The sequence below is a fragment of the Cnephaeus nilssonii genome, assembly GCF_951640355.1.
Source record: "Cnephaeus nilssonii genome assembly, chromosome: 15".
Lineage (NCBI taxonomy): Eukaryota > Metazoa > Chordata > Mammalia > Chiroptera > Vespertilionidae > Cnephaeus > Cnephaeus nilssonii.
This window is the reverse complement of record NC_137086.1, coordinates 9,219,196-9,291,284: the sequence shown is the minus strand read 5'-3', so window position 1 is coordinate 9,291,284 and position 72,089 is coordinate 9,219,196.

Below are 72,089 nucleotides of genomic sequence, written 5' to 3'. Positions count from 1 at the left end.
TAATTTTTTGAGGAAAGTCCATACCGTTTCCCACAGTGATTACACCAATATGCATTCCCACCAACAGTGCAGGGAGGTTCCCTTATCTTTACAACCTTGCCAATACTGGTTTGTTGACTTATTGATGACAGCCATTCTGACAGATCTGAGGTGATATCTCATTGTGGTTTTAAGTCGCATTTCTCTGATGATTATTAACAGTGAGCATCTTTTCATATGTCTATTAGCCATCAGCATGTCCTCTGTAGAGAAGTGTCTATTCAGGTCCTTTGCATTTTTAAACTGGATTTTTTTTTTTTTTTGCTGTTGAGTTGTGTAAGTTATTTATAAATTTTGGATATTAACCCCTTTTCAGAAGCATCATTGGCAAAATTGTTCTCCCATTCTGTGGGTTGTCTTTTAATTTTGTTGATGGTTTCCTTTGCTGGACAAAAACTTTTTAGTCCCATTTGTTTATTTTTTTATTTTATTTTCCTTGCCCGAGAAGATTTTATATATATGTATGAGAAATTTCTGAGATTTTACTGCCTATGTTTTCTTCTGGAATTTTTATGATTTCCAGTTTAAGTCTTTAATCAATTTTGCGTTTATTCTTATGCATGGTCTAGTTTTAATTTTTTGCACATATGTTTCCAATTTTTCCAACACCATTTATTGAATAAATTATCTTTACCTCATTATATGGTTTTGCCTCCTTTGTCGAATATTAATGGACTACGAAGGCAAGGGTTTATTTCTGTGTTCTCTATTCTATTCCATTGATCTACATGTCTCCTTTTCTGCTAGCATCCATGCTGCTTTGATTACTGTGGCCTTGTAGTATGATTTAATATTGGGTTGTGTGATTTCTCCAACTTTGTTCTCATTTCTCAAGATTGCTGTGGCTATTTGGGGTCTTTTGTGGTTCCATATAAAGTTTTGGAATATTTGTTCTAGTTTTGTGAAATATGCCATTGGTATTTTAATAGGAATTGTGTTAAACCTATAGATTGCTTTGGGTAGTGTGGATATTTTAATGATATTAATTCTTCCTATCCATGAACATGGTGTATGCTTCCACTTATTTTTATCTTCTTTAATTTTTTTCTTCAGTGTCTTATAATTTTCTGAGCACAGGTCTTTTACATCCTTGGTTAAATTTATTCTAAGGTGTTTTATTATTTTGGAAGCAATTGTGAATGATATTGTTTTCTTAGTTGTTTCCCTTTCTGATAATTGATTAAAATGCAACTGATTTCTCGATTTTTTTTGTATCCTGCTACTTTACTGAATTTACTTATCAGTTCTGGTAATTTTTTGGTGGAATCTTTAGGGTCCTCTATAGTATCATGCCATCTGTAAATAGAGATAGTTTTACTTCTCCCTTTCCAGTTTGTATGCCTTTTATTTCTTCTTCTTGTCTAATTGCTGTGGCTAGGACTTCCAGTACTATATTTCACAAGAGTAGTGAAAGTAGACATCCCTGTCTTGTTCCTGATCTCAAAGGAAATACTTTTAATTTTTGTCTGTTGAATATAATGTTGGCTGTGGGTTTGTCATGTATGACTTTTCTTGTAAGGCAGGCGTAGTGGTGAAATTGCTTAATTTTTTTTTAATTTGGAAATTCTATTTCTCCTTCATTTCTGAAGGTCAACTCTGCATGCATAGTTTTCTTGGTTAATAGCTTTTAAAAAAATCATCACCTGATGATACGTTTATTGATTTGAGAGAGGAAAGGGGACGGAGGGAGGGAGGGAGGAGAGAGAGAGAGAGAGAGAGAGAGAGAGAGAGAGAGAGAGAGAGAGAGAGAATGGTGAGAGAGAAACATCATTGGGTTGCATTTCGTACATGCTCTGACCAGGGATTGAACCTGTGACCTTTTGGTATATGGTATGATGCTCCAACCAAGTGACCCAGCTGGCCAAGGCCTTGGTTGATAGCCTTTAAAAATATTTGTAATATATCATCCTCCATCTCCTCTGGCCTGCAAGGTTTCTATTGAAAAATAGCACAAGCTCTGTCCTATCAGAATAAATGCTGGCTATGACCAAGATGGTGGCATTGGTGTATACTAGCTAAACCAGGCCTGCTGTAGGCCATCTGTGACAATAGGATGCTCTGAGCCACTGGCATGAACAGGAATAAATTTATTATCCCAGATAAGAAGTCTGAAAATATGTTGTCTCCAACATGGTTATTTCACTAATTCAGCTGCATAATGAAAAATGCAGGCTCTTTTGTTTTTCTGCTATGCAATCTTTTAAGAACTGGCATTTTCTTCAGGGTGCTTTCCCTTAAAATAGTTGGGGCTCCTAATAATTCTTAGACAGAATAAGAATTATATATATATATATATATATATATATATATATATATATATATATATATCATACATATATTTAATCAGAAAGAAAAACTTTACCCAGAAGCCCCAGCAAATCTCAAGTTACATATCATTGGCCATAATTTGGTCACAGGCCTAGACCTAAACCAATCACTGGCAAGGAGAATGTCACCTACATGATTGGCTTTGACCAATCAGAATTCACGCAAGTCAGGAGGAGGAGTGAACACTGGAATAAAATCAGGGCTCTTCCAGGATATAAGAAGAAGAGATTGGCCTCTGGATAGGTAGCCAAAGGTATCTGCCATACTACCCTTTATAAAAAAGAGAATCTGCCAGAATGTCTTAAAAGAACATATCCAAATATACATTAAAAAGAAAGCATCACAAAACAAATCATATTTACATGTAAATAAAAGTGAATATGATCCACGTACAGGCTAGCCTTTGGGCAGAAATCTCTTCATTTACTATCAGGCTTGTCCAACTCAGCACTTCCCAAATCCTGAGAATTATTCAGTCATTTGAGTCTTCAGGGTAATCGCTTAGATTTGAGGCAAACAAGATAAATATACATTTCCTCTAATAAAACTTATCTCTATCGGCTATAAAAGGCATATGCACAAAATTCTCAATGCTTGCGTGTCTTGTTTCTAATTACCAATAGGTCAGTTTTTTTGTGTGGCTTTTATTGCCTAATAGAAATAAACTAAGAACTTTGGCAACACACCCACGGGCGTCTGTGATAAGGTCCACTCTGACTCTTTAATATTAATGCCCATAGAGCCTTTATGTGTCTCTGATTTTGTAGCAACATGGCTATGCTTGTAGTGTCTTGTAGATGTTGTGTTCCTTTTTGAAATCCTTTTTACTTTTGGCCTTTCATTTTTTGTCTATCTGGAAACCTCTATTCATCCTTCAGTGCCTAACTCAATGGTCACCTCTCTGATCATAATCACTATCTTTTTTAGGCTTTGCTAGGCAGCTTGTGTGTAGCTGTCTGTGTGCAGCCCCAGCATGAAGGCTGCCCTCTGTTAGAGCCATTATCACATTGCTGTCATTGCCCACTCTGTTGGGATGTGGGCTCCTGAACCCAGAGGCTCACTCTGATCACTCTCTGCCACCTGCTTCAGGTACAGACCTAGAATGTAATGGGGATACTCCAGTAAATAATGATTTCACATGTAAGCTAATAGTTTTCTTAATAAATTAGAGGTAATTTAGTGGATGTATTATTTATTGCCCTCCTTCATGTTCAAATTGAAGTCATAATCTGATAATTTATGAATAGATTAGCTACTTGGAAATGGGCACATTTTTGCATATTTACCTTGATATATATGTACTAATGGCAGCAAGAACCATTAGTGAATTCATTATTTTTGAATCCAAGTTGCACTTCTGCTGCTAAGGTTAATTATTGATTTGTTTTATTCAGTGATTAAAGCTATTAGCCACTATTAGCAAATGATGATGTTTGTGCATGTTTGAATATCAGCTGGATTGCATCTCATAGTGGGAGCCCAAGCTAAATTAGTATTCCCTGGGACCAACATCTCAAATGGTGATACATAAACTTACCGAAGGTAACCAATGATGTTTCCTTGTGATAAAAATAGAACCTGATTGCCATTGGAGTGATTCTTCCTGAATGCAGACACTGGCCCGAACTTAGTTTAAGTTGAATGTGGTCTCCATCCTTTTGATTTTGAATAATCAGAGACTTCTGAGCAGGACTTCAAGAAAGGCTAGGAAATGCCCTGGTTCAAATGCCTGCAGACTATGCTGTTTTTACTTTCTTTTATCCAGAAGGTGAAATGGGCACGTATGCTCCTAGAAGTAGTTGGGGAATGGGACTTGTGGATCAGAGCTTGGCTTTGCCTGGATAGAGTTTCCTCCAGTGAGAGGAAGACACTGTTTTGCAGGGAGGATGGTGGTGGCCTGGGTATACTGGCACCAGTGTCACGCCCATACACCCAACTGCAGGGAGGGTGGAGATGTAGCCTGGCAGCTCTGACAGGCAAAGGTCGAGACAAAACAAAACACCTAGCCAGTGTCTGATGCAATCTCCTCTGCTTTGACCTAGCAAGTGAAGCTCACCCATGTTGAGAGGGTTTTCACACCTGGGCCTCTTTATCAGCCCATCATCTCTTTCTTTGGCATCACAAGGAAGCTGACTTCCAAGTTCATCCTTCCCTGAGTGGCTTTCAAGGTTTCTCCAGGCAAAGGCAAAGGCAGCCACAAACCTGAACTCCTGGATGTGCCATCATGGTGTGGGGAACATGGAAAAGATTTGTTGAGTGATGACTGGCTGACTGAATGGTTTTCAGCAAACCTAAGGTTCTTGTCATATGACTTTGACATATATCCATTTTAGAAGACTCATCCCTTTGCCCTTTGCACAAGCCTTTCTCATTGTTATCTACAGTTCATCTTTCCCAGGGAGACGGTTCAATTAAGACAACTCAAAATGAGTTCATGATTCGAAGGTACAGCTGACTGCACTCTGATTAACTTCCTATTCATCAGTCACAGAGATATATGACGGGAATTACTAGGGCAGGCAGAAGAGAGAGCAGGCAGGCTAGGGGGAAATGGAGGAAGTGGCTGGAAGATCAAGGTTTTGGGTATGAAAAAGATGAGAAAAGTGCCATGGGGAGGTGGAGGACTGGAGAGGAGGAGAAGCCTAGGAGATAGCATGAGATAGAGCACACACAGTCTTCTAGGAAATGTAATTTTAATGTCTTAGCATTAGAGTGTCTGACACTAAAGTTAAACTGAACTTTCCTATGATATGAAAAGTAAAATAAATGTTGGAAGGTAGGAAAGTCTGATGGCTCAGAAGCTCAATGCAATGGATTGTTGAGGCCTTGCAGTCCAATCTCAGCTCTCCCCTCAACTACACGATCCCATACTTGCTTGAAAGCACCAGTGCTGATGCTTCTGATCCAGAGAAACAGCTGTGCACCTCTTGGGGGTTAAAATTGTTGGGAGAACCCCACACCCCATCATGGTTTTATTACCAAGCATATGCTAAAAACACTCAACCCCAGAATCCTTACCTGATGCTAGATCCCTACATCCCATGTCTACCAAACATCATGCCTGGATGTCTAGCAAACAGCTGTAGCAAAACATGGGAAAATACTGAGCTCTTCTCCTCCTCCCCTCCTGTGTGCTTCTCCCCTGTGGTCCTGAGCCCAGGGAATGATACCACTATCCACACAGTCTCCAGAAATGTAGACATCGCAATCCCTTCCTCTCTCTCACCTATTGCATTCAATTGTCCACTAGATCCTACAACTTCACCCTCCTCATATCTTTTCAGTCCACTGCCACTCCTACTTCAGGCTACCAGGATGCTTGACTTGGATTATTATACCAGATTCTTACCTGGGCTCCTAGCCTCTGTTTTGCCCAATTCCAATCCAACTTCTGCACAAAGGACAAAATGACCTTTCCCTAGTGACAGATGAATAAGTCTTTGGCATTCCATGATCTTCAGCACAAAGACCAATCTCCTAAATCATGGCATCTGACCACTGTGATTTGTTTACCCTCACCTCTAGCCAGTCTTGTTCTTCACTCTTTATTCCAGATTAGGGTTGGGTATGTGATGCCACGTGGAGAAATAGTCCAGGTGAGAGAAGTCACTGTAGTCTGGACTATTCTGCTAGTGACATATGGTAGGTGCTCAGAGATGGCTGCATCTTAGTCTTCTTAAATATCGTCCTAATCCTTCTACATGCCTCCCCTTCAGCTCCGTGACCTTACTCCAGGACTAAGCTGCTCCCTTGGACTATTTCAATAACTCCTGTTTGTCCTTGTATCCCAGGCACCTAGGGGAGGGTTTGCACAGAACAGGACCTCAATAAATACATGTTAAATACATGAAGGAATTATATAAATGGGAAAGTAGTTGTTTTTTTTTTAAACAACTATATTTTTATTGATTCCAGAGAGGAAGGGAAAGGGAGAGAGAGCCAGAAATATCAATGATGAGAAAGAATCATTGATGGGCTGCCTCCTGCACGCCCCCCACAGGGGATGGAGCCCTCAATCCAAGCATGTCCCCCTGACTGGAATCAAACCAGGGACCCTTTGGTCTGCAGGCCGACGCTCTACCCACTGAGCCAAACCAGCTAGGGTGGAAAATAGTCTTAAACATAGCTCACTGTCAGTTCGGCAGGCTAGAGTGCTCTGTTTAAGTGGCTGCCAGGCATACCATGGATAAAAATTCCTGGAAAATTTCAAATCAGTTTTGCACTGACCTCTGCCAGGCGCTGGACAGAACCTGGGCTGATCTGTGTGCATAGGCACTGCCTCACACTCAGCTTTGGAGATCACAGCTGCAGGCAGTGGTTGAACAACTGGGGAACCACCGGGCCCTCAAATGCTGAAAGCTGTTTCCGAGGCATTCGAGTCACCAAGGGTCAGAGTTCATTACCGGAAACATAGAACTATTAGGTCTCCGGTGATTATTGCAGGCCATGCGTAGCTAATGACAGCTCTGCTGAAAGAGGCAGCGATGTGGTTCAATAGCTTACCCATGAAGGGGAGGGGGTGTTGAGAGAATGGTGTTTGGTTTCGGCTTTACTCTCCTGCCTCAGTTTACCCAATGAGACATCTGGGTCTAGGGGCCTCTAGGAGGGTAGCTGTAGTGCATGAGAAATGACGTCTGAAGAAGTTGTGCAAGGTTGCCCATGACCTGGCTGCTTTAGCTTCTGCCACTCTGGGTTCACTAATCCTCCGTGCAGCCTAAAAGGTCCATTGCGCTGAATCTGGTTCGCCTTCAAAGACCCATCATCCATTCTAGGTTTCCATCGAAGCCGGCACAGAATTTATGCACGCCCATCACTGCATTGGTTATAGTTTCCAGTGCTTCAGTGGCTCTTACGAATGGGCCACCGTCAAGAAATTCATAGCTATGATGCCCGTAACAGCACACGCTACTGCAGCTACGTTATGCTGATAAAGTGCTGAGAAGTACAGCTGGCTGGTGGCCTTTGTGTTAACCTTGACCTGTTTGATTGGAGCAGGCATATTTTCTTGCGGTTCATGCAGTTCAGAACAAGGCAAAACATATATGTCAAGTATTTTTTGACAGGCGTTATTGCTGCAGAGGGCAAGCACGGTCAGTGTGTGGAAGGTCTTTCAATGGTGTGTGGCTCCATTGGCCCTGGTGACGTGCCGAGAGACCCGCTCCTTGGTGATTGCAGCAGCTGTAAACCAATAAGTAATAAAGGCGTCGGCTGTCCCTCGACCCACTCCCTGTATTAAGAGGAGATAGACTTCAGATGCTTTGGAGAATTTGGAAGTTCTTTCCAAGATATTTATGGGATCGGCCACACTAAGGTCATACTTCCTGAGGACTGCGCCAAGCAATGACTAAGCATGCCTCGGGCGCTAAGGCAGGCCTGTTCCAGCGGACGTGGGTTTGGCTCGAGTATTTCCAATAGCCTGGTTGAATCTTTCTTGAAACTGTGCTGCAGGCCGAGTCTTCCTCCCTGAATCCTCCTTTCTTCTCTCTCCCCTTTCAACAATGTCAGAGCCGCATCATAATCTGAAGATGCTCCCTTCACTCTCTTGCTCCCTCCTTCGACCAGCCTCTGGCATGTCTAATCCTGTTTTGATGTCCCCTATTTAGGAACCTAAATGAATGTAGCCCTTTCCCCAGTGTATTCATGACCAGGGATAAGTAAACTTGCAATGCTTATGTTTCAGGCGAGTGGGGGCGCGCTGTTGTAAGATCAAGCCGTTCTATTAAAAAAAAATGGAGGAGACGTAGGTGGGGAAGGGAGACAGGAAAGGCATCTGGGGTTTGAGTGTCTTTGAAAATTTTGCAAACTAGCACTTGCTCACAATGCAGGACTCAGAGAAGGGAAAGTATAGGCGCTTTGATAGCAGTGGGGAGGTTTGCACATGTGGCCTGCATCAGTTAGTAACATCACAGTCAAGAGGAACTCTGAACCCACCGAGAGACCAGATTCATAGTCAACAACCAAGACATTCTCCCATTTCCAATGAAAATGAAAATATGACAAATGAAGATTTGTGGAATGCCTCTAAAACAGTACTTAGAGAAAATTTTATAGCATGAAGTGCCTACATTAAAAAAGACAAACCATCACAAATTGATTATGTAAACTGGGACTTGTCAAACTATGGCAGATAGGCAAAATAAAAATTTCTTCCTGCTTTTCTAAATAAAGTTTTATTGGAACAGAGCCTGTTTGTTTATTTATGCATTATCTACGACTTTTTTCATGTTACCACAATAGAGTTGATTAGTTGCAACAGAGAGTATATGAATCAAAAGCCTAAAATACACTCTGACCCTTTATAAAAATATTTTTGTTGAACCTCAATTTAAGCGTTCACCTTAAAAACTAGGAAAAGAACAAATGAAACACAAAGTAAGCATAAGAAAATAATAGAGGTAAGAGCAGAACTAAGTTAAATAGAAAATTAAAGAATAAGGTAAGAAGTGAAACTAAAATATGATCCTTTGAGAAGATCAGTAAAATTGATAAACCCCAAGCCTTTTAGAGTAGCAAAAAAGAGAAAAAATAAAAATTGTCAATATCAGAAACAAGAGAGAGAACTTTGTTAAACATCCTACAAACATCAAAATATAATACATGAATATTATGAATAATTTTATACCCATGAGTTTGACAAGTTAGATAGATTAGATAGATTCCTCAAGGGACTGAAACTAACAAAGTTAATTCTAAAAGAAATAGATAACTTGAAAAGCTATATCCGTACAAAAATGGAATCTATAGGTAAAATAAATTCTCAGAAATAAACTATGTCCAAATGACTTCACTGGTACATCCTAGAATTATTTTTAAAAAATTATACCAATTTTGCACACTCTTTCAGAAAATTGTGGAAAGAAGCATAATCTAACTTATTCTATGAGGCCAGAATTACTCTGATAAGAAAATGAGAGATAGATATTACAAGAAAAGAAATTGTTAGAATAATATCCCTTATAAAAATAGATGAAAAATTCTGAGTTTTAGCTAATTGGCTTCAACAGTACATAGAAAGTAATACATCATGACCAAGTAGATTTAAACCCCCAAATGCAAATTGAGTCAACATTTGAAAATCAGTCAATGTAATTCACCAGATTAACAGACTAAAAGGAAAAACCCTCTGACAACCTCAATTGATGCATCAAAAGCCTATGACATTCATGATAAAAACTTCCAGCAAACCAGAAATAGTAGACCTTCTCAATCTGATAAAGTGCATCTATAATAAACTTACAGAAAATACTATACTTATCCTGAAAGAATTAATGCATTTCACTTGAGATCACAAAGAAAGGAACAATACTTGCTTTTCCCAATCCTATTCAACATTGTACTGAAGGAGCTAGCCAGTGCATTAAGGCAAGAAAAAGAAGTAAAATCATCTAAACTAGAAATAAAGTATTAAAATGTACTTTATTTGTAGATGATGTGAACATCCATACAAAAATTTCTAAGAAATTTCCAAAAACCTATAAGAAATAATAAGTGAACTTAGCCAAGTTGCAGGATACAAGATCAATACAAAAATTGTGTATAGTCTAATATACAAGACTATATGTAACAATGAACAACCACAGAATTAAAATTTAAAAAGCAAGTCTATTAAAATAGCACGATAAATATTAAACACCTAGGGATAAATTTAACAAAATTGTGCAAGCTGTACTCCAAAAGCAAGCTGTTCTTCAAAAACAAAAGAGCACTGATGAAAGCATGAAAGAAGGTACAAATAACTGGAGATGTAAACTATGTTCATGGATCCAAAGATATAATAGTATTAAGAACTCAATTCTCTCCAAATGATTATAGATTCCAATTAAGATGTACTTTACGAAATGCTAGCAGTCTTCTTTTTCTATAAATTTATAATTGAATTCTAAAATTTATGTGGAAAAGCATAGGACCTAGAACAGCCAAAACAACTTTGAAAAAGAGGATCAAAGTTTGATTGCAAGACTTATTATAAAACTACAGTAATCAAGGGAATGTCATAAAGACATACATACATGCATTTAGGTAAATGGAACAGAGTAGAAAGTGAAGAACTAGATGCACATTAATTTGTCCAGTTGATTATCTACAAAGGCTCAATGCAATTTAATGGTGAAATGATGTTTTCAGCCAATTGTGCTGGAATAATTGAAATATGCAGAAAAATGGATCTTAACCATTACTATACACAATATACAAAAATTAACTAAAAAAGGATCATAAATGTAAGAGTTACACTACAAGACTTTTAGGAGAAAAGATACACATAGGGAAGAAAAGATGTTTGAAATCAATTGTTTAAGCTTCCATCTAAAGAAGTCAGAATATGAAGAGCAAATTTAAATCAAATCAAGAAGAGAGTATATAAAAAAGACAAAAGCAGAAATCACTGATATAAAAAAACAAATGGAGAGATATATCATGTTAATATATTGGAGGATTTAATGCTATTAAAATATTTATTCTCTCTAAATTGGCCTATACATTCAACATAATCCCAATTAAAATCACACCAATCTTTTTTTTTTAAGGACTTGACAAGATAATCCTAAATATTATATAGAAACTAGAGGCCCGGTGCACGAAATTCGTGCACAGAGAGTGTGTCCCTCAGCCCAGCCTACAACCTCTCCAATCTGGGATGCCTCTAGGGATGTCCAACTGCCCGTTTAGGCCCGATCCCACTGGTAAAATAAAAATCCCACTGGGATCGAGCCTAAACGGGCAGTCGGACATCTCTCTCACAATCCAGGACTGCTGGCTCCCAACTGCTTGCCTGCCTGCCTTCCTGATTGCCCCTAAATCGCTTCTGCCTGCCAGCCTGATCACCCCCTAACCACTCCCATGCCAGCCTGATTGATGTCTAACTGCTCCCCTGCCAGCCTGTTTGCCCCCAACTTCCCTCCTCTGCCGGCCTGGTTACCCCTAACTGCCCTCTCCTGCAGGGTTGATTGCCTCCAACTGCCCTCCCTTGCAGGCCTGGTGCCTCCCAACTGTCCTCCCCTGCTGGCCATCTTGTGTCAGGATCTTTGACCACATGGGGGCAGCCATATTGTCTATTGGATTGATGGTCAATCTGCATTACTCTTTTATTAGATAGGAGGATAGAGGCCTGGTGCACGGGTGGAGGCCAGCTGGTTTGCCCTGAAGGGTGTCCTGGATCAGGGGTGGGGTTTCCTTGGGGCGTGGAGAGGCCTGAGCAAGGGGCCTGTGGTGGTTTGCAGGTCAGCCAAGCCGCTGGTGACCCAAGCAGAGGCCCTGGTATCTGGAATTTATTTACCTTCTACAATTGAAACTTTGTAGCCTGGAGCGGAGCCAAGCCTCCTGCTGGATCCGTGGCTGCCGCTTGGATTTGTTTACCTTCTGTAATTGAAACTTTGTATCCTTGAGTGGAGGCCTGGGCCCGCCAGAGTGTGTGGAAAGCTTAGCTTCTTCTGTTGCTGGGGAAACCCAATGGTAGCCATCTTGGCTGGGGTTAATTTGCATACTCGCCCTGATTGGCTGGTGGGCGTGGGGTATGTAGCGGAGTGATGGTTAATTTGCATATTACCCTTTTATTAGAGAGGATTATTAGAGAGGATGCTAAGGATCTAGAACAGCCAAAACTTTCTGAAACAGAACCAAGTTGGAAGACATCCTAGCTAATTTTAAGACATTATAAAAGCAGGATAGTCGAAGCACCCAAAGGTAGACAGATAGATCAGAGGTACAGATTAGAAAATTTCAAAATAAATCCACACAAATGCAGTCAACTTATTTTCAACAATGATGACAGTGTGATTTAATGGGGAGGGAAATATTTTCAATGAACAATGTTGGGATAACTAGATACCCATATATTAAAAAATCCCATAAGCCTTAAACCCTAATTCATACTATATCTAAAAAAATTATTCAAGATGTGTACACACCTAAACATACCATGCTAAATGACAAGGCTCCTAAAAGAAAACCTAGGAGAATATCTTCTTGATCATAGGAAGCAAATTTTGTTGAAAGGACATTAAAAAGCACTACCTAGGAGAGAGAAAAAGATTGGACTTCATTAAAGTGAAAAACATCTATTCTTCAAAAGCCACTCTTCAGAAAGTTCAAAGGCAAGTAAGAAGCTGGGGGAAATATTTGCAAAGCAATTTTGGACAAACCCTCTCCAAAGGGAAGTATATAAAATGTCAATAAACACATGAAGAAAAAAAAGGTCAGCATCTTCCGTTATTGGATAAACATACATTAAAACTACAAAGAGATGCTTTGTTGGGTTGTACACTTGAAATCTGTATGGTTTTATGAACTAATGTCACCCCAATAAATTGAATAAAAAATAAAACTACAGAGAGATACACCTTACATCCATATTGATGGTAAAAACTGGAAAACCTAACAATGTTGAAGAGGATGCTAAACATCTGGCACTCTGGGCTAAAATGATATGACCCCTTTAAATCCTTAGGCCAGTGGTCAGCAAACTGCGGCTCGCGAGCCACATGCGGCTCTTTGGCCCCTTGAGTTTTTAGCAAAGGCCAGCTTAGGAGTACCCTAATTAAGTTAATAACAATGTACCTCCCTATATAGTTTAAGTTTAAAAAATTTGGCTCTCAAAAGAAATTTCAATCGTTGTACTGTTGATATTTGGCTCTGTTGACTAATGAGTTTGCCGACCACTGCCTTAGGCTATTTATGACAAAGGTAAATATACCGCTATATTTTATTTCAGCTAATCTATTACAAGGAATTTATCCAAGAGAAATGACAGTATGCAAGAATGTGTAGAGTAGCTTTACTTATAATAGGCGAAAGCTAGAAACAGTTCACATACCTATCAGCAGGAGAATGTATAAACAGATTGTGGTTTATTCACAAACTATTTACTCAGCAGTGCACTGGTGGGTTCCAGCCAGCCCATCCCCAATGGGGTCCATCGGGGGCAGGCCAGCTGGGGTGGGGGGTTGGCAATCAGGGGTGGGCCAGCTGGGGGGAGGAGCCTTGGGTGGTTTGCCAGCTGGCCTCGCCCCTGATCTGTGTGAGGATGACCGCTGGGGGCCGGGCTGGCCGGAGGGAGGGGCCACAGGCATTCCGGTTGTTCTGCTGTTCATCTATTTGCATATTACCCTTTTATTATATAGGGTAGCACTCCTGCAATTTGTAAAAACATATATACATACATGTATATAAAATTGTTTGGCTTGTTAATAAGTGTTTATAAGTGAATTCTAAAGTTTATTTGGAAAGGCATAAATGGGTCCAGTGCTCAGTACAGATCCTTTAAACCTTTTTTTTTACTCATTCTTGAATGGCTAGATTTTGTCATCAAAGGTTTTTTTTTTTTCCTAAGCAATTAAGGGGTGCCAAACTTCCTGAGTTCTTGCAAGTCTGTGAATGTGTGTCTGACACCATTATACATGAACAACACCTTGTTGGGCCTACAATTTTTGATCACACTTTTTCCCTTCAGAAACTCACATATACTGTACTTTTCCCTTTTTTTTTTCTGTATTTCAATGTTGCTATAAAGAAACACGAGGCTAGCCTTATTTATCAGCCTTTTAAGTAAATTTTTTTGGTTTCTTCTTCTCAAATGCCTAAGAAGTTCTCTGAATTAACTTTTTTAATGTTTAGTAATTTACAAGGATTGGTCTTGGTCGTGCTCATTCTGTCTCAGATTTCCTTCTTGGAATGTTCTTTCAATTATGTGGATTCAGTTCTTCCTTCATTTAAGGAACTTTTTTTTTTCTTAATACATCTTTAATTTATTTTGTGCTACTTGTGTCTCTACTTCAGGGACACAGTTATCCTGTGTTCTGTTGTCATCACAGGAAGATTATTTATTATCATGCAATTATTGTAATGTGTTTATCCTAAGTACACAGGCGCCAGTTCTCTGCTGCTCTCCCGCGTTGTGAGCTCTAGGGCCTCTGAAAGGATAGAATCTGGCCAGGCCTCACCAGGTCTGCAGAGCGACCTTTGCCCCCTGCCCCAGGGGCCGGCTGAGCTCTAAGACCTGCTTTCTAACAGCAGCCACCTCACTGTGGGGTTGGCCAGGTTTTCCTTCGCCCCCGAGTCCTTCATGTCAGCTCCCTTTTCCTAGATGTACTGTCTTCATGCCAGATCAGATCTCAGAAAAGGATCTGAAATTGATCATCAAGCCTCCTCTCCCAAGTTGGGCTTCTGATTCCTGAAGTCCAAGCCCTTCCCTATGTTTGCAAACCTCAGACGAAGGTCAGGGCAGTTGAGGAGCTTCCTGGACCCACTGATGGCCCCCACATGGTGGGTGGTCAAACCTATTGGCTGCCATGTTCCTCCCAAGCCTATTAGTCTCACATCTCCAGCCTCGACCCCTGTGGCCCTGATTCCTGTGCAGCTCCTGTCCTTGTCATTCCAGGGGGGAGGGGGAATGCTTCTGTTTCCTACCTGCCCGCTCACCTTGGCACACCTCTGAAGGGCACCAGCTTCTCACTCATCAGGATTTTCCTCGCACGTAGGTCTTGTCTTGTGGAAGATTCCTTTCACTCTCGAATGAGCTGTGCGTTTTGGTTTGTTCGAAGCATCTAATATTTTTCGGAGCTTGATAAAGTGTTAAGGTGGCGGAGGAAGCACCCATAGACAGACTGAGAGCTTTCCTGCGAAGGTGTAATTGCTTTTATCACCTTTATGGAAGAAGTGCCCGTCAGCCTAGCTACTTGAAACGTACTTTCCCCTTCCATTTATTTTAAGCATCATTGAGATTTAAAAATATCCCTCGTAATAGTTTCTTCCAGCATTGGTTTTGTGCACCTGAAGGTGGTAAGGCACGTGAGCCTGGATGGCCGGGGTTCCTTTTCCCATCAGGTGGAATGGCTGCCTCTTGCAAAGAACCTGCTCCCGGGTCCTGCCAGCGGCAATCATGGCTTTCTTGTGCTCACAGGGACCTTCTTTCTTTCTGATTACACCTGACCCCTCCGGCCTCATCAGGGAGTGAGTGTTTATGCGCCAGTCTCTTCATCCACTCAGCTGATGACGGGTGGACGTGAGCGCTCAATTTCACGCTCTCACCAGTACCCGGAATTAGGTAAGGCCAGGAGGAGGCCCCAGTGTTTGCTGAATGCTCAATAGCCTTCTAATCACGAGGGGGGGAAAAAAACCTTCTTGAAATGCCTGGGCTGCCACGGACTGGTTATTGCAACCCAATTTCTGGTTTTCTGCTTTCAAAAAGAATGCTTTGTTTCTGACCAGTGGTTTCAAAACATAAACATCTCAGGCAGTGGAATCAGTCAGTCGATCTGACCTTCAGACTGAATATTTCCTCATTTATATGGTTGACTTGCTTGAAACACAGTCCAAAAGGGAACGGAATGATGGTTTTAAAGTAAGTTCTACTGATCCCCATGCGAGAAAGGCTTTCAGACCCTTGCATGATGGATTGTGGGTACGAGGTGTCAGTCAAAGCTAACCTGCAAAGCAGAGAGATTACTACTGCCAGGTAAACCCTAGCTTCCCACCCCTCCGCTGTGGTGCTTACAAATGATCAACCTCAATGTCATAGCAATGCATTGCACTGAATAATAATTGTATTTCTCACAGGACAGTGCCAATATTTTTTTTGTCTGACCTTTCGGAGGAACAGCTTTTTAATTTTAATACAACTATTTCCTTTTGAACTTTAAGGCAGGGCTGCTGATTTACTCTGCCTTAGACCTTGACAATGAGACATTTCTACTGGAGCCCAAGATTGCTCACTGTTTACTAGAGTGGACCTCATCTTGGGTATTAATGAAGTGGAGACTAATGGGAACAAATTGATCTTTTCGTAATTTGTCAGGCGAAGTGCAGCTAGCTGAAAATGTCATACTCAGCACCGTTTTGGGGGAACGGTAACAACACGTGAGCAAAAGTGAGGTTCGTGACGTTCCCTTTCAGGGTGAGGAGGATTCTTGGTTGTCTTTCGTTGGAGAATCTGCTGCAGTTTCTCTGCTGCTGTAGCAAATAGAAAGTGATTTGTGAAGTTGCTCTCAACTCCCTTGGAAATGAGGGAGCGCCTCATTCCATCTTGTGAGACTGAAATATGATTTAAGGAGCAGCCTTAAGAATTGCTGCTCCGGCCATTAAAACCATGATGTAGCTGCACATTATTGACATGGAGAGATATGCACATTAGTTAGTGTGAAAAATGGGTTACGAAGTAGGATATAAAGTATGATCCTATTTTTGCTTTAAAAAGTATATGTATTTGCATGGGGGAAAGTTTGGAAAATATATACTTGCATAATCACAATACGAAATAAATAAGAAAATGGATAAATGCAGCAACAAAAATGAGCAAAGCATACAAACATGTAATCCATAAAAAGAAATGCAAATACACAAAAATAAGGGGCTATTTTAGACTTCATTTGTAAGCACAGAAACATAATTTTGGATGACAATGAAATACCTTTATTTTGGCAAGAATGTTTAAAATAAAGAAATACCCAATATGATCTCGGAAGAAGACAAAAGGCATACTCACACATTCCTGGTTGTGATTTATGTTAGTACAAATTCCTAAAAAAGTATATTTTTACAACTTTATTGAGGCATAATTGACACAGAAAAACTGCACACTGTACACTGTGCATACCATATACAAGGTGTAAACCAAAGTGTACAATTTGAGAACATGCCATATGTATACACTCACAAAACCATCACAGCGGTCAAAATATTGAATGCATGCACCATCCCCAAAGTCTTCTTCTACCCTTTGCAATTCTTTCCTCCTGCTTCTCCGTGTCTCACCTTTGTCACAGACATCATTGATTAGCTATCAGTTGTTATAGATGACATTTTCTGTAATTTTATACATGTGCAACCATACTGTGTGTGTTTGTGTGTGTGTGTGTGTGTGTGTGTGTGTGTGTGTGTGTGTGGCATAAGCTTGTGCGTGCTCTGCACGTGTATGCATGTGTAGAGGGGATGGTGGAGATGATATATTCCATCTTTGCAGTCCAAATGGAATATGCAGTCCAAACCCTCCTTTGGACCAGTCCAGGCATGGTTCAGGCTCCAGCCAAGAGAGTTGCGAACAGAGTTGCTCCTCAGAGAGTCCAGCTTCTGTGAGTTGGCCAGGAGAAGAAAGCCAGAGAAATGGGCCCAAGCCAGAGTCTTTAGTAATGCTGAGGGTCAAGGCAGGAAAACGGATGCAGTGTGAGCTCCCTGGCATCCCTCCAATCCCCACGCAGGGCACCTGGGACACGCTGGCCATGGGCTGCTGTCCTCTAATATACAAATGACTGGCTTTTTCCTTGAGACAATTAACTATATTCATTTTAGTCTTATTAGAGGTAAAATATACTTGGGAAAATTTGAATCTTACAGTATTTTAAGAACATGCACCATTAAAATGTGCCTAAGAACCTTTATTCTGACATGTTCTATCTTGGATGAAATATAGTACTTTTAATGAAGAGTTAGTTGAGTTACCATTTCTTCTTTGAGTGTAATGATCAAAATTCAAACAACTCAGCAATTATTCCTCTCACCTCCATCTAATTTCATATTGCAGACGGCAATGTTATCTGGAGGCAAGGCAAAATACATAATTCAAGTTTAAATGTGAAAGAGACTAGAGATTTGAGGACGAGAGGGACATGGCCATAGCATGGTCCAGAGCAGCTCAAGCTTTCTCATGTCTGAGGGCAGGAGGAGGGAGAAGACGCAGGGGTTCAGTTGAGTGACATGCCTAGGTGGGGATACTGACATGGTGCCTTGGGTCCATCAGCTCTGCCTGGGGCTCACTGGCCTTCATGTGTCAGAGTTAAAGTTCCTAAATTAAAAATGAAAACTCTCCTCTCTCTCCTGGAATCCCCATTCTGGGATTTTTCAGCCCTGAGGGCAAAACCCCCCTGAGAAGTGGGACTATTATCTTCAGCCATCCTCACAATCCCTTCAATACAAAGGCCAAAGGCACAGAGGCATGTATGCCCATCTGAGCAGCATAAAGCTATGAACAGCAAGATAAAGTTTGAGCAGCATAAAGCTATGATCAAGCAAGATAACCACCAGCCCCAGGGAACAGGAACCATGTCCCGGGCAAGGTATTCCACAGAGTGCCACATGTCATGTATAGAGAGGAGGCCAAACCCTAGGTGGCTGCCGACTTGCCCTTGGCCAGGGCCCCACTGATGCTTGCAGCTGGTTGTGATCAATGCTGTTCAGTCTGTGTGACCAGAAACCCGGTGGTGTCCTCATGTACAGAGGTGGCCAGGTCCATCCTTCAGGGATAAAGACACTAAATATTCCCACATGGGCCTGGTGTGTGAGTGGGGACCAGATCATGTAATGGCAAAGCTCTCGAGTCTGATGGACCAATGCTAGCTTCACAGAGGAAGGCACCTCCTTGGGGGTCAAACCTCCGGGCCTCAGATACTGGGCCTCTCTCAGGCCCTGCTGGCCACATCCTGACTTCAGGATGTCACTTTACAGCCCCGGCTCCCAAGGCCACGCCCAGTCACGCTGGGGATCTCCTGCATCTCAGCCTCCATCTAACAGACAGAATCTGGGCGTCCTTCTGTGGGTGGCTTAGTGCTTCCTTAGCAACCTGATTTGTTAGAACCAGAAGTTCTCTTTATTTACAAATTTCAGCATAATCTGAATCCTCCTCACTTAAATTATGATTATAAATCATGAGATGAAACGAAATGATAGGAACTTGGAGAAACTACAAAACAGATAATAACACCATGACTAAAAAAGATACACAATTTTATGTAGACTTGTATGGCTGTAAATGTGTGTGTGTGTGTGTGTGTGTGTGTGTGTGTGTGTGTAAGGAGGACCAGAGATCATGGAAAATGTAAACCTGATATGATTAGGTAGTGGGATTTTGTGTGTCATCATTTCCCCTGACACTATAAGTATGCTTTCATCATGAAAAACAAAACAAAAATACCTTGACCTTCAGATCCAAGGCTCCAGCCAGCCCTGGGGGAGTGACCAGTCCATCTGGGTTGGAAGAGGCTGGATCAGGCTCCTGGCCAGAGTGGAGCTCTCCTTGGAGTCCAGCCTCTGTGATCAGAATCTCCGCTTCCTGCCTGCACCCAGACCCCTGCCTCGCCCAGACTCCCCGGAGCAGTTACAGGGTCCTTGGGAACACGGTTTGCAAACTCCAGTCCTGGGAACTCTGATGGGGCGGAGCTCACTACCTGGAGGAGAGGTCAGGGCATGTCTTTTTCAGACAGAGTTTCAGGCTTGAGCTCCTCAGAAGGGGGATGGTGATGGGTAAGCGACGGGAGGCGTTTTAGCTCCCCGGCTCTAAAAAGGAAAAAGATGTTTTCATTGAGCCCCACCCATACTTTTGAATCTCTTTTTCTTTTTTCCCCGATGGACCCTTCGGTTATTGAGCTTTCTGTGCCTTTTCTATTTCTCTCTCCCTAAATAAAGAAACCTTTTGTTTATTTACTTGATCAAGTGAGATAACGTCAGTGAAAGTGTTCAGTAAAATGCAGGGTGTTACTCATGGTTATTTTTGCCAGCACCTATTTTGAAGGATCCAACAAAGGCAGTTGACATAAATCATAAAACAGCTAACACCACAGAGTTCCAACATATATCTGCTCATCAAGGGAGATGGGAAGTTAGTTGGGCAAAGCAGAGTTAATGTTGAAAAATCCTTTGGGCGCATTGGAGCCCTGAGCGCACGTTGATCACGTGGGTGACTGGCATTAGAGGGGGTGGACCTCAGGGTCAAGTGTTGGAGTGCGGGGCTGAGGTGGATGGTGCTCACTGAATGGGACTCTTGTGAGTCTTTTAACTGCTCACGCCTTAGTGTCCTGGTTTGTAAAGTGAGGGAGTTGACTGAGGGGAACCTCCAAAGGCTCAGTAGGTGTAGTGTTTGTGACTCACATGAACGTCATTGAGATAGTTGGTTCTCCTGGTCTGATTTTTCATCACAGTGAGTCACAGTGGCTTTTGTATAATAGCCGCAACGTAGAGTTGAAAACCAAGGGGCAGTGTTGTGTGGGGAGGGGGACTGAGATGTGTAGTTTCTTTTTATTGGAAGGAGGAACACTCTGGGGCCCGTACCCACAGTACTCTGAGAATTTCACATTCCCTGCCTGGTGTGTGGGCGGACTGACATCACAGCATGAAGATGAAGAGGCCAAAGACAAGAACCAATGTGGCAAACACAGCCAGGGCCCAGGTTTCTGCAGGGAGGAAGTGTGGCCTCAGCCCAGAAAACCAGCATGGAAAATAAATTCTAGTGCTTTTCATGGGCCTGAGCATATCATGTCTTCTCACATAAAGAGATACCCCAGAGGAGTAAACCCAGGAGCAAGTACTCTGTTTTCATGCATGGTGAGTCCTCTGCTGAAAAAAAAAAACCCAAGAAGTTATGGGGCTGGTTAAACTTAAATTGTGGTTAGGAATTACTCACAGATCAGGACATTAGCCAATGATTCAAATTCCCTTGTGTCCTGCTGTGGTAGCTGGCGGGGCTTAAATGGACATGCTTCATTGCGTGTCATTCTAAGGCCATGTCTGTGCCTTATATGTAAAGTTATGCAAAATAAAATTATATGTAAGCTGGTTCCATGTGTCTATAAAGTATTAGGTCATATCAGTGGGCGTGTATAGATGTGTACACAAATATATATCTACACTAATAAAAGAGAAAGATGCAAATTGACCGTACATTTGCGACACCCACTAGCCAATCAGGAGCGAGTATGCAAATCAACCCAACAAAGATGGCAAGTTAATTTGCATACGCAGGCACTGAGAGGCTGGGGCGGGATGCTTGCGTTGTCGCCATGGCGACGACGCAGGCAGTCCGCACCGCCCCAGCTGCTCTGGGCCTCTGGGCAGCGTGGGAAGGCAGAAAGGCGACTCTGGCCGGAGCAAAAGTGGTGCTGGCAGCCAGGGGAAGGAAGGCCCATTCTTGCATGAATCTTTGTGCATCGGGCCTCTAGTGCTAACTATAAATATAAATATTTTGGGGAAAAAGACTTTAAGACCAAGGTCAAATTTTTTTGTTTTGTTTTGTTAATCCTCACCCGAGGATGTTTTTCCATTGATTTTTAGGGAGAGTGGAAGAGAGAGGAAAAGACAGAGAGAAACTGATGTGAGAGAAACATCAATTGGATGCCTCCTGCACGAGCCCCCTGCAACCAAGGTACCTGCTGTCAACCAGAATCAAACCCTAGACCCTTTGTTCCACAGGCTAATGCTCTATCCACTGAGCCAAACCATCTAGGACAGAGGTCCTCAAACTTTTTAAACAGGGGGCCAGTTCACTGTCCCTCAGACCGTTGGAGGGCTGGACTATAGTTTAAAAAAAACTATGAACAAATTCCTATGCACACTGCACATATCTTATTTTGAAGTAAAAAAACAAAACGGCAAAAACACCCGCAATGTGGCCCACGGGCCATAGTTTGAGGACGCCTGGTCTAGGACAACATTTTTATTTAAGCTTTATAGCAGGTGTATGAAGTTCAGTGTACCCCTCTTCACAGCCGTCCTTGACCATTAGAAGGTTGGGTGATTGGCTGAAACTACCCTGCCCCAGGCTCATGTTTGCATATGGCACTGAGGAAGGGTGTGGTATGGCTGGGCCTGAGATGGTCCAGGTGAGGCTCATCTTTCAGAGAGCAGGCTTGCCTCAAAACCTCAACACATAATGTTTGGACCCCAAATTGCAGCACTAAATTAGAAAAAGCAAGATGAAGTTCCACCCACAGATTATTAGTTGAGAAATGGCCGTGACAGTGCTGATGGAGGATTTTGAACAAATGTGAGCTGTAGCCCTTGCCCTAAGGAATTCATTGTTTGTAAATTCTGGAGGTTTCTGGTGATTTCAAAAGAACATATTACATAGTTGTTAGTAAACCGACGTAGTAGATGGATAATAGCAGCTGATGGGTCCTTGGGGGAGGGATGGGAGAGACAGAGGAGGGACCAGATGACCAGGAAGCCCAGATCTGCTGCTGGGGGAGACTGCGCATGTCCATTGTACTTTTGAGCATTTTCCTGATGTGGAATATTGAGAATCTACAGAAACAAAAATGATGCAGGTGTACCAATACATTCCTAGTAAAATAGTTTAAAAACATCTGCAGTCCAGTCCCTTTCTAGACTTTAATCTGATTGTCCTCTACGACAGAGAGGGAGCCTGGTGATAGTGGGCATGACCTGCGGCCACTGTGGGATGGGCACCCCAGCCAAAGACCCGCAAACTGACCCCCAAGATCTCTGATCCCTTTGAGTGGCGTTTGGAAAATGTCCACATTAGAAGCATTTATCACACAAAAAGATCTTTTTGTTTTGTTTTTATTGATTTCTAAATAGCCTTGGAAACAGAAGAGTCAAGATCATAGGTGTTTACAGAATGTCAGGGAAAAACAAAGAGAAACATAAAGTTTAAACTTCTACCAAGCACCTACCCGGCCAGGTACCACGTTTGATCTGATTCAGTCCTTGTAATTATGTGTGTGGCATGTATGAGGTGTGTGTATTTAGCCCCGTTTTATAGATTAGTCATTAATTAGGGCAGCAGCCAAAATAGCATGCACGGCTGAACCGGCTGGGAACTGAACTGTCAAGCTCGCTGCCCCGGTTAAGTGGGGAGTTGTTGATGGGCATTATCTGGCTGGTGGGTCTTTGCTAAGCTTTGCGTTGACTTTGGCTCAGGAAAACAACAGAAAACAAAAAAAAGTCTTTGGTAAAAACAGCTTTATCTGAAATAAACATCACAGGATTATGTTTTGAATCTCATGTATGAAAATTGAAATATAAAGTACACATATAATTTCCCCCTTCTTTTTAGGTCTCTTTGATTTTAAAGCTGCTGTAACAATCACAGTCATTTTTAAAGTGTTGATGATAAGACTCCTGTCCTGAATTTTTATAGAGACTTTTTCTTGCAAGGACCTTGAAGTGCTAAAAATGTTGTCATCCATATAGGCAAACCTCGGGAATAGCTAATTTAGCAAATGTCAGTGATAAATTCTTCTGGTGCCATTTCCCATGTCTTTGAATATATTAGAACGCCCTGGAAATACGAATGTTTATTCCACAGCAATTGACTGCTGGTAATATGGTTAGTTGGTATAATTCCACTTGTATTTACTGTTCATCCTTTAAATAGCTGCTGGGATAAAAAAAAAATCCTTGATGTTTTCTTTCTATTTCAAAGTGGTAGGTATTACCCACTTTTTAGTGCACTCTCCAGGTGGGCTAAGGTAAAACCGTCTTTAGCTCGCTTCAACCTGAGCACCTCTCGAGAGCACAGCTAGGATTAGAATAAAAACTGGAAATTTTAAAGGCCAAAACACACAGACGGTTCCTGTGCAGATAGCAGTGGAAACTGTGAGGTCACATAAGTGAGCAAAGGATGCTGGGAGCAGGTAGGCTGGGCTTCCCTGGGCTCTGCTGAGCCCACTCACCTATCAATGGACCAGCCTGGCCAGAAACTCCTGGGAGGAGACTGGGGGAGGGGGGAGACGGGCCCCATGCTTTGTTGTGTGTGTGTGTGTGTGTATGTGTGTGTGTGTGTGTTAATAGATGAGCAAGTTATCCTGCTTCACTGAATGATTGTGAGCAGTTTAATGTTTGCTCTTTATTTTCATTTTCATTGACTTAATTAGTAACAACTAAACTTTGTCCACAATGACAGCATTATGTTTAAGAGTCATTAAATGCCAGACAGTGTCGTTAAGTGGGAGAGCTAAGAGAGTGGGATCTGTGGGAGCTGGCGGGCGAGCGTGCAGTGGCCCGGCCTTCTCAGGGATGCGGTCAGGGCTGGTCTCAGATCCCTGTCCTCGTGTCCCTCCTGTGCAGTCTCCGGTTGGTTCTCACCCTTCCCCACATCAGCGCCATCATGTCCCTCTTCCTCTGCATCTCTGTCACAGATCTAAAGCTTCCCTATTCCTCCAATTCCAACTTAGATCACTTCATGCACAAAACCATCTCTTATTGCCTGCTCATTGCCCAGTGGTGACAAGAACCCAGTTACATGTTGGGGATTTGTTTCTGTATCTGATGGTGGGTCTGGGAGGTCTCAGCCCAGGCAGGATATACTGGTAGGGACAGGTCTGGACTTCATTTGAGGATGGGGCTTCGTTGCAAAGGTACTTGGGAGCATGAGGAGAGAGGGGCTGGGCTCATTGCTAGGAACGGCTGTGCTGGGGAATTCTGAGGCTCACAGACTGTGGACACAATGGTGAAAGGTGCTCAGTGCGGGCCGCTGGTTGAGCAGGAACCAGAAGCCGAGCGCTGTCTTACACACACAGTGTTTTCTAGGTGGCCCTCGGTTTGCAGTGCCTGACGGGCGGACCAATGGGCTGTGCAGAGGCCCCGGCCTGATGTGCCTTCACCAGGCAGCGTCAGGCTCATGAGAAGCGATGCGGCTGAAAGGCATAGCAGGGTGGGGGTCGGGTCCTCTCCTATCCCAGGGGATATCTGTTTAATTAGTATTCAAATGGGGACACTTGGCTGTTGATGATGATGCTGGGACCATAGGCGTAAACCTGGACCATCCCGGGCCAAGTGGCGGGCGCTCCTCCAGCCTAGAGCCTGCCTTGCATGGGGATGGTCCCAGCACCCAGGCCTCACGCTGGCTTCTCTGTACAAGGCTTGGCAGGTGTCCAGGGTCCCAGTCGCAGATGGGAAAGGGACTTAGAGTAAGGTCCTGTGTGGTGGATGGATGCAGGCGTGTCTGTGAGCTGACATCCCCCTTTTCCGGCAAGAGGAGCCCACGGGTGCCTGCCCTCAGCTCTGCCTCAGAGACCCCAGGTCCTGGGGTGCCTGGGCAGTGTGGCCTGCTCTGGGTGCCAGGCCAGGCGCCCTTGATACCTGCCTCTGGAGAGCTGCTGGGAGCCCTTCGGAGCCCTGCTGACTCGCAAGGCATTAGTGCCTAAACACATCAGTGCTACAGAGGGTATTGTGCTATCCGCTTGCTTGACCTGCAGAATTGTTTTGGGTCTGAAAGCAGCAAACTGCCTCTTTCCCCCAGAGGGGCCTCCCCCAGGGGCTGTTGCCCTGCTTCCCCCTGAATCCCCACCATGTGAATGGCACTCACGTCACTGGAATCATTTTCCAAATGAACAAATTGTGTTTTCTTCTTCGTTGAACCTGACGTTGGAGCCAATCTGTGCAGGCAATTTCCTCCTCTTTGTTTTGCTGACCCTGAGCACTGTGGGCTCAGCGCGATTACCGGGCCTCTCCCCGCTCCCGCGGCCAGACACGCAGCTCCTGTTCAACTGCGGTGACGACTGTGCTGAACAGGAAAAGACAAAGGCCCGGCTCCCGCTTTGTCTCCCTTTCCTGGGTTGGTTATTGACAAAGTCTTCACTTCAGTGGTGAGCTAGCACTTCCTGGTATCACGTGGGAGGCCAGGGCCTGGGCTCTGTCTTCTGCTGTCTCCCCCAGGGAGCTCGACCCTCCCCAGAGGCCCATGTGGGGACAGCAGCACAGATCATGTCCACGCCCACTTTGGTGCCACATCCCTTATCATCGCTCTCCACTCGATTACCAAAGTCCTGTCTCTCTTCATGGCTGTGAGCAAACAAAGGAAATCATCCTCAAAGATGGTCCCTTCCAGGCAGAAAGAAAAGGATGAGGCAGGACCGAAAGGGCCAGGACTGAGAAAGACTCTTCCAACCCATTTCTCGGGCTCCTTGTTCTGTCCCACCTCTGTAGCGGTCATCCTATTTTTCTATCCATCCACCTGTCCCTCTGTCATTTCCCTAAGCCCATCACACTTATTAAGCACTTAGACTACTGTAGTTTTTATGGGCTGGATTGTGTCTTCCACAACATTCGTATGTTGAAGTCCTCAGCCTCCATAGCTCAGAATGTGACTGTTTTAGGAGATGGGGCCTTTAAGGAGGTCATGTGGGTGGGCCCTTATTCAATCTGACCAGCATCCTTGTTGGAAAAGGAGACTAGGACAGAGATGCACACGGAAGGAAGACCACATGAACATATAGCAAGACATTAGCCCTTTATGGCAAGGGGAGAGGCCTCAGAATGAAATCAAACCTGCTGACACCTTGACCTTGGACCTCCAGCTTCCAGAACTGTGAGAAAATTAGTTTCTGTTCTTTAAGCCACCCAGTCTGTGGTATTTTGTTATAGCAGCCCCAGCTGACTGATACAGTGGTCTTGTTCAGGTTATGGGAACCCAGTGATGAGTAAAGACTCCTCCCATTGCTCAAGCCCAGTGGGGACCTGGATCCCTAAAGGTGGGCAAGTCCCGGGTTTCCCTTCCTTTCCATCAGCCATCAGACAACTCCTAAGGGAAAGGAAGGTCTTGCATGGACAGTCAGAGTGGTAGCCTCAGGACAGATCCTAGAGGGCAGTGTGGCCGGTGACACACGACTGTGGAATCACCATCTTGTTGGCTTAACAAGACAGAGTAGAGCAACATAGGATGGGCCACTCTGAAAAGCATGCTGGTGGCCAGGGTGGGGTGCTAAATATGAAAGTAAAATCAATTCTGGTTATGTGACCCTTGTTTATACCCATGAGCATGTAGAGCTGGGAACACACTGGCTATATAAACAGTGGTCCATACTTTTTATATTAATCAGCAAGTGTTTATTAAGCAAAAAGCCTTATGCTTGGAATGGGCTGATTCTGCTGTGGGAAATGGAGGAGGAAGAAACCAGGGCCGGCTCAGAAAAACCTGGCCCTGCCCTGGGGGACACTCCATTGTAAGGGGGGAGACGCATCCGTGATGGGACAGGGAATGTTCTGGGCTGTGTGCACGAGCCAGGGGGAGCGGCTGAGACCCTGGCCCCTCTAGGAGGTCAGAGCCCAGGAAGATCAATGTGGACTAGAGCAGTTCATTTAAGCAGCAATTAGTTATAATTAATCAATTATGTAATTGAGTAGCGCTGAATTATTTACTGCCTTGTTCGGTTTTCCAGCTGCTCACAAGTGTCAGCTTTGTTTCCCGGCCAGAGCTGCGGCTCCCCGAGAGCAGGGCCAGCTCAGGCACCGGAGTCAGGCAAGGTCAGGGTCAGAGTCTCACAGCTAAGGGCAGTGCTCCCAGGAAACAGAAACCATGCGACAATCGCTTTGTGGTCAAAACGGCACGATTCTGCCAAGAAATGACTCTCGGGTGAGTCAGCCTTCCAAATAATGCAGAGCCCCGAGGAACCCATGCGGCTTGGATGGAAGTGCGGTTTTTCTGTGGAACTGGGGTGGCAGGAGTGGCCCGGGGAGGACACGCCCCCACGGGAATGAACGGTGACAAGCAACCCTCATGGGTTCATATTTAAAAAAACACCAATATTTTTTATTGATTTTAGAGAGAAGGGAGAGGGAGAGAGAGAGAAACATCAATGATGAGAGAGAATCATTGATCAGCCCCACACTGGGGATTGAGCCTGCCACCTGGGCATGTGTCCTGACTGGGAATCAAACCCTGACCTCCTGGTTCATAAGTCGATGCTCAATCACTGAGCCACACTGGCTGGGCCCCGGGTCCATATTTTTGATATTAAATCAGCAAGTGTTTATTAAGCAAAAAGCCTTATGCTATGTGTCCTCATAGCCTCCCTGCATGGCCATGGGGTCTCGTTGATGAGGGGTCCTACCCGGATCACTCAGCATGTCCATCTCGTTAGCGCCACGGGCTGGAGAGTGTCGTAGTAACTCAGACAGTGGACTTGAGCTGATCCCCCCTCAGGGTCTTTGGGTGCCGTAATGATTGTATCCTGGGATCCAGAGCAGCCTCGTGGGAGCCAGATAGAAAGTCAGGGTCCTGCAAGGGATGTCCCGGGATCTCAGCTCTAAGGGGAGGCACTGCTACCCTCCAGCCGTCTGGCAGCCAGGTGAATGTAAGGCTCCTGAAAGAACAGACTCCCAGTTAGTGCTTAATGGCATCCTGAGCTCGCGGGGAACCCGTGCAGCGTGACCTCCTCAATTACGGGTTTCCCGGCCGGCCCAGCCTGGCTCCCTCACAGAGAACGACCCGGCCTCGGCTCCCTCCACAAGGTCAGCGCCGTGATTACCTGTGCTCACAAATGGGGCAGAACACCCCGAGACTTGCAGACTGATTGCTTTCATTAACTTTAATTGGATTCTTTTGCACTTGGAAAGAGAAGTGTAACCAGGTTTTAATTGGAAGAGTAGCTCAGACCCAGGGTGACACAGGATGGTAAACATTAAAAGTGCCACAGCAGCGTCGGAGGGAGGTCGGAGTCACGCTGGGTGGGAGACTAGCTCACAGACTCACAGACGTGGGCATGTTAAGGAGCTCTGGGCATGTCAACTTTGGAGATTATTTTTGTGCCTGTTTGGAAAAAAAAAGAATGTAAAATCAGATGTTTGCGAGGGAACTGATAGAGGAGATGGGGCACCCCACTGTGCCAGGGACCCAGAGAAGCCTACAAAAGGCAGAGACGCTGGCTGTAGGTCCCTTCCCTGAGCTAGCAGGGGCAGCATGGGAAGTCTTCAAGGCTGGATTCCACGGTTACCCCTCCTCTTGGCTCTGTTGCTTCTCAACTGTTGCATCTCTTGCCGGGGCTGTTCCCCTCTCATTTCCATGGCAAACTCCTACCTAACCTTTAGGACCCGGCTTCTATGTCATTGCTCTGCCGTCTTGGCCAGTTGCTCCATGGGAGTTCCTTATGCTCTGTGTCCCACAGAATGTTGTTCATCCAACAAGGACCCAGCAACCCAGGTGATAAAGAATGGGGAAGGGAGATCAAGATTCCCAATACCAGTTATGTGGGATAATTTGGGGGTGGGGTAGATGATCTTTTTGAGAAGCTAATTGGGCCCTTGGAGGTGATGTGCCTCTGTTGAGCATAAGAATAGCGGACAGATGGATAACCCGAGGATTTGCTCACCTGTCCCTCAGGGCTTTGTCGTTTAGCATCCACCGCTGGCTTGGCCTTCCGCAGTGGGTGCTGGAGAAGCCAGGCTGATGTTGGCTATTAGCTTGCTCTGAGAGAGCCCGAAGGATCCCAAAGAATGGATGGAAGCCTACTCTCCCAAGCCCAGCCCTGTGCCCGCACTGAGGAGGCATCCGGCCACAGGTGCCCACCACGCCCTGCCTGCCATTCTGTGTTCTTGCCTGGACTTGGCTCTTTCAGGACCTGTGCCTGGGTTCTTTCTTCACTCTCGGGTGACAATGACTGGGTCTTTCTACCTTAACTTTCAGGCAGAGGTGCTAACGGGACATTGCTGAGCACCAGGAAAAGTCAGAGGGGCCACTAAGTGATTTCTTGCTTATCTAGTCCCTGCTTCCAGGAGGTCCTGAGCTTCCTTCACACCCTAGATTCGATTTCCAAAGGACTGTCTCAAGCATGATTTCCCACTTTTCCTCGCTGTCTGGTGGGTCCCCCCGACCTGTGGACAGCTAGCTGGCTGCAAGAGGGGTCTACACGCTCCTTCCCGAGCCCTGACCAGCTTTCCTCCGGCAGCCAGTGCTCCTTATGGGTCAAGTGCACCTACAGGTCCCTGGTGAGGAAGCTGCTTCCCCTAAAGATTGTTCTTTGATTTTAAAAATAGGCTTTCCTAATCCACATGAAGACATGAGACATCCCCCTCAGAAAATTTTAAAAGGATTTAACTGTTTCATCAGGACTGAGAAGGGCAGTCAGGTTGCAGATCCTCCAGGAGAAGGGCGGTGCGGCTGGCTGGGCAGAGGAGAGCTGGCATCGGCCGCGGCCAGGTCCTGTGGGTGCAGAGGCACAGCCTCCTCTGTGCCATGGAGACTCACGGATGAGGCACCTTGGCAGGCACCACAGTGAATACGGATATGGGCACCAGGCTTGGTTCCCGGCCCCAGCTAGGACATCACAGTTGGTGCTTCTGTTTTGCCAGTGCCTGATGATGGCTTAGACGGGTGAATGGGTGTGCTGCCAGGGCTGTGGGCCTGACATCGGAGAGGGTATGTGGGGAAAGTCGCCCAGAGGCCGCAGTGAGCGCTCCACTGGTGGCCCTGGTATGGGGTCCCTGGCCTCACCGTCTAGAACTCCTGGGCTCCTGGGTTCAGTCCCTGCACAGCCAGGGCCCAGGGAGGCAATCCCTTGCTCTGACTTCTCTTTCTATGTGTGGTCAGTGACCCAGGTTAGAGTACCTGTGCCAAACCATGCTTATGAAGAGGGCAAGGCCTCACAGCCCGCCAGGGCCAACACCCTTGTTTAGAGCGAGGTGAAATCATACAGACTGCAGAGACCTGGTGACAGGGTCTTCTCTGGACCCCAGAGGTCCTTCCCTGGAAACGCCTCCCCATGTATACAGAGAAAGCATATCCCAAGGTATTCCCTGCGCAGTGCCCGGCCTATGCTGGGCCCTCAGCACGTGTCCGCTCATCGAATGAATGAATAAATGAATGATGGTTTTGAACCATACGGTGTCCTTTCCAGCCACACATTGGGACAACCAAACCTTTTAATACTCGGCTAAATCTCTTGAAATGATAGTAGACACCAAATACTTACTTATACCGTATATTTGATTTTTAGAGCAGCCTTCTTCACTCTAAAACCTCAGGGTGCATTCCAATAAAATTACAAATAATTAAAGTCTTTTAAAAAACCATAAAAGCCTTAAAAGCAGAAATGATGTTTTATGGCTAATAAAGCCAGAATATAGGCGTGATTATAATGCTATATAATCACGTATGTCATTATTACATAAATAATATATAATCATCTTAATAAATCATGCAATTGCAGCCACTCCTTTCCCCGAAGCTTCTCTATTTATAGGCCTGATGTGATTGGCAGGGGGCAAGGGGAGGTTTTGGGGAGGCTTGAGGATTAAGCACAGTGTGTAACTTGGAAGGGTCCGTGCAGTGTACTAATGTAAGAGAATCTGTGTCTGTACTGAATGAGGAAAACCAGCTTTGGGCTGAGAGGGGCCCTTGAGGGAATCACCTGCCCCGGGTTTGGGTGCTCACATCCCACAAATGCCCCGGGGGACTCACTGGTCTCCTCCCCAGCCCCTGCCACCCCCTGCTTCACCAGGCTCAGCGAGTCAAATCCAGAACACATGCTGGGGCTCTGCCCATTTGCAGATTGATATGGAGGCCATGCTTGCTTCCCTCCAGCTTGAACTTCCACCAGGGCTAGGGCAGGGGATGGGCCCCCTCTTCTCTGTCTCAGGCTGAAGAGGGCCAGGTGGTGAGCAAGGAAGTCCCAGTCGACTTGGGATGGAGACACCCAGTGTCAGACAAGTCCCACGTTCCTTAGACCAGTGGCTCACACTTGAACGTGCACTAGAATCACTTGCAGGGCCTGGTCAACATCGGTCTCTCCCGCTTCCTCCTCTCCCTACACCAGCATTTCTGATGCACTGGGTCTGGGTCTTGATAATTTGCTTGATTAACAAGTTTCCAGGTGATGGCGGTGAGGGGACTCCGCTTGGAGTTACTGGTGGAAGGAGAAAGCAGATGGGCTTGGTACAGTTTCAGGACTGCGATGGCTTCCGCGGTGAGAAGGGTGGTGTCTCCCGGGTTGTCCGTGCTGTGGTGTTTACAGGGCGCTTTCTCAGATGCTCTTCCGCAGCCTTCCCGGGCATCAGGCAACGCGGGTGTTGCCTCTCATTAACTGCAGAGAGGGCCGGTGACTTGCCCAAGGGCCCTAGCCGACAAGCATGTGAACTGGGGTCCGAGCCCAGGTGGCCTCTCTCCCATGTACTCCGGTGCCTCCCAGCACGTTGACTTTGGATAGGGCTTGCTCTGCTGGTTTAAACTTTCAGGGAGCTCCTCATCCAGGGATCCAGGCAATGGAACAAAATGCTCACTAGCGTGCAGGAGGCTTGCTGGCTCCAGGAAGTCCTGCGGAATCCATCATCCAGGCTCTTTGCTTTGATCGATAAAGCACACTCTTCTCACACCGGAGGAATCCAGGCAGTCATTTGCAAGATGAAGCATCCTGAAGTTTGGGCCATCGCCAGGGCTGGGAGTGGCAGCTTTGGAGTCAGGATCCACCAGGCACGCAGAGTTCCCTATTGCTCATTGCCCCTGGTCAGGTGATCTATGCAGCCACGTCCTCTGACAGTAGGTTCTGGAAGGCTAAGGGCTGCTACCCAAATCACTCACAGGAGTCAAGTAGCAGAAGGTTTGCCCTTTAAGTCTATACAGCCTGTGAGCACATGTAGGAAACAGAACTTACCCCAATCTCCAAGGAGTTTAAGGAGCAGTGGGGTACCTGGGAATAGATGCATGACCAACCTCGCTGTCCATTTCAATCTGAATACCACATTCTGTCCTCAATGAAAACCTCTTTCTTTCTGCTATTCATAAAATCTGTATCCGTTTTAGCAGCGAGATAATCTATTTATGACAGTTTTCCCTGTACTTTTAGGACAGAAATGCCGTATCTTGGCAGATTATTACTTACTAATCTCTCTTTATAGCTTGATCCACTGTACCGCCCCCCTCCCACCTTTTCAGGGGAGATTCTGAGGTGCCCCCACGAAGCGTCTTGGTCATGGTCCATTGCCTAAGCCTGCGGCTCCTGGAGTGGCATTCAGAAAGAAGGGAACGGCTGATATCTGTGATTTATCGCATGGTTCTACCTTGTCTTGTTTGGAAAGCACGGATAGGAAAAAGAAGAATGTCTCAGAGACGTCTGTATTTTCCACAGCGATTCTCATACTGCAGGAAAAAAAAAATCTAATCAGCAGCTTCTGTGTGAAGGGGGCTCGGGCTGAAAATAATTCGCAATGCACCAGCCCAGATGGGACCTCTGTTTGGGAGGGGACTTGTGCACCGTTTCCTGGGCATTGATCATCTCAAGGGCTCAGTGGCTTTCATGTCACCGTCATCCTGTCCCATCTTGCCTTCATGGTGCAATAGATGCTGAGCTGGCCTGGTCCCTCTGATGTCTGTTTTAGGGCCTGTTTATCCTTGGGGCTCTGTGGGGAGCTGATGATCCTTTCTCGGGATGCTCATGCCTCCAGAACCACGTTGCACAGGATGGACCATTGATGACCTTGTGGGCGCCACTGTCCTGCAGAGGGCGAGACAACGGGTATTCACAGCTTGGTAATTGGCCCTGATGCTGAGAACTTTATCCTAAGCCAATGAAGCCATGGCGGGGGGGGGGGGGGGGGGCATTATAGATCAATGCAGGGTGCTGAATACACAGGCCCCAGAAAAATACCAAAATAAAAAAAAATAGATTTGCGTTTAGCGTGCATTGTATATCCTGGTCTGGTTATGAATAATTTAGCCTTCCCTAGGCTGAATAGACTATATTTAGCAAGCCTATTTTGCTTATAATATGTCCTATCCTTTTATGAAGAAGCATAAAGCATAAGAGAGCTGCTCAGAATTGGGGGGGCCTTCATTTGGTGGGAGCAGGAGTGTGGAGTGCCCTCACCTGCAATGCCATGCTCACCAAGTACGCCTGGGAGAGCCCAGGGCAGAGGGCTCAGGGCACGTGCAGCTGAACGAGGCCTCAGGATTGTATCTCCCTTACCGGGCGTGGGAACAGCCTGTGTTGGTGGCTCCTGGCTGAGTCATCTGTCCGCGAGAGGGGAGGTGGCAAGATGTGAGGGGTGCTGAGAGGTTTCAGTTCCTTCCTTAAGACTATTGTCACAGTCTTAGCAGGAATAGGATCACACTCGAATTGGGCAATTTGAGGGGACTTTAATAGAATCTGTGCAAATACGTAGTCAGGATGAAGGGAACCCTCAGGGATAATGCAGAGTCCCAGGGCAGGAATATCAGGGCTCCTTACCCCTCTTAGGCCTAGAAAAGCGAGGGTCAGGAAGGACCAATAGGATAAATACTTGGACCACATTCTCCTCCCTTTTTTCACGCCCTGTGGGTGCTCCCCGATAGACCAAACCCAATAGAAAGCTGGAAGCAAGGGAGCCCTCCTGTGGTCCATATAGGTCAGCCTCCCAGGGTAAGACTGGAGAGTGGATTTGGAGATGCAATGGAAGATCCCCATGTACCCATAACCCCTCTTGTAATGACCTTCCTGCTGTGGGTTGCCCTGCACTGTTTCTAGATGATCCCTATTAACTTGCAAACATCTAACCTCAGAAATGTGACATACTCAGCCGTTAGTAAAAGGCCTGGTGTGTCCATCAAGTTGGTTGGCTATGTGCTCTCAGGACAGGCACATTTTATGGGTCAGGTGGAAATGGTGCCGGCTCGGCTGGTTCACCGAGAAGCAGTCCAAGTGAGCTCTCCATTGGGAGACTTTGTGTAAGTAACTGCTCTGGACACGGTGGTGGTGGTGATGGTGGGGGGAGAGGCTATGGATGGGGAAGATGGAAGTCACTGGCCTTGTGTTGGAACCTTCCGAACCCTAGGTTCTTCAGAGGCGGTTACTTAACCCTACTGCTGACTGCCAGGGGTATCCTAGGAATTCATCTCTAAGACATTTTTTTTTTTAGAATCTAGAACATATTTTCCTGTAAATAGCAATGCTCTGAAAACTGATTAAGATTCTCAACTGCTCCTAAAAAGTCTATTTAAATGCCGGGTGGTAAGTGCAAGGGCGTTTGTTAAATTATTTTCTGTTCCATTTGGTATGTGTAAAATATTTCATATGTAAAAATAAAATAAATTAAAAATTTAATTTAATACATAGTATTCTGACCTTCCTGTGTCCTAGGAGGAGGGTCGCTGGAGATGAGGGAGGAGACGTTAAAGAAGGACGAGAATAGCCTTACCTTTATTTGGGGGGCGGGGGCAAAACTTTAAAACAAGGCAGATATGTCCTTGGCTTCCTCCCCAGTTTTCTTCTGCAATCTCTCCCAGCCCCCACCCCACCCAAAGTGACAATTCCAGCCCCTAGTCAGCCCTCTGAACACAGTGCTCTCGTGTCCTTCCCTTCAACACTACTGTGTGGCCAGTCTTGGGATCCGATGCCAGGATCCTGAGGTTCTTGGGTCCAGATGATCAGTATCTCTTGATTATTTTTATCCAGTTTCTGTACATACAAGGTATCCTCTGACGTGGGGCTGAAAAAAGAGCAACCAATCATGATTTGGGGAAAGGAATGTTATTCCTGAACTGCAGCTTCATCAGGTCTCTCACTGCCAGGCGGGTAAGAAGCACAGGGCACAGAAGGGCCCAGGAGTTCCATGTTAGGGAACGGTTACTGTCTAACATCATGATTAGGAACATGGAGATGTGCGGTCAGATTGCTGGAGCTCAAATTTCAGATTTTCCCAGTTATTAGCTTATGAAATAGTGATAATAATCGTAACCAACCTCATGCGATTCTTGTGCGTCTTCCAGCTGAATATCAGGCCCATTCTAGTCTTTAGTTTAGATCAGCCCAGCTCTGATGATAATGATGATATTGTCATACTATCATTGTCATTACACTTAACCTTGAAAATGCAGGATAGACACGTGCAGGCAAGTTCTGGGGCCAGGCTGCTGAGGTGGTGAATGAGGGGCATAGGCAGATTGTCCTAGATGAAGGGGAGTTTCTAGCTGGGGAATGACAGGATCAAGCTCCTTCGCCCTCCCTCTCTCCTGCTCCCTCTGCCCTTGCTTCTCATTTCCTCTTCTCCCCTGACCCCCGCCCTTTAGAAGGGTGACAGTAGGTTCAAGTTGTGCAAATCAAAAGAATAGATTAGAAACAAGAGAATGAATGTGCTCAGCAGACCCAGGGACTCTCCAGGGGATTGGAATGGATCACCCAGCATGCAACATACAAAATGATCATTTTCCCGCATGTGGTGAACAAGGGGAAGGAAGTAACTCCCCACCCCAATCTTGCTAATCTGAGGAGGCTTCTCTGGGATGTGGTGGAGTCTTAGGGATGAGAAGGTACAAGCTGAGCCACCTCACTGTGGCCCTTGTGTGTGTGTGTGTGTGTGTGTGTGTGTGTGTGTGTGTGTGTTTCGGGAAGGGTTGGGGCAGAGGAAGGATTGAACCACCTCCAGTGCCCTTACTCTGCTTGTTTAATTTGGAGAGGAGACCCTGGGAGATGCTGGCACCTTGGGAAGTTGTGTGGGTGAAAGGATTGATGGGTATTTTAGAAGTTGCTGAAGCTTATAAAATATATCCTGTTGCCATTCCCTATGTGAGGAAGCATCTGTTTCCATGGGCTCAGTGTGAACCCCACATGGCATGATTGTCCTCTGGGGTGGTTTCCTGGTGCTGGACTCAGCTGGATTCAACAGGGCCCCAAATTGCTTCAATATTTGGAAAACCCTGATTGTAGATTGGGTGCAGGTTGAAGAGTGTCATGCAGGCCATGAGCTTCAGAGCTTTGGAATTCATTTCAGTTTCAGGGGGATTGGCCACTAGAACTTGGCTCAGGTGAGTTCATGTCTCTACGGGGAATAAAATCACCATCTTTGGTTAAGCTGCTCATCCATCTATATGGAAGGGTAAGATTCTGATTTCCACCTGCTGCTCATCTTCTTTCATCCTGAAGGTTGAGATTTATTTGAATAAAGGGATGAAGGTAACATGAGCTGCCAGCTTATATGATACTAGAGGCCTGGTGCATGAAATTCATGCAAGGAGGGGGGGGAGGTGTGTGTCCCTCAGCCCAGCCTGCACCCTCTCCAATCTGGTACCCCTCGTGGGATGTCTGACTGCCCGTTTAGGCCCGATCCCGGTATGGGCCACATTTTGAGAACCACTTCTCCAGAGTGTAATTCCCTGCCCTAGCATTTCCCACTTCCAGGCACTAGTTGCCTGACTTGCTCATTAAAACCAAGGTGCTTTCTTATTTAGTGGTGTAGTTTGGTTTCAAATATATGGCTTCCCTAGAACTTTCTGGGAGAGGTTCCCTTTATCTCTTTTCTCATCATTCCTGTGATCTAGGAGCTTAGTGATCAATTTGGAGAGAGTCAGGGGCACCTCAGCCACACAGCCATCAGCATCAGAGTGGAGTTGAACCAATTTTCTTTTCCAACCCCTTCATACGTTTCCCAGTTCTCTCCTAGAGTATTGTTTCTTGGGCTCAGATATCTCCTGCTTGACCTTAGTGTAGATATCTATTTTTTTAATAGTCTGCAGAAAATATGCTCTGCTATTTTTTACCTAAGTGTAAAAAACAACTCAAAATTTAGTGTTTTAGGAAATTATGCAGAGACAGTTCAGTACTTAGACAACTTCAAACACATGTGTGCACATACATACGTATGCATGCATGACAACACAGGCTTCCTTAGAGACATCCCTGGGTTGGGGTGAATGATGATTGGCTGTTCTGGCACACAGAGCTGAGCCAATGAAGCTTAGGCTCGCTGGAGTTTGGTTGTTGGTATTATGATGCTCCCTCTGGGCCATCGAGGAGTGAAATCGGGACACTCATTCTTGGAGCCATTGCAGTTTCCAGCTCCTTTGCGGTCTTAGCCATGGACTTGGCATGCTTTCAGGTGTAGATGGCTGTGCCGCTGACACCTCCGAGGACCACAGGACGCTTTTTAAAAGGTTGAACACCAAGTCACCACATCTCGTTAGTGTCAGCAGTTGCTTTATCTGTGAGAATAACTGTCCTTCTTAGCTTCTCCATTTGTCACCTGTGCAGTGATTTATTACCTTCCAAAGCTGCAGTAATTGTATAATGATGCAAAAATAATGACAAGCCATTCTGATAAACTTTATTAGCTGTAGCGTCTTGTATTCACACTGCATTCCAGCGTGCTCCATAGCATTAAGGAGAACACCCACCTGGGTGACAGCTAGCAGGGAGGGCGGCTTCTCAGGCCTGAGAGGAAAAGAGAAAAGGAACGAGGCTCCTGCACGCGGCGAAGAAGAATGGGGCTGGGGGGGAGTTGATTCCATCTGGGGCACACGTGTCAAATGGAGTTACCTTCCCAAGGATGCTGTGTGCACTTGACTATTTTAAATTGGGAATACAGAATTGGCTCTTAAAAAATCTTTAATGAAATATGTATTCACAAGAATGTATATAAATAGTGTGCAGTTGAATTTCCATTTTATCCTTAACCCCCACTGCCAGAGCCTCTCCTTTTCATCAAGTGACTAAGCTCCCAGCTTTCACACAGGCTCGGGTACCCTTCACTTGAGCTGGGTTGTGAAGCCCTGCGCAGTGTTCTAGGACTAAGGATGTAAAGGACGTGGGAGGGCTGCGTTATGAAGTCACTTTCAGATTCGATTCTCTTTTTGGAAAATTATATAAAGTTTAAAAACCCTTCATGTGGAACTGAGATATGAAATAGTAATCAAGTATGGCTGATAAGAGGGCTCTTCCATTAACTAGGGCTTACCTGCTTTGGGTCTATGATTGGGGGATAGGGATGGTTGGTCTCCCGTGATTTTCCCGAACCAAAGAGTAATGAGTGTCCTTGTATAGTTGACTGTGGAGGCAACGATAGTGGGTAGGAAGTCCTGAGCCGTCTTCCATCTCCTTTATGACAACTTGGCAATGACCTCAGGCAATGCCCGGTTCTTTAGTAGTAGATTGTCTTGGGATTATCCCAGTGGGTGTGGGCCAGGCTTGTGTCCTGAGTGTGGGGCCATGTTGGTGAGGACTGGAAGGAACTACACCAGGTGTTTGCTAGTGCTGACCAAGGTTTACTTTTCTCATCTTCACAGGCTCATAGGGGCTATTTGTAGGGGTCCTAACAGTGTTATCAATCTGGGCAATGCACTTGCTACCTCAAGCTTTTGGCTCCAGCGGTACAGGCCGGGATTTACTGAGGTCAGCAGTGGTTGGATGATCAATAAAGCATTTTGGATAAAACTCCATTTTCCTCCTTCAAATTCCCACCGTTACTTTACCTTTGTAAATAACATCTTGGGATGCTGGTTGTGAATCATCTCCATCCCTCTTCACACCTCCTATTATATGGAGGCAATAAAGACTCGGAAGCCCAGAGGGTTCAGGGGCGACTTACCTGTGGCCATAGGGAGTTAGGTGGGGGCTGATGGAAACCAGTCTCTCAGCTTCTGGCCGGGCATTTGCCCAGCCTCTCACTTAACTCAGGGTTGAAGCTTCCTGACCTGGCTCTGGGGCCCCCTGCAGGCCGATGTGCACTAACCCGTGGGCTGGCTGCAGGCAGCCACAAGGTTGTGGCTATCGTCAGAGCTGAAGGCTAACCTCATCCGCTGTCCTGGCAAGCTGGCGGGCAGGGCCATTTTCCTCTGGACCTCATTACCGGAGGAGAACAGAACATTGTCCTGTCAATTGAACTTCCCTTGAAGCAGCCCATGCACAGATGTAAGCTGTAGATGGGTCTTGCCCAGGAAGAACAAGTCTACGTGGAGATGGGCCAGTGCAGTGTGACCTAATACTGATCAGCTGGATCCTGAATATTACTCTGCAGGATTCTTGTCAACCAGAGAGCAGCACCTTCCAGCTGGTAGCTGCTGTGGTGGATGTCAGCGCATGTCCAGACATGTGGATGGACCAGTGGTGGCCTGAGAGCTTCCCCATTCTGAGTGTGTGAAAGGGAAGTAAAGCATGCATCACATCTTCAGAACCCGCCTGAAGGATGCAGAGCTCCGGCTGAAGGTCCCTGGGGGTCCTCTTACCCAACCCTGCAAACTTCTCATCTCTGAAGAGCCAGCACATCCTGCATGGAGCAAGGCGTTCCCTGAGGCTCCCAGCAAGGACCCAGTTTTGTACCTGAAATGGCTTGTCCCTTACCCCAAGCTACCAGGTCACCTTCTGGAAGTAGACAAGGGAGGCGGGGAGCAGCAGGTACAGGTGCTGGAGCAGGTCGAGGACGGAGCAGAGGAGCCGTGTGGCAATGGACCTGCCGTGGACAGAGAGCACAGGCCTGGCAGGCAGTGGGGAGCATCTTGATGAACTAGGGTCAAGGGTCTGCTCCAATGTCACCTTGGCTTCAGTGTGCGCAGCCAGCTTCTAAGCTCATAAGGGCCCATTGTTAAATCTTCAGGAGCTTGGTGAACCCACGGTTATTTTCTTGATGGTTTCCAGTTTGGTGGGAATGCTTACACCATGACAACTGGCAACGTTCCCTCCCAGTTGTTGTACATTTTCCAGCACATCACTACTTAGGGGTCCCCTGAGCATGGATTTCCTTAGCCTCACGCTAGACAGGCCCAGAGCTTGCCACGACTTACATCTTTCCTATCAGTGACATCCAGGCCACCTCTGTCCCCTTGTGGCGTGACCTGAGGCCTCTTCTTCTCTCTGCGCTGGCAGGGTGCAGCAGGAGGCCATGGTCTGCCCTGCAGGGTAGGAATTCTGTGTCCTCTCAGCCAGGGGAGAGGTTGGCTAACCTTCTGGTGCTGCTCGTCAGACACGCATGCTGAGCTGCTCCGACCTCAGGCTTCTCATGTTCTCCTTCCATCCAGGCCCTGTAGCTGCCTGCAGCCATCTGCCCGTTCCCCTTCCTTGCTCTCGGATGGGACCCTCTGCTGGGCCAGCGTGCACTGCAGAGGAGCCCACGGGGCTGCGTCAGTAAACAGCATTCTTCTTTTAAGTTTATGGACTCAGCTGATCTAAGGGGTGACCCCTAACTTCATCCTCTCGAGCCAGCATAGCACCAGCTCCCATTTCTGGGTGCTCACTATGTGCCACAGACTGCGATGTGCCCTTTATTGTCTCAGGTGCACTTCACAAAGACACTGGGAAGCAGGTATTGCTGCCGGCTCCAGGCCAGGGACAGGAAACAGTGCCAGCTGTGTACAGGCACGCAGCTCCTAGGTGGCCAGAGAGAGACCCAACACAGGGCTGTTTGGTTTCAAAGCCCCAACTCGTAACAACTCTGTGCACTGGCCCTGTGTCCAGGGACAGTCAGGAGGTGCCACGATGGTCAGAAGTCAGGTGCCACATATGATTCCTGCATCCAGGTTCCGGAAGCCTTCAGTGGCCCGTGGAGCCGTGGTGCGGGCAAGGCTTCAGAGGCGGATCACTGTGTTTGGGATGGACCTTGAGCAGGAAGGATATTTTCTAGATATATTGCTTGTGCTTTTGTATCAGTCTGCCAGGCCTGCCGTAATGAAGCACTACAAGCTGGGTGGCTTAGACAATACTTTACTGTTCACGGTTCTGGGGGCTGGAGGTCGGAGATGACTGTCTGGCAGGGTTGGGGCTCTGAGGGCTGTGAGCAGGCTGGTCCAGGCTCCCGGGCTGACTTCTGGCTGTGGCCACCTTGGCATTCTTCTGTTTATAAAACCACACCCAGACCTCTGCCTTCACCTTCTACGGCGTTCCCTGTGTACACGTCTGTGTCCAATCTTCTCCTTTTTGTAGGGATGCTGCTCATATTGGATTAGGGTCCACCCTAATGACCTCATCTCAACCAATCATATCGTCAGTGACCTCACTACCAAATAAGTGGCATTCTGCTGTGGTATTGAACTGGAGGGTTAGGACTCCAACATATGAATTTCGAGGGACACAATTTAATCCATAACCAGTTTGTTCATATCAGCTCTCCACCTGAGGAAAACAATTTAAGGAAAATCTTTGTTCTTTCCACTTCTTGTTATAAAATATCTTATGCACTGAAACTTCTGATAAAAATGAAGTAGACCTGGGATCTCTCTTCTGAACAGATTCCCATCTCCTAACCGTCATTTAAAGCAATGCCCTAGGTCATTTGGGTACGTCCTCCTCAGATCCCAAAGAAGGGCTTCCTGGCCCCTGGCCCTTGGATGTGGGGAAACCATATGCGTGAGCTGTGTTTTACCTGCCGCATTGACATGAGCTGCTTCCATCCTGGACCCCAGAGTTTCCTTTTCAAAGGGGATTTATTTTGATTTGAATGTTCTGAATGTTGTGTACCCTGCAGGTAGGACACCATGCACGGATGAAACACTTTGGCTAGTTCTAATGCCAGCTTTTTGGCTAAACGTTCATGCTGATTGGGCTATTAGAAGCTTCATCCCAAGTGGTGTGGTTGTACTGAGGGCATAAAGGCTCTTTCCCAGAAGAGGTGGGGGTGTGGCTAGTGAGAGAGGAAGACAAGCCTTGACTGAGAAGTGATTCTGTCTATTTGTAGCTCAGGTGGGTAGCAAGAAAGTGGGGAGCCTGGGGAGATGATGGGGAGGCTGCTTACTCCTCTGGCTCTGCTTTTCTTGAGTGTGTGCTCAGCGTTCTCTCTTAGGTGCACACCCTTTAGCTTCTGGAGGACCCCCTGGTCTCCACCCTCACCCCTTTCAATCATAGAAAGTCTTAGGGCCACATGGTGACTCCCCAAACTCAATCTGAGACCCCAATATTTCTCTTGAGCTCCCAGACTTGATCATTTATTCACCCATTTCTTCATTCAACCAAGGGCAAGATTGGCTGGTAAAGGGGTAAGTGGGAGGGGGTAGTGTTCTGGGCACAGAGATAAGGGGGAGAGAATGTCACTCTTGCCTAAGGGAAGAGCTGGACTTAGCTGAAGGGGAGAAGGGAGGAGAGGGCGGGTAAGAGATGAAGGGGACGCATATTTGGCACTCACACCAGGAAAGTCCACACTAAGAAGACTGAGAGGAGAGATCAACTCTGGAAGTTTGTGGAGTGAGATTTTGCTGGAGGTGAGATTTAGAGACAAAAGATAATTTAAGGGGCTGTCGTAATAACACTAATGTTCACTCACTCACCAGTTCCTAAGTCTCCTTTCTAGGTTAATGGGGAATAGATGGGGCTGGGAGAGGGTACAGTGGCTTGTAGCTCCTGCTTGTAGCTGGCAGAGCTGTTCTCTCTTTGCTTCCCTGGGATGAAGCCGCCACTTGGCTGGCGTGCTCCGGGCTGAGCCCTGTGCATTTTTCTCAGTCTGAACAAAATACTGGAGAGGAGGAGGCTGTCAGCTGTGTTTCCCATTTCACAAGGAGAGCTTTGTTGGAGGAAGTTCCAGAGTGCAGAAGTCAGAGTGAATACAATGGAAACACAAAATGAAATTGCTCTTTACAAGAAATACAGGTGCAAGAAAATGGAGATACACTTGTTTCAACGCTGCAAATGTCCCAAGGATTTCTAAAGGCGACTGAGCAGATTAAGCAAGAGCGGGAGTTAGGAAAGGAAAGGAGGAAGGCTGGTCAGAGCTGTATGTGAGTGTGCATGTACATGTGTGCACCCCCACATGTACCCATGTGTGTGACTGGGCCACAAGGATTGCACAGACCCGATGGCAGTGCTTTGAGCACCAATTAAAAATCCAACAAGGGACACAGTCTATGCTAGAGTGAGAACCACAGTCTCTCCTGGTCCACGCTCTGTTCTCCCCTCTATGCCCCTTTGCCCAGATTGCCTCCATACAGAAAGCGTGAGCCTCTTCCCAATGGCCTGTGCATTCATGGTTATCCCATGTGGGACTGTGGGAGAGAGAGGTGAGGAATAGGAGGCTCTGCATATTACCTCTTCAAACTGGGAGAATCACTCCATGAAACAAGACCCTTTAACACTGGGTGGGGCTACTTTCTGTGACCTAGTACTTGGTATATTTTATATTGAGAGTCAGTTATCAGCCAACAGGTACTTATTAAATGCCTACTGTATACATTGTTGTAGGGACTAAGCTTGTAATCAAGACTGGGGCTGCAAACGGGAAGTTTGCAGATCCACAGTGTTTTGTTTGACATGACTGGGACTATCTATCATCTATCTATCTATCTATCTATCTATCTATCTATCTATCTATCTATCATCTATTAATTATCTATCTATCTATCTATCAATCATCTATCTATTATCTATCTATCAATCATCTATCTATTATCTATCTATCTATCATCTATCAATCATCAATCTATCAATCTATCTATCTATCTATCTATCTATCTATCTATCTATCTATCAATCTATCAATCTATCTATCCTTCCATTTATTACCTATCACTGTCTAGATGCCTTTAGATGGAACAAGCACTTGTCAGTTCATCCCAATGTTGCTATACTTGCAATTCATGTGAAGAGAAGGGACCCCCCACACATGAAAGAATTGTGTCACTTCAATTCAAGGTGTGAGTCAAGGTTCTGGCGAAGAGAGCCCCAGACAGAAGGTACCTGAGAGTCTGCAGGGAGTCGCTGGGAGGCTCTGAGGCAGCACATTTGCTCTCCGAAGCCAAGATGGTTAAAGTGCTATTGAACTTTTCTTGTGCTTAACACAGCTTCTATTTGCGAGAGTGTTGGACTTTGGTCCCCAGACAAGTCGGAGTTTAAAGGAAACAAGTGCTTGGAATGACTAAAGAGGATGCTTGCAAATGGATTTCTAGCACTGGGTCCAAATTGATCTAGACAGACATTTAATCTGGAGTTAGAACATGCCTGGTGGGTGGTGGGGCCTAGCAGCAGTAGACTGGGATGTGCGGCAGGCGTCAGAGCACCGTAGTTTGTTAACTGCTACTATAACCAAATTACCATAGAATGGGCAGCTTACACAAGAAACATTTATTTCTCACAGTTGTGGAGGCTGGGAAGTCCAGGATCAAATTGTTGGCAGATTAGACATCTGATAAGGGTGGCTGGCTATCTTCTCGCTGTATCCTCACATGGTGGGAGGGGTGAAGGAGCTTTCAGAGTCTCCTTTAAAAGGTCACTAATCTGATTCATGAGGGCTCCACCCTCATGGCCTAATAAATCTTCAAAGATTCCACTTCCTAATTGTATCACATTAGGGCTTAATGTGATAATTCATTTCAACGTGAATTTTGTTTTTGGGGGGAGGACAAATATTTAGTCTATGACACACAATAAGAGGTGAAAGCTGTTGGACCTCCCATCCCAGGGGAGGGTATAGGGGTGGGGGGCATGGTCCCAATCAGGTCCACCTGTGCTATGCTGAGAGCTGAGACCACCAGCAGAGAGTGACACTTGCATTCTTGCTCACACTCTTTTCAGCCCAGCTTTGCCTTGGCAGGTTGGGAGGTGTAATCTTTGCTTGGAAGTTGGGGAGCAGACAAGAGTTAAATGAAGTCTGAGATGGAAATTTTAAACTGACTTGACTTTTAATAACCCAAAGTGATTAGGAAGTCATGAAATTTGAGGAAGGTGTTGAGGGATAGGAATGGGAGATTAGATGAGCTTGATGGAAGGCAGTGAATGGAGGCACTCGAGCTTACATCCCAGCATGTTGAGATTGCGCAATAAACGAGTTGCACACATTTTATAACATTAGTAAAGCAGAACTAATTTCGGGAAGACATCAGGTATTCAAGCAGCTCCCGCACTGGCCGTGATTGTCGGCGAATGTTGGCTGCCTGGTGGCACTGCCTGCACCGCCTCATCTCCCTGGGCTGAGCCTTGGGAGCTCCTCTGGCCAAAGTGCAAAACTGAATAGCACCTACGTCACAGAAGTGAGAGGAGGAGCTTGTAGAAAACATTAGTCAAGCACAGGCTTGATTAAATTAGTAATTAAAGTGTACAAAACAAGGGGGAAACCAAAGGAAAGCTTTCCTAATCGACTTACTACTGGGAAAACCCCGAAGCAGCATCAGGCAGCCTCCTTCGGACAGGGGCCTCATCCATTCTTGGCCAACTGTTTCTGATTGTGCATTTTATGGACTATCTGGAACAAGACCAGAGGGCCACCTGAACTTTTCATTGTCCGGAGTCAGGGAGCATTCCCAACACCTGGGAACAGGCTGGTGAAGGGCTTCTTCATGTGTAAACCTTCTTGTGAAGCATTGAGGACATTTTCTAAAGATGGGAAACACATCCTCAGGCCCCCATTCCCTTCCTTTCTAACAGGACGACTGGCTTCATCTTGGCGTCTATATTTTTACATGGCTACCATCATAGTGCAGGCACCACTTTGCTCTCCTTCAACTGAAGCATAGAGGTCCAGTTCCTCCCCGTCACAGGCAGGAGAAGACTACCCTGTGGTTAAAGAAAGAAAAGATTTACTCAAAAAAAGATTACATTATAAGATGCATTATGTTCAGGGACAACATGTGGTTCTCCCTCTGTGGGAATTGTCAACTAGAGGGAGTCAAATTATTGTGGAGACGACAGAGAGCGTGGTGGGAGCCATTTATGAACTGGGGGAGGGGAGGGCTGTGGGTGAAGGGAATGCTGGGTCTGAGCTCGGCCTCTGAGGTGGTCAGCCATGGGTCAGAATCATCTGGCTATCAGGGAAGGTGTGACAATCCCTCCTGTTTTCTTCAGTAAACACTCATTTCTTTTTTACTGCTTATAAGGTTTATGCTTTATTTTCTTGATTCTAAGACACCATTGCTGATGACTAAATTGTACGACTCCCCAACTTTGGTGTTGAGCCCTATCCCCCAATGTAGCTCTATTTGGAGCTAGGACCTGGAAAGAGTTAGTGAAGGTTAAATGAGGTCATAAGGGTGGGCCCTAATCCAATCTGACTGGTGCCCTGACAAGAAGAGGAGGAGACATCAAGGTTGTGGGGTGCACAGAGAAAAGGCCCTGAGGGGACAGAGTGAGAAGGCGGCCACCCGCAAGCCAAGGTGAGAGGCTCCAGAAGAAGCCAAACATGCCCAGACCTTGACCTTGGACTTCCAGCCTCTAGAACTCTGAGAAAATAAGTGTAGTCCACTCCGACTATTGTGTTTTGTTGTGGCACCCCGAGCATCCTAATACAATGGATGTAAGAATCACCATCAATTTAATACTACCTTTCATGAGGCATTAAAAACACACACCACTGCATACCATGCATAGGATCAATGTCAAGAATGCATCCAAATTTCAAACTTGTTAAAATATGAGAAACCAAGCCTCATTCCCGGATTAGGAATTAGAGGAGCAGGGGATGCAAACGTTTTTTGTGGTACATTTTGCCAAAAATTTTAGGTGATGGTATTCTTTCCTTTCCTAATCGGGGCATTCAGTTTCCAAAATGATGTGGCCAGCAGATGTAAAAACAACAAAATGACCAACCAACCAAAACAAACAAAAAACGATGATTTTTCCTCCTGGATTCAATCGACAAGTTAATCCAGTTATAAACACCAGGGTATTTTTATCTATTTGCTTTTGTTTTGATTTTAAGCTAGAAAGTAAAGGTCACCTTTCAGAAATAGCAATGTGTAATGTGTGAGGCACAATCCATTGTCCTGGAATTTGCGATGGCGTCACAGGGGAGCTCAGGGTGAGGTATGGGCTTGGGTTGCATCCTCCAAGGCCAGACACAGGAGTCCCATGGCCACAGAAGGTATCTCCCCTCCAAAACTCACTCGGGGCTGGCATCAGTAATGGGAGACTTCAGTATTTATGACCGTGACCCAAATTGCCATCTGAGCATCTCAGCCACACCTATCTCATTGCTTACACTGCTCTCAGCTCCATGGAAGCCGGGAGATAGTGTGGAGGACCTTCCGTTAGGTCAGAGGCCTTCCGCACTGTGCCGGGGCCATGCCTTCATTTCTCCTCCTGGGATCCTGCCCTTAAAGGGCTCTTTATTTTATAAGTTTCACCCCCTCACCCAGGACAACATCATGTTTTTAAAAGAATTAGTATGTTCTACCTGGCTGGTGTGGCTCAGTGGTTGAGTGTCAACCTATTAACCCAGGAGGTCACGGTTCGATTCCTGGTCAGGGTTCATGCCAAGGTTGCAGGCTTGATCCCCAGTTGGGGGCATGCAGGAGGCAGCCGATCAATGATTCTCTTTCATCATTGATGCTTCTCTCTCTCTCTCCCTCTCACGTCCTCTCTGAAATCAATAAAAATATATTTGGGGGGGGGGGGGAAGATGAGTACGTGCCAGATTTCTGGATTCATGGCAGTTTTTGAAAAAACAGCCGAAAGGTAGAACTTTGTGTTTTGTTTGGACCGTGCTTGTTCGTGGTGCAATATCTTTAATATAGATCTATATGTCACAGACCTTGCTGTTACATTGTTTTCATATAACCATATTTGACACCTCGTTTGACAATGTCAACATTCACAGTGGTTCCTCAATGCATCTGACAGTATCAGCCCTTAAAATGTTTTCACAATACTTACATGTAAGTACATTTGACAGGACCAGCAGCTGAAATGTTTCACAAAACTCTGAATTCACAGTTTGGAATACTAGCCGCTAGCGTGTTCACTGTATCTCTGCATAGTGACTGCTCACTCCCTCAGCATGCGAGGTATTTATTTATTTGGAGAACTTATGAAATACCGGGCTCTGTGATAGGCTGTTTTTTTGTTTTTTGTTTTTTTTTACGTTGGGTCCAAAGATTATTAAGATTTAACTGACACTTCCATAAAACTTTTAGTTCACCTAAAATTAAGTATCAAATAACCAGCACTTACTAAGCGCTTACTATGCATCAGGATTCATCCAAGTGGTTTTCATGCAGCAACTCCTTCCTTCCTTCCTACCCCCTTGTTGATATAAGGTAGCTTATAGCAAGCCCATTTTACAGGCGAGGAAACTGAGGGACTGAACAGGTAAGCGGTTTGCCTGAAACCACACAGTTAGGAAGACAGAGTTGGGATTTGAACTCAAGCAGTTTTCCCCAGGTCCTCTCAGAGCTCTTCTCCTCACTGTAGACTCTATGTTACCCCATAATTATTGCCGTAGTGTCTGAGCGAAGAGCTTTGGGAACAAGTTAAAGGAGTTATCAACTGCCTGGTGGTGGTGAACGAAGCTTCAGGAGAGGGAATATTCGAAGGAACTTCAAACGTTTAAAACGAGTTGGGTCAAGGAGAGAAGCTAGGTGAAATGCAAGAGTGTGTGTCAATTCCAGGAGGCACCTAAGAGGTAACACTGGATAGAGAACTATGTTAGATTTGGTGGAGGGGAGGGCTGGACGGTGTGTGAGATAGAGGCAAGAGTGGGAAGGACTTTGAAAGTGTTGGGGAGGGAACATTTTTCCTCTACCCCTTTAGGTTCAGTACTGGGGGTGTGCATATTAAAATGACAAAAGAGAGATTAATAGAGAAAGAGTATATAATGTTTAATATCTCCATGCACTGGAGTTCACAGGAAAGAAGTGAAACTCAGAGAAGTGGTACTTATTTGCCATTTTAACAGAGAAAAGAGGGTTTGGGCTTCAAGAACAATGCATTGTGGGGAAGTAACTAGAAAATATATGCGGGAACTCATAGAAGACAGTGAGGTCTGTTTATGCAATCTCCTCTCAGTGCTGACTCTCCATCTCCAGTGATAAGGGTTGTTCTTTCCTTCCTGGTCCTGGGGGGGCGGGCGGTAAACACCGTCATGAAGGGAAATTTATGCCCTGTTCTCAGCCAGATAAGGGAAGGGCTCAGAATGCTTTCTGCATCAATAGCCTTAAAGTCACAATAATCCTTAGGTCAACGTGGCATCTGTTTTGGGGTGGTGTATGCTGATCCCCTTCAAATGCCATGCTAGGGAGTGTGGGCTTCATTTGACAGGATGAGAGATGTTAAGCCATCAGTGAAATGGTAAGATTTGTGTGCTTGCAAATGCATTCTGGGTACATTGCGAGGAAAGATGGAAAAGGGAAGATGCTGGAGGCAGGGAGGCTTGTCCCAGGCTGGGCCCCACCCCTACGGGGAAGGCAGAGAGGGAGAACCCTGCCTCGGGACTGCTCCCCTTTTTGCATTCTCCAGAAGAAAAGCTGGGAGCACAGGGATTCCGTCTTCAGGCTCCTGTGAGGCTGCTGCCCTGTGCAGGGCTGATGCGGCTGCTTCCAAGACACAGGACCCCAGAGAGCCTCTTGAGTTCACAAAGGCCACCTGGGGAGCCACTGCGCATCGATCCCCCAGATCTCCTGAAGGGTGTCAGCAGAGGCTGCACAGAAAGCTGCCTCTGCCTCCTGCACCCTCGTCGGGTCCTCAGAGGGTTTGTCTGGCTTAGCTCTGCCTCCCAGGCCCTTCAGCCCTGCTCTGCAAACATTTAACTTCAGAGACCGGCCACTCCCGGGTGAGCGATGGGGGCTTCGCCGTCCTTGCTCGTGTTAGCGCTTGGGGAGCCGCCACAGGCCCATGAACAAGGGCAGGAGGCAGAAGGTGGCCTCTGACCCCCTCTCTTGGCACAGACGGGCAGAAAGCATCCCCCTGCTCACCTCTGTGCCGCTGGGAAGGGAAGCCAGGCCTTCGCCAGCCACGCTTCCTGCTCAGTGCCTTCCCTTCTTCTCCCCGGGCTCCTGGGAGCCCGGCAGCTCGGTTCAGCTCTCCCAGGCCCACTTCTCCTCCAAGCTGGTGTCGTAGCCTAATGATGCCCCTCCAATAAGGGAGGGTAATTGATTGTTAAGTGAAAATAAAAATTGTAATTGGATCCGTCACATCTCAGTTTTTCATTATCCTGTGACAAGTCTCTCAGCTCATTTGCAGGGACCGCAGGGGCGGGTGAGGGACACAGAGTGAAGAGACGGGGTCCTCTGCTCCATATCCAGCATGCCCCTGCGCCTCCCTGGGGCCCTGCATGGGAGCATGTGTGTGTGTGTGTGCACAGGGCAAATGCAGCCGCTTCACAGAAAGGAGGTGAAATACTCCCGGGCTGTGGCTGCACCGTGCCGGTCCTGTTGGAGCTTCCGCTGTGTATGTCTAGCTTCCTCTAGCATCAGATTCTTCAGTCAGCTCGCCCTGTCCCGAGCATCATGCCAGGCGTGTCCGCTGATTGGATCTCAGCTCATAGGAAGGAGGAAGGCCGGCACGGTGGTTCAGGAGTGGCTTGCGGCCAGGCTGCGTGTGTAATCTGGTCATCCTGCCACTGGCTCCCTGGGTAGCCTTGGGCGAAGTTACCCACCTCTCTGTGCCTCTGTTCTCTCATTTGTAAAAGAAGGATAAGGCACATGTTACTGCTTGGGGTTACTGTGAAGATCAGATAGGGTGAAGTTAGGCACAGCACTTAGAAAACGACACAGGGTTAAGCTCTCAGGAATTATTAAAAATTACGAGTGTCATTCATATTTTTGGAAACAGTTTCATGTTAGGAAACAGGGCCCGAGGCCCAGCACCCGTGCTCCTGGTTTATTGGGAGGGGGAGGGTTAATCCCCAGGTGGCAGGAGGGAGAGGAGGAGGGAAGGGGGCAGGGGCGGAAGGGGAGCGAGCCCTGTTGCAGGGCTTCCTGATTGCCGATGAAAACACAGCCTGTGTCTCCATCACAACAGCTTTTTCCAGAGGCACCGTATGGAATGACTGCCCCTGAGAACAGCCCGGTGGGGGTGTGGGTGGGCGAGGAGGAGGGGAAGGCCATGGATCGGTGGGCTCCTCCTAGGCCCTGTCTCTGATCTTCAAACCTCACTCCATGGGCACCGAGTTCTGCAGGCTCTGGGTCGGACTCCCAGCCCCTCTTGGTGGCTATAGGGAAGTCAGTGTCTGCATGAGGTCAAGCCAGAGCAGCTGCGGGAGCTTCGCAGCTCCTGCCCTAGGAGGTGAACGGGAGCATCTTACCAAAGCCATCCCTTGGCCCCGTGCTTAGGACACTGGAGACGGTGGTCGAGGTTGTCCACGGACCACGTGTTGTGGAGCGAAGGCGAGTGAATGACTACTGGAGCCCAGACCAAATTAAAATTTAGGGAGCCTTTATTAGCAGGCCGGCCGGGCGACTGCTCTGCCATTCTCCACACAGGGAGACCAGAGAGCAGCAGCGACCCTTTGTGTAGGACCGCTTTTAAGCCCTTTAACCACATCCTGTTTATGCAGAACAAGTAACCCAAGACAAAACAGTTTTTCCCAAGCAACGTCAGAATCATGCCATTGACGACCATGTTATTCACAGGGTCATCCTGTTCTTCAGAAAGCTGACAGTGTTCTATGAAAAAAGGCCTATGTGCTGGGAAGGGGCCATGAGACCCTATCTCAAGGCCTGGCCTGGTGTCAGCACTGACAACTCTATCTGGGGCATAGTCCACAGCCTCTCTGGAAGCATGCTCAAAAATTCCCACTCTCTAACACACGTCGCAGAGGCCTGGGGGATGCGTGGGGCAGAGCGCATCTGCAGGGAACATGAACTAGGCCCATGTGCCACTCAGATCCACTGGTACCCTTACGTGCGTTTGTCTTGCTTTTGCTTTTTTAAATTCTCACATGAGAAAACAATGCCCTAATTGCTGGCTCCTTCCTGGAATGTACGCTCTAAAAGGCAGTATGGATACCTTGAGCCTATTTTAATTCTCACCTTGTGGTAAAGTATCTGCCACCTACAGATGCTCAATAAAGGGGTTGAATAATAGCTTTCCATATTCTTATCCATTTGTATGTTATAGATATTTGACTCACATAAAATAAAATGCATAGGTTTTAAGGATTCCATTTGATGGATTTTAACAATTATATATGCTTGTATAGTTGCCACTAAAAATTAAAAAAAAATGTTTCTAACAGTCCAGAAACTTCCCTCAAGCAAAGTGATTCCTGTAGAGATTCCTGTTATCAAGTCCATGGACCCCGGCATTCAGTGGACTGCTCCCGGGGACTGGCTATACATGCCTGGTGTCTCAAGGGGGCTTTCCCAGCTCCCTTGCCCTGCCCCACCTTGCACTGGGTCCCTGCCTTGCACTTAGGGAAGTCCCATATGCTTTGGTGGGAGGGGGGGCCTCTTTCAGGTCTCTGCCCTGTCCTCAGCCTTTAATACACAATTCCGTACCCTGGCTAAAGGCCAACGGGGAGGAAATGGGACTGGGTACTGAGTTGGTGTGTGGAAGAGATACACGGGCTTCCCATCTCACCAACGCACTCATGGCATGAGGGATTTTTGGAATGTTGGCTGCTTTCTCCTTACTGTTGCTTATACTGCATTCCTTCTTCTCCTACCACTCACTAAGGATGAGAGACGTGTGGGTCTCTACTCTCCAAGAAAGGGCTCATTGCTTCTGCAACTTAATTCATTCAGGCTCTAACCTCCCGGCTCTCCGATGGGGTTTAAACTATGCTTTTAGAGCTTACCTGTCAGCTAACGTTGGCACAGGAGTGCCACTCCTTTGTGACTCTGTGTTCTAAACTGAAAATCCATGCTTTACACCTTTGCTCTCTAGAAGCCTGCGCTGGGGCAGTAGCAGGTTTCATATCCGGGCAGTGAAAGATTATTAAACGCCAACCAATGGTTGTGATGATCTTCTGACATCCAAAGATCCAAACACAGAGACGCAGACATCAACATTCTCAAATAAAGCTTTTCACTTTTCCGGGTCATCGGAAAACAATCTTGGGAGGGCAATATTAATATGAATAGGTTGGTTTTGGTGGAGGGTGTTTAATAAAGCAAATATTTTCTCTCTGACTTTGAGCAGTGATTCTAACCAAACCTGCAGCATGGTAGAGACCAGAGCATTCCCCGCCCTCTGCTGGAGGTGGACCTGCTGCCTGGGGGAAGGGGGAGTTTCACATAATAGAGGAGCTGTCTAGGAGGCTGGGGGGAGGGAGGAAGGGGGGGGGAGAAATGGGGGCCATCTGTAATACTGGCAACAATAAAAAATAAAGAACTTACATGCATTGCCCATGGACACAGACAATAGGGTGGTGAAGGCCTGGGGTAGGGCGGGAACCAGGTGACGGGGGGATGGGGAACATCTGTAATATTGTTAACAATAAAAATAAATTAAAAATAATAGGTTCTCTTTACATTTTTTTTTCTTTCTGTAATCAGGGATGACTGGTCTGAATGATTTCCAGTATTCACCACTCATTTGACACAGAACACCTTCTACTCTGCCTGGGCCTAATTTCCTCGGGAGGCTCAGGCTGCCTGCCTCTTCTGGGTCGAGGGCTCTCCCCTTCAGGTACCTTCACACCCCACAGCATCCTTTGGGAGGAGAGCTGAGAACTACTAGACACTGACAGATACCTTGGAGAGCAACAGGGCCCAGGAAACCAGGAGGAGGTGGCGAGTATGCACTTCATCAAACATTTCAGCTGCTGCAAATGCTGCAGTTACTGTAAATCCCCCAGACCTATTAGGCAGAAACACCGCGGGCACGGCCACAATGCCAGAGCTAATGAGCCAGTTTTCATGGAATAGTAATAATAATTTTAATTAAGGGAGATCAGTGTGCAGCTCTTCATGCTCACAGGCCACCACCACCTGGGCGCACTCAGGAGGGTCTGCACCTGGAGGCAGGCGGGCTGGGGAGGCCGCCTCCCTACAGTTCCCTGTTCTGTGGCTCTTGGTGTCAAAACCACTCCGTGTGACTTGGCTGCGGCCTGTGATGATGATGGGGGGGAAGCTAACTTCAAGTCCAATTCCTAGTGAAGGATAGAAACACTGTCTTTAGTAAGGTATCTAAACAGATCTATAAAAGCCTTAATGAGCCCTGGCTGGTGTGGCTCCGTGGTTAGAGCATCAGCCTGTTCACCAACGGGTTGCAGGTTTGATTCTGGTCAAGAGCACGTAGTACCTGGGTTGCAGGTTCAATCCCCAGGCCTGGTCGGGGTGAGTGCAGGAGGCAACCAATCCACCTGTCTCTATCACATGGATGTTTTTCTCTCTCTCCCCCATCTCTATCTCTCCACCTCCAACTCTCCTTTCCATTCTCTCTGAAAATCAATGGAAAAAAAAAGCTTTAATGAGGCACATTTCCTGTGACTTTATCATAAAACCATAAAAATAATTGTTCTGGAACTGTTAGAACAGCGTGGTTGAGACACTGTCATGGAGAGCATGAACCCAGGCCCATTTTGCCACTAAACACAGTGATTGTCAATGGCATTACAAGCAGCTTTGCAGATTTTCGATCTCCTTCCACTGACCCCTGGGGTAGTCTCGAGGAAACTATCATGCCTGTTTCTGTTTTCAGAGCTGCAGGCTGCAGGGCCATCCATGATGCCGAACGGATGTCTAAGGCACAGCTCAGACTTGACAAGTTCCATTCGGAACTCCTCATTCCTCCCTAGACCTCCTCATGCCTCAGTCTTCCCTATCCACCTGTTTTAAAGCCACAAAGCCAAGCACCATCTTTGTCATTCTTTTCTCTTTTATTCTCTGTATCCAAACCATTTTCAAATCCTAATGCCTTTACCCATAACACATACCCCAATTTATCCACAATGAGAACGCATTTGTGTGTGTGATGGGCATGTGTGCATGTATATATAGGTGTATATGTATTTTTGTATGCATATATGTGTGTATGTATGAATATACATATTTTTTAAAATTATATTTTTATTTATTTCAGAGAGGAAGGGAGAAGGAGAGAGAGAGAGAGAAACATCAATGATGAGAGAGAATCATTGATCGGCTGCCTCCTGCACACCCTCTACTGGGGACCGAGCCCGAAACCTGGGCATGTGCCCTGATTGGGAATTGAACCGTGACCTCCTGGTTCACAGGTCGACGCTCAACCACTGAGCCACACTGGTGGGCCTGAATATATATATCTTATGCCTCTCTTCCCACATTCCTATCTAGCAAGTCAACTGCATGAGAGCAAGTCTCTTGACTATCAGCTTTGTACATCTAGTGCTCAGGACACTCTAAATACCCAAATGAACCTTGAAAGAAGACATCTGGACTTGCTCTTAGGAATTAAACATCTCTGACACAGTGGGCACCACGCTCTGGAGCGGCAGAATTACTTAATTTCACAGGAGAAACAAGTTCTTGGTCAAAAGAGTTACTGAGAGGCACGAGGTAATGATGAAGATCACAGATTTAATGTTCTTTGAATCAAGGTTGCTGCTGTCAGTGTGAGGTCCAGATCTGGCCTTCAGGGTGTTTTAACAATTTTGAATTATTGGACAACATAGCAAATAAGTTTTCTATGGCTCTTGAAAGTCAGGGTTGTCTGGCAAAACAGGGCTTGCATTCCTGTCCAGCTACACATTGATGTTATACAGAGAAGTGGCTGCTTTTGGGCCAGGACCTGCGCTCTCCAGTTGGCCACGGAAAGTTCTTTCTCAGCCCATTTCACTCATTCACATGGCCCGCCTGGCTTCTGTTGGCCTCTGAGTTTGAGACCCGGCCAATCTGGATTCCCACACACCATGCCTCTGCACAGGCATGTAGCGAAGACACTTCCCCACACCCCACACCCTGCGTATACCACCAGCCTGGGATTGGTTTCCAGTTCTTCATGGGCATGTGGAGATTCAAGGGCCAGTGCCTGGTCCCTACTTGAGCCTGGTCACATCATACCAGAGCCTGGGATCTTCTTGTTCTCAGGCTGTTGGGTGGTTTCTCAGATATTTTCATAAAAGCATGGTGAGGAGAGAGTGAATGCTGGTGTCAACCACGGCCTCCATGCCTGAGCAAATGACTTCAAATATAGGTCCTGTGGATCTGATCCTTAGGCTCATCTGCCTGGGGCCATACTTACTGGAGGAAGTAATGGCCTGAGTGTCATGTCTTCCTCGACACCCACAACATTTTCTCCTCCACTTCCCTTGACCGACACGATGTGTGTTCATCCAGAGGCTGAAGTCCAATCCTTCATCCTTCTCACACCTTGGTGAGTAGGAATCTGGGGGCCTTTCAACCAAAGAAAGGGCCTTCCTGAGTCAGAATCGGGGTGTCACTCACCCCCTGTTCTTGTTCTTCCAATATGTGGCCAATTTCCTGGGGATTTTTATATTTCTCAAGGACAGCAGGAGGTGAGAAACCACTGCCTATGATGAAGTTGTGAATAAGAATTTCTTCTAATGGTCACACGGCCATACGGCGTGGCCGTGGAGTCCAGGAGGCTTCCCCTGGGTTAGAGATACCTATTCATTTCGTTATGTTGGTGAGTCATTTCTAAGTCACAGGAGAGATATAAACAGACAACACTGAATTAGCACATGCATGGCATAAAACTCAAGCTCAGATGATGACCCGTATATTCCTCACCGTGGTCACAGCCCACCTGTCTTCCCATTGTTCAGTTGTATGTATGTATGTATGTATGTATGTATGTATGTATGTATTTACTTTTATTTATTTTTAAAAAAATATGTTTATTGATTTCAGAGAAGAAAGGAGAGGGAATCATTGATTGACTCCCTCCTGCAAACCCTACACTGGGAATTGAGCCGGCAACCTGGACATATGCCCTGACCAGGAATTGAACCATGATTTCCTGGTTCATAGGTCGATGCTCAACCACTGAGCCAAGCCAGCTAAGCTATTGTTGTTTAGAGCCTTCCAATGACCCATGTGTTTAACTCCGGTCCAGGAGGCTCCGGCCATGAATAAAAGGCATTGGCTGCACAAGGTGCCACTTTTGTGATGACGAGCAATTTGCTAGTTTTCTCAAAAGAAGAGCTGAAGAGGGTTTCATGAAATGTCTGCTTTCAGAATCATTAACCATTGCATAAACTCTCCATTTTACTTTGGGCAAATTCTGTTAAAAACAAGCGGGTGAATAGCAGTGCTGGCCACTGTGACCGCAGGACAGTAGAGCTGGAGACAGCCGGCGATGTGTCAATTTCAGGCTCTTCTAAAGGCAGTGAGGCCTGGAGCTGTGCTCTCCGCTGTTCAGGCTCCTTCTTTATGTTGATTTCTATTAGTGAATTTATAAATGCTGCCTGAGGAATGCTACCTGTCCCTTAGCTCTTGAACCATCATTACCATCCAGAATTGTCCCTTCTTTGTAGGAGTCACCTTGGTTCAGGTGGGAAAAAATGACTGATGTGCTTTGAAAAGGTAGAGAGAGTTGTTTTTTTTCTTCTTCCATAATTTAGCTGAATAGGATTGTAAGAAAGCAGAATTATCATGTGGAGTGAAAAGGAAAGCGCGAGGTTGGGTCAGAAAGTGGGTTATCGGTACAATACAGAAGGGAAAATAAATGCTAATAGACTCACAGGTGCCCTTCCCGCTGGATTAAGGCCGGGAGGGCGCCTGCTGAATGCGGCCCATTGTGCGGCCGAACAGAGCGCGGGGTCTGGGCTATTATGCCCTCCACAGCCCCTCACGCTACCGATGGTGGTTCTTGCTGCTCTTATCGGGGTCGTGCATTCAGTCTCTGTAGCTTGATCTCTTCCTCACTCTTCTGTGCACACAACTGATTGAGCTGCTGAAAGAGAAGGGCTAGGAGAGGGGCTGTCTCAGGAGGAAAGGGGGGTGTGGAGGCAAACAGCCTGGGAGGCCAGGTGCGAGGATGGGGCACTGGCAGGGGGGGGCGTCGGCAGTCTGGCTCAGCAGCAGGCCGTCAGCAGCCTGGCTCTCTCTCGGCCCTGGACTTAGCCACCTGGAAATGGCCTCGTGTCCTTGTGTTCTGCAGCATCACCGCTTTCAGGCGTTGACAGCAGCCTGACTCCCTGCCCTGGGGATGCTGAGCCTCCAGGGCCAGACTTGCTGTCTGCCTGTGCGGTCCCTTCCCAGGAGACCAGAGCTCTGCCTCTGAGCCCGCTGACTGGAGCCGCAAATTCAGGAAAGGTGAGCAGGGCCAAGGGCAGGGGGCCTGTGGGTGGGCATCCTCCCCAGAGAGCTGTGTGGAAGGATGGGAGGGGCCGTGCTCAGGGCTGGTAGGAATCTAGGGGCCTTTCAACCAAAGAAAGGGCCTACCTGAGTCAGAATCAGGGTGTCACTCACCCCCTGTTCCCCACGAAGCCCAGTGACTGAGCTCACATTCTAGGCTCTCCCACCTACCAGCAAGGGGGCCTTGGGAAATTTTACCTACAAAATGGTGCCTCGTTCAGAGTGTTACTGTGCAGATTAAATGGGTTAATTCATAGAAGGCGCTGAGAACTATGAATGGCTTATAGCAGTATCTTAGAAAGTAAATTATTATTATTATCATCATTTTAGCCATCTGCATTATCATGATCTATATTAACATTATATATTATCATTACTGTAACATTCATATGTTATAACATATATGTTTATGTATACATATACATATAGAAGGATAGCATCCTGGTGTAACTAGAAGAACATGGGCTTGGGGGCAGGCACTTGGAGACCTCACTCTGACACGTAGCATGCGTGGGATTTTTGATGAGTTACTGGATTTCTCCCAGCCTCGTTTTCTTATCTGTGAAGTGGGGCTAGCCAGTGGGATGGTTGCGAGGATCGTGAGATAATGAATATAAATTACCCAGCACGGAGGCTGCTGCCTGGAAGGAGCTGAACCCCTGGGTGGTCGTGTTGTTTTAACCCACCTATGCAAACAGGTGTGCTGGTGTGCTGTGTCTGTGTCCAGGTGGGATGTGCCTGTCTGTATCTGTTTTACATGCGTTTGTAGGTCAGCACGTGTCTCTGGCTGGGGCCTGTGGCTGGCGGCCTGAGGCTGAATTGTCCGGGTCCTGCTCAGGGGCTCCAGCTTTCGTCTCTCCTGGAGATGAGTTGCCTGGTACCTTGCAGCCCCAAAATGCAGTTTTTAGGGTGAGCTTTGGTCACGGAGTTAAGAGACTCAAGTTAATCCGGGCCCCCCACCAGCTGAAAATGGGGATGGGCCGAGGCTTTCTCTCCCATGCCTTAGTTTCTCCATTGCTAAACCAGGGGCCCGCTCCCTCCCAGCTCTGCTACACGTTGGTTCCAGGCTTTCTAAGTTCTTACCATCACGGTCTCTTCTTGTTGCACTTTCCTCAGCCCTAGGTCCCTGCGAGCCTCTTTCCCTCTTTGTGGGGACAAGGTGACCTCTCTGAGCAAGAGAAAAGGAGAGGCCGAGTTTCCCCAGTTCCCCGGTGCCGTCCCCCTAATTAACGATGCAGCCACGCATTACCCCTGACGGGTGCAGAGGGGAGCGGTCCACTCCACGTGTCTGTAGACCCCTACGGAGCACCATCGCCTCCCTGGTCATCCTGTGCTTGCTTATGGTACCATTATGACGAGTTTCCAGCAGATGGCCATAAAGTGTCTTGAGAAAGCAAGGTCCACTTCTTCTTTGACAATCTGTTCAGGTCACCATGTTCACGAGCAAGGGGCCCCTCCAAGTCCCCTGCCTCAGCATCCTTCCTGCTCCCTCACCCCCGCTCTGAGTTTCCCTCTGAGGTCTATTTCACGAAGTCCTTGCAGGCAGCAGGGGACTGAACCCCAGGGACAGGTACATGGCTAGCAGCAGCTATAAAGCGCATCCATCTCAGTTTTCCCAGTTGTGGGGAGGGTGTGATGGGGATGTCCCTTCCTTGTCGTTTTCAGTTCTGACCACTCCTCTTTCTGGTTTCTTAAGTCGGCATGTCTCCTTTCCCATCTGGGCTTGTTTGTCAAATGCCCCCGGGGTTGGAGGGCCTTAGTGTCCTCTCCCCACACCCTCAGCACATTACTCTGCCTCCGACTGCAGCAGGGAGGAGGCCACTTCCTGTGTGAGCCCGTCGTCGTGGGGCCTCTCATGCAGATGTCTCGGGTGAGATTTGCTGAGGCAAGTGGAGGCGCCAGCTTCTGTCTCCTGAGCACTTGGCTGATCCATCCAGGCTCTGACCCCATGTAATTCTCAGAAACGAAGCCTCTTAAGTGCTGAGGGCAGGAGGCTCCTGGGCCCCAGGGTTGTCTGAGGCACAGTCCCTTGGCCTTTGGGAAAAAGGTGTCTGGGAAAGAGGCTTGGATTCGGAGGCAGAGAGCTGGAGTTTGGGCAGTGATATCAACTTTTTAAAATATATTGTTATTGAGTTCAGAGAGAGGAAAGGAGAGGAAGAGAGAGATAGGAACATCAATGATGAGAGAGAATAATCGATCAGCTGCCTCCTGCACGCCCCCTACTGAGGATCGAGCCCGCAACCCCAGCATGTGTCCTGACCGGGAATTGAACCTGCGACCTCCTGGCTGATTGCATTTTGAACCTCAACTTTCTTATCTGTAAAATGGAATAATAGTAGCTACGTTGCCCATAGAACTGGATTTCTTGAGGCTAAGTTGAGATAAAGCATGAGAGAGTTTTGAGGCCTGTGGAAGTATCAGGTGAAAGACGCCCAGGGCCATGGCAGGGTTTCCTAGCCCGCCCCCTGCCTCTGCTCTCTCAGGCGGTAGCACAATTTGGAGGCCCAGCATGTTTGGCCCGACTGTCTCCACCAAGGGGACATACACATGAGTATGAGTGATGATTTGCTCTAATGCCTTCCCGTTTTTCTCCAACACTGGGTATCAAGGCCCTGCTAACCACCAAGCTCATGGTGAAGGAAGGCAGTCAGCTCTCGGAGGGGCAGCCCCCTGGCGAAACCTACCCACACGGCGGGGACGAACTGCACCAACACGTGAGCAGGGAAAGGTAAGTCCAGTCTGAGCGGTGAGTGCCTGCCCTGTAGGCTGTGCCATTGCACCCAGGTGGCTGCCTTTCAAGTCTGCCTTCCCTGCAGTAGCTGCTGCCCACACGCAGGGGCTCTGACTGAGGGCTGCGCTGTGTCGCAGCCTCAGGCTCTCCTGCTCAATGCTCCACTCCAGGTAGGCTCCCAGGACAGGAACCTACAGATGACCCCTTTTCCCAGGCCCGAGCCCAACCCCAATGAAGCCAGCATCTCCCCTGGGTACCGCACCTCTGCTCAGAGGCGGCCTCTGAAGGATGGAGCCCCCTCTCTCCCCTGAAGAGCCAGGAGCCTGAACCCTTCAGGTGACGGCCTCACGTGGGAGCAGTTGGGGTTTGCCTGGACCGCTTCCTTCTTTGGGTTTCCACAGGGTCACTGGCCAGAACAAACCCGCCTCTCCGAAAATGAGAGAGAATAATCCTCAGCACTTTGAGCACATGGTGGAACCAATCGGGTGGATTTTCCCTGCCCTGCCAAGACTTTGTTTCTGAATAATGATGAAAAAAGTCCCCGAAGCAAATACTATTTTGAGACTAATTTCTGGAGGCTCCTAGCAGGCAAATCACTCCCTTTCTTGCTGTGATGTTCCTTTTAGTCTTGAAAAGAAAAGACTTAAGGGGAAAGGATGGCTTTTATTTTTCAAACATCGAGCAGGTGTCTTCAGGAGAAGCCCCGGAAGCTTTGGTGGCCACAGGGGGCAGCACAGGGGGAGGTGGGCAGGGGGGCCAGGGGGAGATTTGGGCTGGAAATGAGAATTTTACAATTCAGCGGTTCCTTGGAACCACCGGGAGAGTTTTGAAAAGAACCAGTTCCCACACCCCTCCCTGGGTCATTTTTTTTTTTAGGTCATTTTTTGCTTGAGCTTGTCTGGTAGAGAGCTCGTCTGGGAGTCATGTTTTTTTCAAGATCCATTCAATACCTAGGGAATGAGAATTACCACCAGAGAAATGGGGGAAATCTATTTTTAAAAACTGCCCACATGATTCTGATGCAGGCAGGTCCCGGGGCCCAGACAGGCATTTTCCAAAAATGACCGGCCCTTTCAAGTTGCTTCGTGGAGTAGGAGGCTTCCTCACTAGGGGGCCTCCAACAGGCACCTGGGCCGGTGGACGGGGAGCCTCTTGCTGGAGGGTGAGGGGAGGCTGGCCGGATGGGATGATCTCAGGGCCTTCCTCTCACGTTGCATCAGCAGCTGCAGACCTCACTCTTGTTCCCCACAGCTGTCTGCCGGATGTAAAGCCATGTTCAGGTTCATGTCCAAGGTGAATGGCAGAACCGTGTTTGCAAAGAAAGAGGCCATAGTGGAGGAGGTGGGAGGTTGCGGGGAGGAGGGGGGGACGGACTTTTTAACCCATGGGAGTCCCACCTGTGTCAGTCTCTATAACACCTGGCAATAAACTGTGGGCTTTCCCACGTGGGCACTTTTGTTTTACAAAATCATCCAGCAGGAAGGCCTTTGCACATTCCTCTCTGTCTCTCCACATCACCACCCACAGAGGCGCCTCTCACCTTCCATCTTCCACGGGACTCCTCTGCAGCCCCGTCAGGTGCAGAGCTGGTGGCAGGAGGAATCAGAGGGAAACACACAGTCACTTCTGCAGAGCTGAGCCTGAGGACAGTACTGGCCCCAGCAGGATCTGGGTCCTCGCCTGGGGTCTTGGCAAAGCCACCATGCCCAGCACACCCAGCAGGCGGCGGGAGGGAGCTCAGCCTGGGTGAGGGGGTGAGGGTTGGTATTTGGGGGGAGTGGAGCCCTGAGGCTTCACCCACAGCAGGAGGTGGAGAGCTGAATTTATCCTCAGCCGTTATGTGTTGTGAACAAACAAACAAAACAAAACAAACCTTAAATCCAAAGTCCTCGGTTCGGGTCAAAGTTTTGACCATTTTTAGTCAGATGCCAGAGAGGGTGGAGAAGTCAGTGTTTTCGATTGTTGCCTTTCTCATCTGTCATATTGGGGTAATAATGCATAATTGGGTTGTTGAAAGGATTAAGTAAGATTATGTTCAGTGCTGTGTAAATTATAAATGTTATAGAAAGGTGAAGAGCTGTTATTGTTACGTAAAATGCTAGCCTTCTGAGATTTACAGAAAGCTTGAATCTAGGTCAGATATATCTTATGAAACTTTTGACTTGGGGTGGTGAACACACAATCAATATACAGATGATATATTGTGGGAAACTATATATCATGAGAAACGATATAATTTTATTAACCAATGTCACCCCAATACATTCAATAAAAATTAAAACAACAACAACAAAAATGATTTTTAGACGAATCATCAGAAAAAAAATGTCTCTCTCCTTATTCCCTCCCTCCATGCAAGACACAAGACACTTTAGACACTTAGTATGGGGCTAGGCACTGGACAAACCACAGAACGAGATCAGGGTCATGCCTTTGTACAGCCCACATTCTAATGAGGGAGGGAGGTTCATACAGAAGTAAATTACTCTGATCTGTGATGTGCACTGTGACGAAGAGGAATGCCCTGGGTTCCCAGGCTGGGCAGAGGAGGAGGGGGCAGAAAAAGCTTCTTTTACATTTTTATTTTATTTTATTGATTTCAGAGAGGAAAGAGATAGAAACATCAATGATGAGAGAGAATCATTGGTCAGCTGCCTCCGGAATGCCCCACACTGGGGATTGAGCCCGAAACCTGGGCATGTGCCCTGACAGGGAATCAAACTGTGACCTCCTGGTTCATAGGTCGACACTCAACTACTGAGCCACGCTGTCCGGGCTGGAAGAGCTTGTTAACAAAGTTGGTATTTGCTCTGGGTCCTGAAAGAATTATTCAGGAAGATACGGAGGAGTGAAGTGACTAGCCATTTCTATCGTACCCAGAACCTTCTAAATGGTACATTGTAGACCCTCTGGCAAGTGCTGTCTCCATGATTGTAGGCAGATTGCAGGCAGCAGCACCATTCTCTGCCCAGTTTTTCCCATCTCAGCTGGACATCTTCCTGTCTGTCCCCACAGGTGTTGGTTAGGGGACAGCCAGAGATTTGGGCAGAATTTATATGCAACGTATAGGACTCCATCTCCTTAGCTCATTCTCATACTCTCCTTTCCAGCAACCACAGGCACCGGGCATTTTGTCCTCTGGTTCTATAAGCCAGCAAGATGGTGAGATTTCTACCAAATTGTAGCTGTTCCACGTGCTGTATTCTGAAGACTGCCTTCAGGTAAAAAAAAAAAAATGTAAAAGTGGGGAATGAATCCTGTACCATTTCCTTCTTCCAATTGTGGTCTTCCTTTAAGTTTCTTTCCTTTTTTTAAATTATAACTTCATGGAGTTATTTTAAGAATATTTTTCACAGTTTATAGTTGTTAGCTACAGGAGGGTTGCTCTAATAGGAGATACCTGGTCATCAGCAGTGAAGGAGCAAACTGTTTAATTAGAGGGACAGGAAGCCAACACAGGGGGAAGTCAGAGAATGACTCCAGCAACATGATACCGACAAGGGCAATACTCATTCACATCTTTATTTATTTAAAAAAAAACCACAAAAACAATTTTTGAGCACCTGCTGTGGGTAGGGCTCTTCCCAAGGCACAAGACCACATCATGTTGGCTGTTGATATACATTCTGCAATCATTCAAGCTAAGAGATTATTTGGAATATGTTGACTTAAGAAGAGATGTGTAAAAAGATAACAGGCTTCTCACTGGGGAGATAAACGTGGTCTGCATTTTTGCCTTCCTGCATGTTTTCGCCAGCCACATAGGGCTGTGGATCACTTGGACTGTGGTTAGTCTGAAATGAGCTGTGCTGTGAGTATAAAATACACTTCAGATTTTATAGACTCACTGAGGAAAGAATGAACAATACCCCTTTAATACTATTTTTTATAACGTACTACTTTGGATATAGTTGATTAAATAGATATATTATTACAATTAATTTCACTTGCTTCTTTTTACTTTTTTTATTTAATGTATATGATTCTGATACAATCCCCTCTCCCTCTACACCTCTAAGCAATTCTCTGACACCACCTGGGTGTGCTATAACTTTAAGTCAATTCTGATATTTTCTATGTATAGATAACATGAGGTCCCACAGGTCCAGGGCTCAGTCCCATGAGACGGCCCCCACTTCAGATGCCAATGGCAAGTCCAGGGTGTTAGCTGTGCTTGTGACTAATGAGCCACAAATCAAGAGATTTCCATGACCCCTCCTTGGGTTCACTTAATTTTCTGGTGTGACACATAGAACTTAGAGAACCCTTTTACTTACTAAGTTATCAGTTTATTGTAAAAGAACATAATTTAGGAACAGTCAGATGAAAGAAATGCATAGGGAAGGTATATGGGGAGGGCTGAATTTCCGTGGGATCACCAACCTGGAAACTCTCCAAGCCCATCATAATTTCCAAATCCCATCTTATTACATAGGCATAACGGATTAAATAATTGACAGTAGGCCGATCACTTTACTCTCCAGCCCCTTTCTTCTCGCGTTCAGTCCCATCCCCCGGACCTCCAATGACATGGTTGGTTCCCTGGTCCTCAGCCTCCATCCTTAAATGCTTTCCAGAAGTCACCTCATTAACATAAACGCAGGTGTGGTTGAAAGGGGCTTCTTATGAATATCCAGACACCTCTATTTCTGTTATGCTCTTACCGCTTACGCAATTCCAAGGGTTTTAGAAGCTCCGTGCCAGAAATGAGATGGAGATCAAATATGCATTGCTTACTGTAAATCACAATATAACAACCTGCCTACTAGAAATACAAAATTACCTGTGTGGATCACATGACGTTTCTGGTGGACAGCAGTGGTCTAGACTGAGGCTCAGCAAACTTTTTCTTTAAAGAGTCAGCGAGTGAATAGACTTTGTAGGCCACATGGGCTCTGTTATAACTACTCATCTCAAACCCTGTAATGCAAAAGCAGCATAGATAATACATAGATGAATGAGTGTGGCCTTGTTTATGATAAAGCTTTATTCACACACAACACTTAAAGATACAAAAACCTTTCTTAGCTTGCAGGGCATACAAAGGTGTGTAGGGGGGGGGGGCAGTATGTGTTTGGCTTGTGTGCCATGTTTGCTGCGTCTAGAATATCATTTTGAGGGACCTGAGAAATAACTGGCTTTGAACAGCATCATGTTAAATAAAATCCATGGTAGATCAATTGTTTGCCATTCTTTCTGATCTCCTGCATTAGAATTCCATATCCACATTCTTTCCCATGTGGCTTTGCGGTACCAGTTAGGAGAATGTGGGTGAGGTGCATTTTCCCATCCCATGGAGCTAGGGCTTGACTTTGGGACTTGTCAATGGAATGGAGGTAGGAGCGGCCATGTGCCAGTTCCAGGTGGAGGCTTATAGGAATTGTGTGTTTCCACTTACCTTCTTGGGATTTCTGTCAGCACCAGGAAACAAGCTTCTTCCAGGTAGCTCTGGCCATTTCAGCCTGGCTCCCATAATAAGCACATGTGGAATAGACTAGAGCACACACTTCAGCTGAGATACACAAATCCAAGCCCGATTAGCAGCTTGAAGCGGAGCCACCTAGACATGCCTGGTGTCGATCAGAAAATTCACCACTGACCCCACAAATGTGAGAGAGGTAAATGTTTGCTGTTGCTGTGGCGTTACTAAGATTCAGTGATTGTTCATTATACAGCATTTGCTGACCACTACAAAGCCTGTTTTCATTTCCCTTTGTTGAATCTCACTTTCTCCCTATCTTGTCCTAATCAGCAAAATCTGGGCTCTTCCCTGCCCATCGAAAAAGGCACCGTGGCTGCTGCATTCATATTGCACTTGCTTCTAGGGTTTCTCAGTTGAAGGTATTGTTTATTTCATGCCAACAATGTGAGAAAGCCCGTTAATCTAGATGCAACTGAATTTAGAAACAACTCAGATCGAATCTTACTCACTTCTTCATTCCCAAGTTACTCTTTCTGCTTCCTTTGGTTGTGTGTGTTTCAGTTCCCACTGTTTATTTTTAATCTCTACTTTATTTTAATTATTTAATAGGTGGCATCTGTGCAGCGCCTGCCATTCATCGAGCAGTTTGTCTTCTGCTTATGGAATCACAAAAATATGTAATTTGCTGCTTCCGCGGTGTCACCATCACTCAGACTCCAGACCATAGGGTTCTTCCTTCTATATTTAGAGGAATAAAATCCCCGGAGGCGACCAGGGTCCTCTGAAAAGCCAGCACCCAGACTGTGCCTGAGCCCAGCAAAGGGCAAGTAAACAGGCTTTCCCGCTTTCTCTGCTACTTTTGAAGCAAAAGTATGTTTTCTTAAATGTCCCCAGCGAACATGACATGGATGACCTTCTCAATGACTGGTGTAGGGGAACATGCTTAGGACTACCTATGTTTCTCAAGCCAAGTCACCTCTCCTCTCTGGGGGCTGGGTCTACTGGAGGGGGAGAGTCAAATGTGGCTCACGTGACTCATGCTCCAGGGGCCTGACTCTAAAAGCTTAGTGAGTTCTGAGCCATAGGATGTAGTTTACACAGAGAGGAAGGGGTTGGAGGAGATGGAGAAAGAGGCCCCTCGAGCATAATTAGCAAAATGATCATGACGATAAAAAAAAAAAAAAAAGAAAGAAAAAAGAAAAAAAAAGTTATCAGCATCATTCTATCCACTCCCAAAGAATTTTTACAAGTTTTAGAGTTTAGGATGAACCCATTCTGTGGGTTTTCTGATGATGCCTTACAATTTTGGGACTTCCATTCCCTTATCTTTAAAATGGGTTGGCTCAATTAAACAGCCTCCTAGGGCTTTGCCATCCCAGGCTCTGATGAATTCCATGTTCATGATCTAATTTGAAATAATTTACATTTGAAGTATATAGTCTCATTTTTTTTCTTGTAATTTTTGTGAAGCGCCTAATGTCCTGCTCATACTTTGTGCCCAGTCTACTGTGGTTTCTGAAATGACATTGCTAGAGATACATTCTTTTGGAAGAGGCCCTGAGGAAATGCCCCTTGGACAGGTCATATAATAATATCACACGGGCCTGTTGCACCTTAGTGAGAACCAGTACGAGAGGTTAGTTAGCCAGGCCCCCAGCACAATCTGAATAGGATATGATGGTAGTGTGGGCAGACTGAGTGACTGGGGAAGGGAATGATGCCTGGGAAACAGTGATGTATGGGCACATTTGATTGGGTTTCAAAGGAAAGGAAAACATGTTGAGGGGAAAGTAGGAGCTTTTTGGGCTCGAGAAGGTTTCCTGGAGCCAAGCAGTGGGGTTTCCAGACACCAGAACAGTCTGCCCTGGAACAGATTGTAACTGAGCTGGGAAGATGAGCCACAGGAAGCAGCAGGAACAACACGAGAGACTCCTGCCTGGGCTCTCAGCCTCCACTCTGGGCACCGAACAGTCTGTTCTGTTCTCCGCAGAGCAGCCTGTGTGAGCATTGTCAGCCTTACATCAGACTGTGCCTTTCCTCCAAGCCCTGCCACGGCTTTCTGCCACACACAGGACAGAGTCGGCATGCTTACTACCCCTGAGCAGACCCTGGCTCCTCCTGGGCCTCAGGTCCTCCCCGCCTCTTCCTGGCTCACCGTTTTCCAGCTGCATAGGCTTTGGGTTTGCTCACTGAGCATCTCCTACCTCAGCTTTGGTCCTAGCTGTTCCCTCCCACTGGGAGCTTCCTCTTTCAGATATGAACCTAGTCCATGTCTTCACTTTATTCAATTCTTTTACCTCCTGAGATAACATCCTCAGTCACTATCCCTTGATACTACTGTATTTCCCTTCATAGTACTTATCACTACATTATCTTATGAATACAGTTATAATTTCCTGTTAGTCTGTTTATCTCATTAGAACATAGACTTTTTGAAAGGGCAGGAACTTTGCTTGCTTTGTTCTTTGCTCTACACCCAGTTTCAAGGACAATGCCTGGTGTAATGTAGATATTCCCAGATGGAGAATTGAATGGATGAATGAATAAATGAATGAGTGAGTGAATGAACAAATAGCTTCAGTGTCTGGTTGCCAGGCTACAGACTACATGTGCTTGGACGTACTTGCCTTATTGAAATTTCATCTAGATGCTTGAATATTTGTACTACATGGGTGCTAGATAGATAGATTGAGAGATATAGATAGATGATAGATAAAATCAGGGTATTGGTCCTCAGTGTATTGATTTTGGAAGAGATCAATAGTGTTAAAGAATGAATGAAGGAGTTCATCTTAATAACATCTATCCATTATCACACCAGGAAATAGACCACAAGCCAACCTAAGGAATTGATCTCGACTTTCAGAGAGATTCCAAAAGTGAGTTGGGGAGAGGAACTCCATTCTCTGCTTCTATAGGGATTCAAGTGACTGGTATGGAGGGCTTGTAAGAGCTTGTTAGAATTTGTTTTAGAAGAACTTATTCACAATATAGAGTCAGAGCTAGATGAACTCTGAGGGCCCTCCATGATTCAAAACCATTTCTAGCACCATAGCTTGAACTCATGTTGCTCTTTGGTCTTTTCCCCCCTAATTGTATTTTATCTACTCTATCTTGTATTGTTTGTGTCTGGAAAAAGTCTTCAAACAGCTAAATCAGATGTTATCATTACCTATAGGGCTGAACAGGTGGTAGATACTTCTTGGCTTGATTGGATTTTATTCTTGAAAGGATGATTTTTTTTCTAGCAGGTGCAGTCAGGGAGGGCTTCTTGGAGGAGAAAAGGCTTGAACTGGACATTGACAGATGGATAAAGTTGGAAAGGAATAAAGGAAAGGAGGAAATTTAAGTACAACAGTGCCAGCAAAAGGCTCTACACCCTGGAAGTATCAACAGCTCCCTCTCTAGGACTTCCTTATGTATAATAAAAAGGGGAAAAGAATAGCAGGTCTTCCCTACTAAGCCTTGAGCTTCATGCAAACTCTCTTCCCAGATACAGTGACTGAAACTCTGGCACTACACACCTGGGCACACACTTCTAATTGGTATACATTTGAACCATAGTTGAGTTTATTTAGATATGCAACCAAGATTGACTAATAAAGTGGGATCTTAAAAATGTAACTGGAATACATGTAGAACAAATTACTGAAACAAGTGATAAAAAGAGAAAATGTGAAAAAAGTTTATAATAACTCCAAATTTTAATTTCTGTTTTCTCTCTCCTCACATTACTTAACTGTATTTGGGGCTAAAAAATTCCTTAACTGTATTTTGGGCTAAAAATATGCACTTATTCCACATCTTCCTTAGGGCAGAAAGTGATCAAGTCTTGGTTGGGTAAAAGGAGGTGGTGTTAATAAATGAGCTTATGACTCAGTGTGAAGAGGACACATTTCTTTGTGTGAATTGGCAGCTGTAGTCTCTAATGATTGAGATCATCTTAGTCTCAGACCTTGTGAAAAGCTTTGCCTTCAAGGAGTGTACACAGTAGTCCCCCTTATCAATAGGGGATCATTCCAAGACCCACAGTGGATGCCTGAAACTGCTGATAGTACCAAACCCTGTATATTCTATGTTTTTCCCTGTACATTCATATCTATGATAAAGTTTTAATTTATAAATTAGGCACAGTAAGATATTAACAGCAATCCTAATATATAAAAAGCCAGGGGCTGTCATGACCGAAACAACTGGACAGATGACTGAACAGCAGGCTGCATGAGGCGACCAGGCCGGAAGGGGGGTTAGTGAGGGACGACCAAACGACTGAACAGCAGGCTGCATGGGGTGACCAGGCCAGTGGGGGTGGGGGTGGTAGTTGGGGGCAACCAGGCCAGCAAGGGGGGGCAGTTAGGGGCAACCAGGCTGGCAGAGGGGGATAGTAGGGGGTGACCAGGCCGGCAGGGGGTGGGGTAGTTGGGGGCAACCAGACTGGCAGGAGGGGCAGTAAGAGGTGACAAGGCCGGCAGGCAGAGGCGGTTAGGGGTGATGAGGCTGGCAAGGGAGGCAGTTAGGGGTGATCAGGCAGGCAGGCAGGTGAGCAGTTAGGAGTCAGTGGTCCCAGATTGTGAGAGGGATGTTCGAATGCTGGTTTAGGCCCAATCCCTGGGATTGGGCCTAAACTGGCAGTTGGACATCCCCTGAGGTCCTGGATTGAAGAGGGTACAGGCTGGGCTGAGAGAACCCCCCTCCCCCGTGCACGAATTTCATGCACCGGGCCTCTAGTCAATAATAAAATAGAACAAATGTAACAATATTCTATAATAAAAGTTATGCAAATGTGTTCTTTCTGTCTGATAACCTATCTGCTAATTGAAACCGCTACTAAGAGGCTAACAGGTGGGTAGTGTATACAGTGGTGATTCACTGGACAAAGGGATGACTCATGTCCTGGGCAGGACAGAATAGGACAGCCCAAGAGTTCATCATGCTGTTCAGAAAAGTGTGCAATGTAAAACTTTTGAATTGTTTATTTCTGGAATTTTCCATTTAATATTTTTGGACCATGGTTGACTGCAGGTAACTGAAACCACGTAAAGTGAGATCATGGATAAAGGGGGACTACGCTACACAGGGTGGGCAAAAGTGGGTTTACAATCGTGGTTACGCAAAACAAAATTTATTCTTGTATTATTTTTATTAATTATTGTATTATGTCCTATACAAATACTGCACACCAACTTTTGCTCCACTCTGTATATAGTTAAAAATTAGTTATTTAATCCCAAGACCTATAGAAAAATAGAAAATGAATATTGGCCCTCAGTTCTTAAAAGGCATAGAGAAGGAACTCAGGTTACAAAATTATTTTATCTCAGAAAAAAGATCATCCTTCATAACATCATTGCCTTTTAAAGGTAAACTGTGTAATCAGCTCACTTGTCAGGCTGTTTAAGGTAAAGAACATTAAAATAATTGCCTTGGCTTCTGCACTTTCTCAGTGCTATAAAAATCACAGAATAGAGCCTGCCAATCATTTATTTGGCTGCTTGGATGAAGGAGTTTGATGGAGGCAACAGTCTGTA